At 40.9% G+C, this 72,056-nt stretch overlaps 1 protein-coding gene, 1 long non-coding RNA gene and 1 pseudogene across 2 annotated transcripts; 2 read left to right on the top strand and 1 right to left on the bottom strand.

Moving 5' to 3' along the window:
• Positions 1-11,955: 11,955 nt before the first annotated feature.
• On the top strand, positions 11,956-31,130 carry ISOC1 (isochorismatase domain containing 1). Its single transcript, XM_037028421.1, has 5 exons — positions 11,956-12,296; positions 22,061-22,180; positions 22,304-22,507; positions 24,356-24,472; positions 30,022-31,130. The coding sequence occupies exons 1-5, from the start codon at positions 11,985-11,987 to the stop codon at positions 30,166-30,168; spliced, it is 900 nt and encodes a 299-aa protein (XP_036884316.1). The 5' UTR covers positions 11,956-11,984; the 3' UTR covers positions 30,169-31,130.
• An 11,219-nt stretch (positions 31,131-42,349) lies between these two features.
• On the top strand, positions 42,350-54,362 carry LOC118975400 (uncharacterized). Its single transcript, XR_005064044.1, has 3 exons — positions 42,350-42,445; positions 46,346-46,348; positions 54,351-54,362. It is a non-coding gene; the product is annotated as an uncharacterized LOC118975400 (long non-coding RNA).
• A 13,419-nt stretch (positions 54,363-67,781) lies between these two features.
• On the bottom strand, positions 67,782-68,350 carry LOC118975274 (40S ribosomal protein S7-like; annotated as a pseudogene).
• Positions 68,351-72,056: the final 3,706 nt, after the last annotated feature.

The following is a 72,056-nucleotide window of genomic DNA, read 5'->3' as shown; positions in this document are numbered from 1 at the left end:
ACTAGATATAAAGATCAGGGGAACTAGATTCCATATTCTGCCATTTAGTAGGTTTGTGACCTTGGATACACTTAACTTCTCTGTGTCAAAATATCCTCATTATATAAGTACACTTACATAACAAAGGTTACACATTTTATTTCTATTACACTTTTAGATATTTGTGTACATAATTCATGTATGTATGTATGTATGCATGCACAGAAATGTGTAAATACATAAATGATAAGACATTCCTCAGTTGTTTTTTCAAATTTTACATTTATTGTTTGCCATCCACATAAACTTTATCTCAGCAATAATACTTTATGCAGCAAAAGAACAGTCTCTAGTGTAGAAGAGGTAGTTTGACTTTAATAATAAATGGTCACTGATAATGAATTGGTTGTCAGACACTGTTAGGTGCTGCTTTCTTAATGCAAGAACATATGAACAATTATATTTTTCTATTTTTTATAAATTTGAAAGAGAGAGATTTGTTGTTTCACTTATTTCTGAACTCACCAGTCAATTCTTGTATGTGCCCAGACCAGGGATGAAACCCTCAACCTTGGCATGTTGGGACAATGCTCTGACCAACGGAGCACCCGGGCAGGACTACATATTTCTATTTTTAAATGACTTTAATAATTATGATCAAGATGAGTGCCAACATTAGCATTCACATGAATCACCAGATGATGTGGTTAAAAAGCAGACTTGGATTCTGTAAGGTTGAGGACCCAAGATTCTGCATGTCTAACCAATTCCCAGGCGATACGCCTCCTGCTGCACAGATCATGCCTTGACTGGAACGGTGAGTCTGCTGGACTGAGCTCTGCTTAAAAGTTCCCCAGGCTTTTTCCGTTTCAACTGCTTATTCCCTTTGGTGTTTGGCATTCTGTACTTCTTCCCAGGTTTTATCTCACTATGTCCTGGTGTTTTTCTTCTTGGAATAGAATCCACATATTAAAAGATACCCCTATACTCTTTTCATTTATAATTTATTTTTCAGCCAATTGTGCTCAGTCACTGATAACAGTTGTGATAGGAAAGTCTTCCATTCTTATAAAAAAAATTTCCCTTTCTTTTTATAGATTTACCCTCTGTAAGGGGAAGACTCACTTGGGACCAAACAAACTAGATGCCAGAAGCACAGTTACTGGACTTCAGTCCAAATGAGCTCAGGGGCTGCAGACGGCACTGGCAGGAAGCAAATGAGGTGCAGAAGAGCAATGCACTTACTAAAGGACCTGCAGTTTAAATTTAGCCATTTCATAGGGGAATTTCATTTGGCAGGCCTAGAAACTGACAGAAATGCCTGAAATAAAAGTAAACTGTATCATATTCCAGTGCCCATCTATCTTTATATGTGCTACATACAGAGTTAACATCATCCTATTAATTTGGCATTTGGCAAAGTACTGAGTAGTGGAAGCTCCTTGGGTCCATCTTTTCCAGGCACCACCTAGGCCTAGTTTAGGGTGAATGAAACGGCAGGCAGCCTCCTATCTTGCACGTTGGTACGATTCACGGAAAAATCACTGCACTCACAGTTTTCATACGTTCTTCCCTTTCTGCATTAACCTTCTACTATTTCCAGCATTATCACGGTTACTGTTTCTATTACACTAATGTATGGTGCAAGCACGTGTGTGTGCTGGCTGTTATTAACTTGTCTTTTTAGTTTCTAGGTCTCCATTCTGAAAATAGCCGCATCCAACTTTGACATAGAGACTGATGAATGTAACACAGAGGTCTAAGATACTGAGCTTGGTGCCATGACAGAGTAGAAGTCTTGGGCTGTCTTCTTTAGAGTAGGGGTACGTGTATTCAGTTTGAGGAGTAGAGAGTGAAACAATTGACCCAACACTGGAAAACCAGAATGGGGGGCCTTTAGTAGTCACTGTGTTGTTTGCCACACACTTCCGGTTTACTCCTTTCCAGGCACACTACAGGAGGTTATGTTGGTTCCTGTGAAGTTACAGGTGCCCATGGGGTTTGCTGTGGACAACCAGGTGTGATCAGAAATGATGTGTGTCAGTTTGGGAAGAAGCTCTGATGATCACAGAAGCCTCTACCTCCTGAGAAACTATAGCAGGCAGAGCCCTCTCTGACCCATGCTTTAACATGTATATAAACGGGAAAATATTGTATTGGGTTAAGCCATTATTATTAGGGTTCATTTGTTATATAGTATAACCTAGCATGTATTCTGACTAATGTACACTTTAATTTGTGCAGTCTCTGTCCTCCTAGTCTTTTCTGACTCTTTCCTTCTTTTCCTCTCATCTCTTCCCTATCTTGCACAAGCTCTCTCTAGTGCTTGTGTCAGTCTGTACCTCCTAATTAGTGATGGGCAGGTAATCTGTTTCAGAGTCCCTCAATACTTAACGCATAAGTAGCCACCAATGTCTACTCTTAAGGTCAACCCTGGCAGATGCCATACTACTCAAACAGAATTCATACTAACAATATAAATTATCTCTATATCATCTGGAAATGACTCACATTGGCTAATGACTGGCCTTCCAACTACTGGCCATATGTTTTGTTGTAAATACTATTAACTGATGGACTGCAGCCATTGTCTAAATTAGCAGACGTTTAAGCCCAGATGAGCAGCACGAAAATCCTTGACAGTTGGCAGCACATTTGGATTCAGCTGTCTTCCGCTGCAGGGGAGGGGGACCGTAAGAGGTTCAGTGACTTGTCTTTCTTCAGTGTGGGTAGAATTTACCTTTGTGCCCAGAAATTCCTTTAGTAAACCACGGGTATTGATCACAATGAAAACAACTTGAAAATAATTATAATTTCCCACCAGAGTTACTAAATAGTAATTTGATTTTTAAGTTTCTTTGTTAGACAATATATCAGACCACAAAATATACAATGACATTTGGGATGCTGGTGTCTTAAGATGAATTTAGTTTTGAGTATATACATATAGAACCCTGCAAATCAATAAGTAAAAGATAAACACAAATGGCAAAGAATAATTCCATGTTAAGATGAAATCTAAATGTTCCACAAAAATCTGAAAAGTGTTTAACCCCCTAATTAATCCATGAAAGGAAAATTAAAATCACAAAGAGATATCAATAAACACTGTAAGATTTGCAAAAAGAGAAAGTCTGTGCAAAAAAATGGGCAAAGGGGGATAGAAAATTGAACTACATGTATTTCTAGTAGAATATAAACTAAATAAGAGACGAACCTGGCAAATTTAATAAACCTCAGTTTAATTTTCCTTCTGATAATATACTGTAGACACTGCCCACTTAGGAGTTTGATGCCGTAGAGGTTCAGTCTACAAAGCCCTTTCCTGGGGTACAGGGGTTACAGAAGAAACTTATACTAGGCCAGGGTATTGGCGATAGAGTCCAGCAAGCTGGTCTAGGACAGTTTGTTTTAAAAATTAAGAAATAAGGCATATCTAGCTTTTTTTACTGCCTATTGCCAACTCAACATGGTGTTCCTTTGATGGATCGGTTAAGAGTCCATTCATTCAGCAAATACCTAAACTGCATACCATTTATACAGCACACTTTTCTCAAATCACTCTGAAAGCCCTCACGTAAAGGGATTGTGTATGTATGAGATGATAAAGCACTTGATGGAACAAGGAGTCCTGCCAAAGAGGAGGAAGTGGGGAAATTCCGTAACCTAGAAGTACTGCCTTCAAAGTGAAACCTCTTTTCATTCAACTTCTTTCTGTCTTGTCACATTTAGTCTGGGAAATTCTTCTATGTGATTTTTTTTTTGGTATTTACTTACAATGGCAGCTAGTTTTTAAGGTCACAAACTTCCTGGTTTCAAATCCAGACACTGCCACTTAAAGATTATATGATTTTGGACAAGTTGTATGACCTCTCTGCCTCAGGTTTTTTCATTAATAAATGAGGGATAGTAACAATATTTATCTTCATAGTTGTGTGATTTAGTTTGTTACCCGTGTAAAGCACTGGAATAGGCCAAATCATGGCTCCCAAAGATACTGGTCTTGATCCTCAGAATGTGTGAATGTTACCCCATACAACGAAAAAGTGTCTCTGCAGATGTGATTAAGTTAAAGGTCTTGAGATGAGGAAATTATCCAGGTGGACCCTAAATGCAATCACATGCGTTCATACGAGAGTGAGCCAGAGGGAGGTTTGACCACAGACAGACACAGAAAAAGGTGGTACGTTGAAGGAGGCGGAGGCTGGAATGACGGGACCACAAGCCAAGGAATGCCAACGGCCACTAGAAGCTGCCAGAGGCATGGACTAGAGTCCCCTCTGAAGTCTCCAATGGGAGCACGTCCCTGCTGACATGCTAATTTCAGCCCAATGACACTGATTTCACATTTCTGGCCCCTGGAACTGTGAGAGAGTGAGCTTCTATTGTTTTAAGTCACCAAGTTTGTGGTCATTTGATACAAAGGCACGGGAAAGTAGTGCATACACTCAGATCCATGCCTGTAAAATACTAAGCATTACAAAGTGTTTTTAATTAGTATTCTGAGGAAATGACAAGACGTTCACACTCTGAAATACTGAGAACTGGAGAGCTGAAGAACTATTCACTGTGGACTTTCAGGGCAGTTGATTGTGTCTGCATCCAGAAGGAGGTTCCAGATAGAAGCTTATTCTGACGAGGGACACCAACCAAACATACCAAGTGGCAGTCTGCCTTCCCCCAGCGGACCTTTCAATCAAATGCAACAAGGGAGAAGGGACCCCTGTAGCAGCGGCCACACTCCAAAGCCTTCCCCTTTTGCTTAATTAAGAGTATGTCCTGTTCATATTCCAGCCAGCAAAGTCACCTGGAAGGGTACGTGAGGCATTTGTCCAAGCTCGGAAAATGGTGGCTCCAGTACATGAAGCTAAAATCTGCTTCCCAAAGAATGATAAGAAGCTCATGCAACAGAAGGTGGTCTACTGCAGTGATTAAAAGCCTGCCCAGTCAGATAAACCGACCCCCTACTGAGTCCCTACTCCACAGTTACCAGTTACATGACCCCAAGCAGCCATTTTTCACCTCTCCGGGCCTCAGCTTTCTTGGTCCCCTGTGGGGAGGAGGGCAGGAGTGGGAGGGGAGGGAGAAAACCTTGCAAGGTTTTAGTAGAATTAATTTGTACAACTGAATAAATTCTACAAATTTCTTTAATTTGTAGAATCAAATTAAATAAAGCATGTGAAGTGTTTAGTCTGGGACCTGATGAAAAGTAAATATTCAATAAACAGTATCTAAAAAAAGGTGAGACCAAAGCACTAATTTATTCAAAGACATGAAGATTAAGTAGACAATTGGTTTAAATAAAGCTAAGGGCAAGGGAAAAGGTTGTGCACAAAAGTCCCATTAGGTTTTTTTATTTCTTTTGGCCCCAAATATTGTTTTCTTTACTCTATAAAGCTTAAAAATCCAGTAGCACATGTTTGGGGGTATCATATTTGGAGGTTTTCCTGAAAACGAAAGTAAGATAGTACACTTTTTTAATCAACATAAATTGGACAGAAATGCTGCCTGTGAAAGTAAAGGCTGGCATCAAAGCAACATAAATTATAGACATCCTCTTTTTGCCAAGTTTCAGCTCCAGGAAGGAAGTTATGAGAAATCACTTAAACTCTTCATCGCTAGATTTTAAAATTTAATGGAGATGGAAGAACTGACAATATAAAGTGGCCGCAGAGGCCTTGCAGAAAAGCCAGGCGTCTCACCTGAGTGGAGTAAGCTCAAAGCCTCCCCATCTGCTCCAGTCTCGAAGCCTCTGTTGGCGGACGTCCCGAGCTGGAGAGCAGGGCAAGGGAGCAGAAACTGGGAACACTGCCCTCTGCTGCCTCCACTAAGCACCGCCCAGATGGAAGGCTGTTTGGCTACCCCTGTGATAGTTTATAGCCCTCGTCCTTTGTGGGCCACCACAAGCCATCCCCTCCTTCCTTAGGACCAAAATAGCACCTACTTTGAAGTGGATGGGTGGGCACGTGACCCAGTTCTGGACGATGAGGTGCCAGGTGGCTTCCTGGGGGGGGGGGGGGGGGGGGGTTTTNGGGGGGTGGAAGAGATATTGTTTTCTTCGACAACGGCAAGGAAGCTGAGAAAATGCCTCTCCCCTGTGCTGTCCTTGCTCCCAGCCACTGAGTACCGTCATGTGGTGCTTGGAACTACAGGGCCTATCTCAGGGTCGTGAGAGAGATAGAAAGACACCAACCTTAACCTGTGACACTGTTGAGTTCTTGTCCCCACCGTGGCCACTGCTCTCTTCTGGACTTCTGGTTATAAGCAAAAGTAAGCTATTTGTCAGGCATTCCGTTTCTTGCAAATAGAAGCATCTGTAATTGATCCAGTATATACAAATAAATTCAGATTGTCAATAATTTAGCTTCAGGGACCTTGGAACACACTAAAATGTAACTATAGTTGGCCCTCCATATCCATGGGTTTCATATTTATTGATTCGAAGAACTGTGAATCAAAACTATTTGAAAAACTGCTATTTGTGGCTTATTTGTACTAGATAGTTAGGCCTACACTGGTAGTTGCATGTGTACTGAACTGTTTTTCCTTGTCATTATTCCCTAAACAATACAGAATAACAACAATTTGTATAACATTTACATTGTATATAGTACTGTAAGTAATCTAGAGATGATTTGAAGTATGTAAGAAGATATGCATAGGTTATATGCAAATACTGTGCATTTTGCTTACGGGACTTGAGCTTCCATATAGTGTGGTGTCTGCCGAGGTCTTGACACCAATCCCCAGGGACACTGACAGATGACTCTGTGTCACAATGTCTGTAAGGAGCGAGAGGGAGGTGGCTTCAGATCACTCTAACAGAGAATTAAAGAGAAATGTTAAGGAGAAGGATTTAGTTACTTGTTGGTTTGTTCAAGTACTTGTCGGGTTTATGTTATCTGACAGGCACTGTGCTTTGGGAGTACGCTGAGGTAGACAAAGCCTCTGCTCTCACGAACTTCATAAACAAACATGAAAAAGATGAAGACTGGAGAACAAGATAAACTTTGGGGACAAAGGCAGTTCTGGGTTTGGGAAATAGTTTACAGCTTCGCTCTTTCCTTCCAACTCCAGCAGTCCCTTTGCTGAAAAATGAAGCAGATTCAGCATTGGACAGATGTTTCCTGATGAGATGCATGGAAACCCTGAAATGCAAAAATACAGTAAGTTATAAACACCTTTCATCTACAAAAGATGGTCACAGCAAGGTGAACGTACTAAAACAGAAATCAGTTCTGACAGTATGTTTTTTTGAAAAGAAAATAATTAAAGATAGGAATACCACACTAGACCAAAATTATGACTGATTTTTATATAGCAATATGTACAGTAATATGTAACATATACAGTACATAGCAAGAATTAAGGGTAATAGACATTTAAGAATGATATACAGTGATATAAATACAATGTAAAAAGAAAATAAAATCAGACAACTCCCTCATTTTCTTATTCTGAAGTTATTAATCTGTCTGTATGTTTATCCACACCTTTCATTCTCAACAGAACTAGTGTTCCCGATCCTACGAGAAGCCCAAACTCCCTTCTGTGCTCTGGATTCAAAGCCTGTACTCCTTCAGTTAGCCTCTCTCCACTGCCCCATAAATCTGTCCCTTTATTCTGGTTGTTCTCACCAGTGTGGAACAATAATCTAACATTTCTAGCATTTTCTATCTTTAAAGAAATTAAAACCTCATCTCTCTTAAAGAATTGACTGAGTCATTTCTCACTACCAATTTTCTCTTTAATCTCAATAAAAAACAGATTTTATCCCATCCATTCCCTCGGAACTGCCCTTGTCAAAGTCACCAAGAGCCTTTATGTCACCTTATTCTCTATGCTCATTCTCATCATACTTGACCTCAGCAGTATTTGACACACCTGAGCATTCTTTCTTTCTATGAGGTTGAACTATATGAAATTTCTGGGTTTGTAGGTTGAAAGTGACTGAGGCAATTACATTTGGCTCAATATAATAGTAATACTTTACTAACTTGCATGATACCAGTGTCCAAGGTTTTATTCCTTCCTCAGTATCTATTCCTGATCAATCTTATTCCTACCTTCATCACCTTTGTTTGACTCCGTCATACGCCCTATAGTCCTACCCTTGCTATAGTCTCCCTCCAGGTGATCTCATTTGTTCGTATGGTTTAACCAGCTTCTTTGTGCTGATGTCTCATATTTATATCATGTGTTTCCTTTTCTATGAGGTCCAGGTACATATATGCAACTACCTACTCACCATCCACTTTTTGTAAGGATTTTATTTATCTTTAGAGGGGAAGGGAAGGAGAGAGGGAGAGAAATATCAATGTATGGTTCCCTCTTGTGCATCCCCCACTGGGAACTGGCCTGCAACCCAGACATGTGCCCTAACTGGGAATCGAACTGCGATCCTATAGTTCGCAGGCCTGTGCTCAATCCACTGAGCTACACCAGCCAGGGCTCACCATCTACTTTTGATACCTAATAAGCACCTCAAACTTCACATGGCCAAAAGAGAATTCTTGGCTTTAACTTGACATGCTCTTCTCCTAGTCTTCTTCACTGCAGGAGTGGCACCATGGCATTGCCAATACTCAGGCACGAAGAGAGCAGTCATTCTGAATTCTTGCCTCTTCTATTTCCTCCCATATCTAATCTATAGAAAGTTATTTTGCCTTTACCTCCAAAACCATAGCATCTTCATCCACCCATTCCCATTTATAGTTCTGATAGCCTAGGACAGGGTCCCTCAATGTTGGCACTATTGACATTTTGGGTTGAATCAGCTTTCATTGTGCAAGAATGTGCTGTGCATTGTTGGGTGCTTGGAACCATCCCTGGTCTCTACCTACTAGGTGCCAGTAGCATCCCAGTTCCCAACTGTGACATCCAAAAATGTCCCCAGGCATTGCCAATATGCCTCAGGGCAGAATAGTGCCTGGCTGAGAACCACTGCTCTGGAGCAATCTTCCACCACCTCTCACCTGGATAACTGGGGTAGCCAACCAAACAGATCTTCTCACTTCTACCTTTGACGTCCTACATGCAATTCCGTTCGTACTAGTAAGACGAGTTGTTCTTAAGTCATAAATAAATTCATGTCATTTTCCTGATTAAAACATTTTAGTCAGGAAAAAAACTAATTCTGTATGTGGTTATAGCCATTGCTCACACATCTGATTTCATCTCATACAATTCACCAGGCTCCAAACCCACCATTCCTCAAGCATTCCAGACTTGTCATATTCTAAGATCCTTTGACCTTGTTCTCCCCTGGGTCTGGAATACCTCTGTTACCAACTCAGATCACAGCTTCAATGTTTCCTCCTAAGAAAGCAGATCGCAGACAATTTATTTAAAATATCCTGTGTCCTACCACTCCCAGTGGTGCTCTGTGACATTTTCTTCTCAGCCTTTTACTGATTAGGATTATCTCATTCATTTATTCATTTATGTGTTTATTGTCTACAGATCCCCGGTAGATTGTGAGCTCTGTGAGTTCAAGGAGCACTATAAAAGCATTATCTTTCTTGTTCACCACAGAACTGTATATTATTTGTTGATCAAATGACTAGATGAAAACTTCGAACAATCAATTTTATATTAATGTGAGTCTAAATCACATTATGGGTGATAGTCACAGCCGAATGCACCAGCAATCAACTATAAGACCTTTGGTGATGTTGTAATAAAGTAATAGTAAATCCTAGCTATATGTCCTTATTAGGTAATCTTCTGGTTCTAAAATTTATCTGGTAGCTCCTCAAATCACTTGATTTTACCACATTCCATCTGTGTATAAAATAATATCTTGACGCTCTTCCTTTCCTTTGCAGAAAGTTGTCAGAATTCTCCATGGTGAAGACTAAAATGTTATTTCGATAACTGACTTTTTTGGCTTTCCTTATCACAAAGTTTCAAAAAAGCATAAATGGAGTCAAAATGTCTGGTGTGGAGCCTGCTGAGAAATCTAGTAATCCTCTAATAATAGCTATCTCAGTATTAATATATAATGTAAATGAAGCATTCACCTAAAAAATTTCCTTCGACTGAGTGAGTATACCTCTATTTTTTCAGTATGGTAAGCTCGAAGATATAGTCAGTGTAACAACCCTTCACCAAATATTTGTAGAGAGCCTACTATGTGCTGGGAGGTGTTCTGGGGTTCGTGATAATTTCACTAATCATTTCTTCTGCAATTGTAATCTGATATTTAGATTATCCAGTGTGGTTTTTATTCCAGATATTGTATTTTTCCATTTGAAAATTTATATTTGTTTACTTTTTGTCATTTTCATCTCTGCTAATATTCTTCATCTGTTCGTTCTTATGACCATGCTTTATGTTCTTCCATATACTTACAATAACTGCTATAAAGTTATTTTTTTAATTCAAACATCTGTATTTTTTGAGGTGTATATGTACCAGAGAATTTTAAACAGAAAAATGATATACTCTTAATTATGTGTGTGTGTTTTTAAAGTACTACTCTGGTTGCCATGTGGTAAGTGAGTCTTAGGGGTATGAATATCAAAGAATGGGCACCATTTATGAAAATAACATTATAGTAAGATGAGGGGTGATGGCTGTTTGGTTTTAGGTGGTAGGCAGCACTCCTGCGGAAGACAGGGTTCTGACAGCTGGGTCTTATTAATAGATTGGAAGGAACACTTTTTATAATTACCCACCCAGAATAGATACCTTTTGTAATCACTCAGCCTATAGGAACTACTTTTCTCTTATTAGCGCAGATTTGCACATCTGTATACATAAGACCTTGCAATGGAGTTCATATCTGCAAAAAATACCATTTTAGGTCTGATGGGTTCAGACAACGAAGTTTAATGAGAAGCAAAACAAAAAACAAAAAAAAACAGCATTTTCAGTAGCTTAAGTACTAATGAGCAATAAAGGCCAAAGGATGGTCTTAGCATTACTTCAAAGCAGCGGTTCTCAACTGGGAACAAATTTACACCCCCCCCCCCCCCCGCCCCCGGGGGCGGGAGATATTTGGCATTATCTGGAAAGGGTTTGTGACTGACAAGATCAATGAGGAGTGGGGTGCTACTGGCATCTAGTGGATAGAGGCCAGGGATGCTGTGAAACATTCTACAAATACCCAAGACAGGCCCCCATGCAAAAGTAGTGTTTATTCCAAATATCTACAACGCCTGTTGAGAAACCAAGCCTTAAAAATTGTTAATTTATGAGATCAGGAAGCCCCTAATATCTAAAATCTAATTTTATGTTCAGACTCATGAGTCTATCTTCCCATGACCTGATGTTAAGGAAACTTGGTTCATAGTGTAGGCTTTTCTAATTCCAGTAAATTATTGTGCCTTACAGCGTTAATAAAGCAGAGAATTGTTTCATTTGAAGGTGATCGCTTTAACTTGCTTCAAAACAAGTCCTCAGTTTAAATATAAAGTCCTGATTTTTACTCTTAAACCTGTTTCTATTTTGCAGTTTCCATATCAAGTTCTCTCAGAAAGTGTAAATCCATTACCAGAGATATTTCGTTCCATGAAACTGGAAAAAACAAAAACGTGAAATTCTGAGCATTCGGTGCCCCCAAGTCAGCATTTTAAACTCTGCTGCTCTTACAGTATGAGCCTGCCCCCTTGCTTTGAGGATTACTGCTGCCATCTTCGAGAAGGGCTGCATACCTCTGCACCAAGCCAACAGGTAATGCAGCCGGTTCAGACTAGCCGCCAAGTGGCCCCAAGCACAACTCTAAACTCTTGGAACGTGGGAGCAGCGGAATGTAAAGGGCGCCCCAAAGCCCCGCGGCCGCGCGGCGCCGGGGGATTGGAGGGGGCGGTCCGGGCGGCTGGCGCAGGCGCTGGCTTCCCCGAGCGCCCCAAACCCAGTGCCCAACCTCCGCGGCCGGGAGGAGGGCGCGCCAGCTGCGGCCGCCAGGGCCCGCCCCTTCGCCTTCCCGAGCGGGCGGACGAGCGGGCGGTGCGGGGAGGCGGGGCGCGGCGGCCGCGGAGCCGGCAGAAGCTCGGGGGAACATGGCGGCGGAGGAGGCGGCGGTCCCGGCGCTCTCCAGCGGCTGCAGCGGCGTGGGCACGGGGGCCCCGTCGGGCACGGTCCCTGTGCTCTTCTGTTTCTCGGTCTTCGCGCGGCCCTCGTCCGTGCCCCACGGCGCCGGCTACGAGCTGCTCATCCAGAAGTTCCTCAGCCTGTACGGCGACCAGCTCGACATGCACCGTAAATTCGTGGTGCAGCTCTTCGCTGAGGAGTGGGGCCAGTACGTGGACCTGCCCAAGGGTTTCGCGGTGAGCGAACGCTGCAAGGTGCGCCTTGTGCCACTGCAGATCCAGGTGGGTCCAACGAGAGGGCCGCGCGCCCCGCCGCCCCTCCGAGTCCCCGTGCGTCCCTGTCTCAGCCGCGCTCCTCAGGTGCCCCGCGCCGCGCGGACCGGGCCCTGAGCTCCTCGCAGGCTTGGAAGGGTGGCTTGCAATGGCCAGCGCCGGGGACGGCCCAGAGAACGTGTCCGTCCAAAGGTGACGGTCACCAGCTGTCCTCGGACCAGGCGGGGGCGGGGGCCTCCCACCTGGTGGCGGCGCGCGCGCGAACGCCCCCACGTGTGTGGTCCACAGCCGCCCTCCTCCGCTTTGTGTGCCCTGAGCAAGTCCATCCTTCTGCGTAACCAAAGGGCTGTGCAACAGAGGCTGTATTTTTATTAGGGGTGATGCAGAAGTAGGGTGGGGGGAGAGGTTATGGACAGTGCTGGCCTTAGGGTTTGTTCCCCAGAGTTGTGTTCACCACTTGATGGAACCCAAAACTTAGGGAATCAGACCCTTTCCCCCTCCTCTTCCCGGCTTTTAGTTTCTTCACTTGAAGTCTCCCCTAACCTACAGTAAAATAACCATTTGCTTAAGCTCTTCCTAATAACTGTCCACTGAATCATTTAAAAAGCCATTTGACTCCAGGACTGCAATGCCCTCTTAATACTAACTTTAGCTCGACCAGAATTTCCTGGTCGTGCTGGCTGAGAAAGTTATTGTACCTGAGGATTTTTTATGGTTTTTTAATACTTTTTTTAAAAGCCATAGTCTAATAAAACAGCAGGTCAGTCTCCTGTCCTTTTTTTTTTTTTTTTTACCCTCAGAGGATTCACTGGAGGATTTACATTTTTGAAAAGAAAAAATATAAGGTATTGCTACTACACTAACATTTTTCCTTTAGTGGAGAAACTGATAAGTCATTTCTTCGGAAGACCAAACTGAAATGTGGGATTCAAGGTTCGAAGTGTTGTTTTCTCAGGATCATGCTCCAGTTGGTTTATTTTTCAGTTACAGCCAGCTATGGAATTGGTCGTGTTTCCTAGCATCCCAGCACCCATACCAGAAGCATCCAAAGCAGGTACTTTAACCTGGATAAAGTTCCCTGCTCAGAGACAAAGGCTTTAGGGGTCCATTGTCTACCCCTGCAGAGCCCAGAGGAAGGCAGGTGGTCTCTGATGCCCAGCTGTCTGGGTGGAGAATTTGGAGGGTTGTGGCTTGTAGGTGTTTACAAATCCCATTGATGTCTTCAGGAGTTTACATGGTGGTCAGAAAAACAGTCACTGGGGTGTCTAATCACTATGTTGAACCCCTGAAACTAGTATAACAGTCTATGTCACAACTATAATTGAAAAACAAATTTAAAATAAAAATTAAACCATAATTTTTTTTATAAAAAGACTTTTCGGGCCTGCCACCTCTCTGCGGCCTTCCCTGTCAATCTATTTAGATTACTGCTGCCAAAATACCTAAGAAGTTGGATGCACCTTTGAAAAATCCATTAATAAAGGCGAGAATCCAAATACTAACTGAGGAGATCTGGAGCTGTCCTGAGGCTGCAGACTGTTTTGTGATGATTTCAATGATTTCCTGTGGAGGTTGGGAGGGAGGGTGGGCCGTTACTAATAAAATGTAATACCAAACTAGTGTACCCCGCCCCGCTGCCATCCAAGGATCCTCCCAAGATAGAATTTTTTATTTTGAAAAATTCAAGGCCTGGGTCTGACAACTTTTTAATTAAACATCCTCATATGTGTATACTTGAAGTGCCTTGTGCATTATCAAAAGGCATTATATAATTCAGGTCACTTGTGGATTTTGAAATATTTTGCTTGGTATAGGAGATAACATAATTTTTTATGGTTATGTTTAAAATAATAATAACACTACTCTTTTTTATCCTTTAAAATTGTTTTCACTAAATAGCCCAAGAATTCTTAAGTATCTGCTACATAATACTTTATATTTTTAAATATTGAACATTTTTATATTACCTTCTTTTAGTAATCTTAATATTTTGACTTCTTCAGCCAGGTGCCTTGAAAATAGAGAATGTGAAGGGATACACATACATACATAAATGTACACCCACACTTCCCACATATAGGAAGGGAGACCAAAACCCCCCAGAATTTATTTATTAAAAAGTTGTGTATTTATTCTTACATGTTTAAACTTCAGTCCCCTTCAAAGTCCTCTCCATTTGATGCAGTACACCTATCGTATATTTTTTCCACTGCTTAAAACAGTTTTTGAACTCGTCGATTTTGATGCCTTTTTGTACTTGTGCCATTTTTTGTTTCACTTATTCCATGTTGGTCAAATGTTTTCTTTTGAGGACTTTTTTCATCGGAGGAAACAAAAAAAGTCACTCTGGTGAGATTGCGTGAATAGGGAGGGAGGAGCAAGGGAGTTATGCCATTTTGGGTCAAAAACTGCTGAACACTCAGCTCCTTGTGGGCAGGTGCACTTGTAAATCAACCATCGTGAAATGGGCATTGAAAGAGTCTCCAGAAAAAAATCACTGAAGCCAAATACAGCCTCTCGCAACAACACCAGCTGGTACACTGATACAGATGGGTTCCTAGAACTCTCACCTAGCAGGGGAATCCTGTACTACGAGGGGCCTGCCCTCCGGAAGATAATTCCAGGGTTTTGGGGATCCCACTTCATATTCATATACTTGATACTTATTTCTATCTATATGAGAAGATACAGATACACACACACACACTCTCTCAGAAGAAAAGTGAAGCCGTTTCTTTTCATGGCCATTTTACATGCTTTTTTAGAACACAGCTGTATAATCCTAGAGACATGGACCATTTATGGCTAGATGAGATCATATTATTCATTCCACAAACATCTGAGTGGCAGCTGTAACTGCCTGGCAGGTGAATGCAGCCATGAGTAAGACCCAAATCTTCTTACCTAATCTAACTATTTTGCAGAAGAGCAGAATGTACAGGGAACTGCTCGAGGCTCCGTGGTAATGGTGAAGGTGGCAAAGCATGCTAAGGTTCTTCTTACAGCTGACCATAGAATTCTGAAAATATCAAGCAGAATGGAAAATAAGCCACAAACTGAAGCTTGTAGTATCATTTGTTTTGATGATGTTTGTTGTTCTTTGGAATAGATGTCTGTCACTTAGAAAGACTCAGGGTGGCCGTGCTACTGGGACCCTAGGCCCCTTCTCCCAAACACAGGGACAAAGAGTCTAAGTTTAGCCACATGTAGGCCAGTGCTTAAGTAACATGACTTACTATTTCTCCAAACGTAGGCCTCAGAGCCTCTGCAGCCCTGGCTCACATAGTGTATGTTCTAGAATGTATTCTCCATTTACATAGGGGTCTGAGTTTGCTCTCATGTTTGTTCTGACTGCCATGGCTAGTGACCTTGTAAAACAGTGGTTGCTTGTTGCCCACTGTGCACCCCTGTTTGGGTAAGACCCCTATTGCCAATAGTCAGCTGTAGTAACTTTTTAATGTCGTCTTTTCTAAAATACTCTGTTACAGGCTGCTGAAGAGAGCTCTTGTTTCAAGCACTGTTTATATGTCTTTAGCTTCGTCAGAATGCTTGAAGTCCAAGGAATTTTGAGACCTGGGGGAAGAAATGTAAATGAGAGGATTATGCAGTAGGGATTTGGGTCATTTTTATGACTTACAAGTTTTGATTTTCCAAAAGGCAGTTCCCACGTTTTAACTAATAGAAACATTCATCTCTGGACACTCATGTAAATTTGGTGTCATACCACCACCAGTGTTTTCCAGCTTGTCACCAGGGAAGGCGGAGCCCCAGTAGAAGAGGGGAAGAACCGGCCCTGGTGAAGACACCAGTGAGAGGATTTTGCCTCTGCACGCAGGAAGGTTCTGACAGCTCCGTGTGGGCAGAGATAAGAGCTTCCCTGGGAAGGTTGTTTTGACCTTTTCCTGAGATGGTTAATTGGGAAGGGATTCAGCTCCAGCTTTCACCATTTTGGAAGTTTATTACCACTGTTATTATTTTAGACACAGGCATAGACATTTTATAGCTAGAAGAGATCCCAGGGTTCATGGTTGGAAGGGAGCGAAGGCAGGGTTTGTAAAGAAGAGGAAAAGGAATCTGCTCCCCCCGGGCTTGCTAGTTTGATGGTGCGATTTTGATTAAGGAACATTTATCATGGGAGTATGTTGGAGGAGCACATAGAAATATTCTTTTGCAGCCTAAATTAAAAAGCCCAAAACCTGTTTTGCCAGGAACAGATCATGTAATGGTGAATCTTTTGGTGACATTTGGAAATCTACTCTATGAATCATTTTCTTAATTCTGCAGGCTATGTTAACAAGTTAGGCAATAGTTGTGGCTCTATGTGTGTGTACTTCTTACTGGATCTTGGTAATAAATGGTACTTTTAACCTCATTTCAGAAAAAAATTTTTTTAACATGTTGAACTTCAGAGTATAGTGTATGTTTCCTATATGAGGTATATCACAATAGCCCGATACATTTATTGATGGATTACAGTCAGCTCATTTAATCCTTGAAATAGCTGTATGAGGTGGAGATTTTTTTTCTTGCGTTGTTACAGATTAATAAACTGCGGTTTGGAGATCACAATGGGTTTGCCTAATTTCATGTCATTGAAATGAGTGAAATGGAGATTTGGACTCAGATTCCAGTGTCCACAGGGTGTGTGTGCTGTGCCGGGAGCCCTGTCACCCAGGGCAGTCACATCACACAGACCTCTGTTTTCAGTGAGCTCATACGGGAGCAAGGTCTTACTGTAGCTGATGAGCAGATTTCCTTGGAAACACTTCTGAGGGAAATAATGATGCCGTGTGTCCTCTTCTGGACCCTAAGTACATTATGCCTACTTTGTGACTATTTTGTGACTAAAGACTGCCAAAATTTTGAAAACATCACATTTACAATTCCAAACTGCGATCATTCCTAAAGATACAAATTTTACTCACTGTGGTAGTTCACAGCGGGGCTGCTGTAACAAAGTACCACAAATACAGTGGCTTATGCAAGGGAAGTGTACTTTCTCGCAGTTCTGCAGGCTACAGATTGGGGTTGATTCTTCTGAGGGCTGTGGAGATGGTCCCCTGCCTGTCTCCCGGCTTTTGGTGGTTTGTTGGCACTCTTTGGCATTGCTTGGCTTACAGACCCCTCACTCTGACCTCTGCCTTCCCGTTCACAAGGCCTCTCAGTCCAAATTTGCCCTTTTTTATAAGGATGCCAGTCGTGTTAGACTAGGCACCTACCCTACTCCATGTTAACTACTGGCAATTATATTTTCAATGACTCTGTTTCGAAATAAAGCCACTTTCTGAAGTACCGGGGGTTAGGAATTCAACATATGAATTTGGGGGGACTCGGTTCAACATTATGGCATTGGCCGTGTATTACTTCTATGGAGAGAACAGAACTGGTGCACAGTTCATCACTAAGCAAGGCCAGTCACCCTGTATGTGCCTGTCCTGGGTAACGGGGGACAGAGCAAGGAGGGGACAGACTCCTTGGGGGACGTGTAGAAGCCACTGTTAGAAAATGGAGCTCAGACTACAGTGTGGTGATTGGGGGCGGGAGTAGGGTGTGGAAGTGGAAGAGGGCGTAAGGGGGATAAATGGTAATGGAAAAAAATAGAGTAAAAAATGTCAAAAGTACAAACAATGATCTAAGCAGTTAGGAATGTTAACACTAAAGATCTGGCGGCATTAAGAAAGAAAATGAAACAAAAGAAAATAGAACGCATGTGGTTGTGAGGGAGGATGAATACTGCCCTGATAATGGTAATGATGGGGTGTGGGGATGGAGAGGCTATTGAATATGAATATGAAAGGTCAAACCCCAGCTGTGGCAGTTCTTAAGAAAGTGGACAAAACATTTATACTAAGAATTGATCTCTTAAACTCTTGCTTAAGGAGGCCAGTGGCTATGATCAGCTCTTTGTATTTAACTATGCGTATTGAAATATATATTATTTATATATGTAGATATACAGTAGATATGTGAAGCTGTGTGTATATACGCGCCTATTTTTTTAGATGTGATTCTTCATGCTTCTTGAGTGTGCATTTATCTGTAATGCTACACTTCTGCTTGTGAATGCATTTGGTCAAGTCCACTTTTGTTTTGCTGTCTTGTGGTTGCAAGATACAAATGTTTGGCTATAAGCAGTGTTTGAAGTTATCTCTAAGGTTTTAAGAGAAATTCATGAGTCAGAGAAGTCCCTATAAAAGCTTTAACAAAAGCTTTTGGAATTCATGTGGATTTGGGGTGGGTGGATAGTTGGTAGGTCATGGTTAAAGTTTTTCAGGGTTGGTTGTGTCTGTTGGTTTGTTTGTTTGTAACCTCAAAGCCTCTTTTCTTGGCTTGTAAGGTATGGAGGTTATTCATGAAGTACCATCTCTCCCCCTAACTACTCTATAGCCTGGGGAGACTTTTGTTTTTTTAAAACAAACATTTAACTTTAGAATAGTGTTAGATTTACAGCAAAGGTAGCACAGAGAGTTCTTATATACCTGTGTCTACTGTGGCTTCCCCCCGTTACTGTGGCTTCCCCCCATTACTGTGGCCTATTTGTCACAACTGAGGAACTGATAGTGCATTAACTGAACTCCACGCTTTATTCACATTTCACTAGCTTCTCCCTGTCACCCTTTTTCTGTTCCAGGATCCCATCCAGGATCCTAATTACATTTAGTTGTCATGTCTCCTTAGTCTGCTCTGAGCTCTGACAGTTTCCCAGACTTTCATTGTCTTTGATGACCTTGACACCTTGGAGGAGTTCTGGTCGGATATTTTGGTAGACTGTACCTCAGTTTTGGTCTATCATATTTTTTTCCTCGTGCTTAGACTGGCTGGAGTTGTGGATTTTGAGAGGAAGACCATGAAGGTCGTTCTCACATTATAGCAAGGCCACACACTAGCAACATGACATCACTGATTACCTTCCTTAGGGCAGTGTGTGCCAGGTTTCTCCACCGTACGGTCACCCTCTTCCCTCTGTGCTGTACTCTGAGGAAAAAAACTAAGTGCAGGTCACATTCAAGGCAATGTCAAGAGTTAAACTCCCACTGCTTGAGAGGAGACTATAGGCATTTTTGGTCACTGAATTACAACCGGTCATCTATGCACAAAGTGTGCCTTGCCACCTTATCCCTCTGGTTTCTTTCTTTGTGTACGAAGGTTTATAGATGATGAGTTCCTCATCTAGAAGGGGTTTTCAGAGACCTGATGATTTTAGGGCTGCATCTTCTGACCTCAGTCTCTTTCTAATATGACATGTTTCCAACAAGGTCCCCTGCCCAGAACAGGACACCTCTCCCCTGGAAGCCCAGGTAACAGGAACCCCAGTAAATCCCAACTCTGAATATTTAGGATTTTGGGGCAGGTGAGGTTTTAGTTCTTCAGGTATCCAAAATAGGTTTGACCACTTCGACCATTTTATCTTGAAGTCCTGAAATGTTAATATAATTTAACATTTTCTTAATGGGTGTGCTAAAATGAGAACGTCCCAATTTATAAGTTTAATACAGCTTGTTCCTCCTTTACTAGAGGTCTAGATTGTAGAACAAGTTAAGTTTTGATCTGCTTTTAATGTGTAGTGGATCTTTTCTCTGTCAGCTCTCATGCCTCACAGCTGTCGGTTTGCCTATCTGCAGCAGTTTGCATTTTCATTTGCTGTTCATAACCATCTGTGAATTGAGAATCTAGACAACCAAACCTATTAGGAATGTGTAGAGTTAATCGGTGCAGTCTGAGATGAGATCTGTGAGAGAGTCTGGAGATGTGAGCAGGTAGAAACTGTGTTAGTGCACCACTGTCCAACACGATTATGCAACTGCCCGGAGTTGGATTCTGCATGCTTGCTGGTTTTCCCTGTCGTGGAGTGGCGAGATTGGCTGGGGTGCCTTACTGTAATTTGAAATGGCCCATTTCAGGTAAACTGCAGGTAAACTGCTTTTCATAGTGGGCCCTAAACACATTGCAAATGACTAAGGAGAATCTGTATGGTTCAAATTTACAAGAAGAAAATGTATAGATTTAGAGCCTTTGTAACCAAGATTTAATGTTTACTGAGAATTTAAAATACATTGACATAAAAAGGGATTCTTTTTAAAATGGTCCCCTGTGTGTGTGTGTGTGTGTAATTCATTGCTTTTAAAAATGACTAAAATGATGGCATAATACTTCCACTAAAATTTTAAGGAAGCAGCCAAAGATAGAATATCTAATTTCAAATGCGTGAATATTTATTTTAATTACACTTTATTGGTGAAGTAGAAACACCCTGTACATAGTGTTCGAATTACAGAAGGCGCTCATTCTCCCGTGAGCTTGGTGTTGCACTGCACGTGGTTAATCAGTGCACTTGTGTGGACTTGGTACCAGAGGGAGATTGAAGTGCCAGAGTCCCTCAGACCAGGACATAGATGAGTAAAGTGAAAGCTGATGAGAGCAGTCATACTATTAAGGATAAAAGATTTCTTTTAATGATTCACTTCATTCCTGTGGTAATTGCTTGCTGAGGGAATGCCGTGCACAGAGGCACTAAGGCAGGCTAAGGCCAGGCTGGTGGTGAAGCCACCACCACGTAACTGGGGCACAGGTTCCCGTAGAAAACTGTTTGTGATTATCAGCTGCAGGTGGTTTGAGAGAGAGAGAGAGGAGGGGAGGCCTGGGGCGACTAGGACGAGTAGTGGTGTGGGTTCATTTGGGACCAGGCTGCAACCTTGACAGCTTTCTGTGACTTGAGAAGGTGGAAAGAAAAGCACCATGGACTTTTAAGAATCTGGGGAGGTTAAATTCTTGTTTTCAGTAGTGATTTTCACTTTCTGGTAGATTCACGTTGGGCCCAAGTTGTTAGAGTAACAAACAACAGCAGCACAGAGCCTGGCAATCTAGCACCCAGTTTACATCTCAAGTCATTGGCTTTCCTGATTTTGATAAATAGGTTTTAAAACACAGACATCAAATGTATGTCTGCCCATTTAACAGTGGTGGTGTGCTTGTTATCAGTGCATTGCAGTCTCTGTGAACTCATTAGTTACTCTTAGTCAGAGCACCATGATGTCTTGGTGACAGGCAGGCACTCTGGATTTGCTTTATGTTCCGTGGTCTCCGTACAGATCATTTTAAATTTTGCTTTGTACTTGTCAGCTATGCCATCATCAAGTTTGTTACTGTGGTAACACTTGTTTTTATTATAAAAGTAATACGTATTTTTAAATAGCATTCATGAAATGTTTTTGAAGTAGCACTTGGAAAATATAAGAAAGGTATAGAGAGAAAATATTAATGATACCCCTGACTATTAACTACCTATTATTTTCATATATTTGCTTCTACTTTTTATTCACATTTTTTACATCATTGAAATCTGTTGAACAGTGCTCTGTTTTTTAATACTAACATTAGATTATAAGCATTTCTTTTTAGGTGGTTCATATTTTTTGACAGCATATATACGTATACTATTTTTGAGAGCATATATACATATACTATACACTTCCTACTATTTTAATTAGCTAAAAAGTGTTTTGTCATGTGAATGTGTTAAAATTTGTGAAGTCATTTCTGTATTGCTGGCCCTGGGTTTATTTCTACTTTTCACTATTAAAAGCAATTCAGTGATCATCTTTGTGGATAATTTTTTTCCTGTAATTTAAATCATTTCTTTTGGGTAATAGGGGTAGAAATTTACTTACTGGGTTAGACCATAGGAACAGTTCTCTTTCTTTATTGACCTCCATTGAAAACAAATGTCATTGTATAATGAATGCTACATCACTTCTTTTTTCTTTTTTCCTCAGCTCACTACCTTGGGAAATCTCACACCATCGAGCACTGTGTTTTTCTGCTGTGATATGCAAGAAAGGTTCAGACCAGCCATCAAGTATTTTGGGGATATCATTAGTGTGGGACAGAGATTGGTATGTTTGTTTATTTTTGCCTATTTACTGAAGTGTTAGCTACATCATATATACACACATATGTGTATTGCTAATTACCTGTGGGTTTTTTTGTTTATGTGTGTGTGTTTTTTTGTTTTTCAGTTACAAGGGGCTCGAATTTTAGGAATTCCGGTTATTGTAACAGAACAGTACCCTAAAGGTCTTGGAAGCACTGTTCAAGAAATTGATTTAACAGGTGTAAAACTGGTCCTTCCAAAGACCAAGTTTTCAATGGTACTTCCAGAAGTAGAAGCAGCATTAGCAGAGATTCCTGGAGTCAGGAGTGTTGTGTTATTTGGAGTAGAAGTAAGTACCTTTTGTTACATTTTGGATATGCCATTTGTAGAAAACTTGACCCCAGAATGCATTTTTGCATATAGAGTACGATGGCACAGGTGACATCTGCCAGGGGTGTCCCACCTTCTGGCGTCTGTGCGGCACACTGGGACAAGAAGAGTTGTCTTGGGCCACACAGTGAATACACAAACACTAACAAAAACTGATGAGCAAAAACAAGGTTTCAAGTAAATTTACAATTTTGTGTTGGGACGCATTTATAAGCCATCCTGAGCCAAGGGTTGGACACTCCTGGTAGATGGTAATCAAGACGAAAAATAGCCACCATTTATTAAGTGTTGACTATTTGCATGGCACTGATCTAAACTCTGTATGTATTAATTCATTAAACTCGTGTAGCAGCCCTCTGAGCTAAGTATCTTGGTCTCTCATACTGATAGATGAGGAAACTAAAACGGAGATGCTACAGTTAAGGGATGGAGCTGGGTTTCGGTCTAGGTTGACGAACTCTTGAGACTTTACTTTTAACCATTACTTTGGAACACATTTTCACTGAAAGCATTATTTTTATTTATGTTGTAAGATTTCACCTTGGATCATATTTTTGCTCTAGAAAAACCTTAGAAGTCATGTAGTTCATTGTCTTTGACACTTGAAATATATATAACTTTTTCATATATATTGAAAAATATATATACCCCATTCCTTGAGAGGTATATATACTTTTTCATACATATATATAACTTTTTCAAGGAAAAAATCCCCATGGATTCCTAATGCTGATTAAAATGATTTTTTATTTGGTTTTTTTGGACACGTACAAATAGAATGTGTGTTTATTCCTATCTTTTCAATAACAAACTAAGATTTTTTAAGTATTTTAAAAACCATAGAAATAGTGAGATCTAAATAATGTTAATTTAATACACTTTTGATGTGTCGGTAGTAAGGTTTAACAGGAGAAAGCTGTTTCAGGTTTAGGTATACGTGTAAATATCTTGGTAATGACCATGGAGAGGAAGCCCATTTGTATAAATGTCACACCAAACGCTGTTGCTGACTTTTGCACTCTGCTCGTTCATCATCATCAGACCTCGTGCCTAATGAAAATCATCTTTTGGGCCGTCCTCCAGAGCTAATTTTAATGAGATGTCAGTTGATAATTCTCCAGAGCTCTCTTGTCATATAAGGATAAGGTTGGCATCATGGCCTTAACTGCAATCTGCTTTCATGTGTTGTATAATCCAGTTATTAGTGGAGCAAGCTTTTACTCTGTGTTTTCCGCTAATGATATACAAGTTAGACCTAAGAAAGATGGAACCTGTGTAACACATTTGCTGGTGATGTATACTGGATATTTTTTGCCTGTGTCACAAGTTATTTTTCACTTGGTCTGTCTTTACTCCCGGCTGCCTTGTAAGCACTCGGTTTTCCCACTGTTTTCTCAGTCTGCAGTACTGCAGACTCATTCTTTGTGTTAGGCGCGCGGTGTGAATTCAGAAATAAACCCAACTGTGAGTGGCATCAACACTGAGTGGTAGTCATCAGCTGTATGAAGGTCATCCAGATGACACAGAGGAGAATCTTTTAGAAATTTCTCACAGAGCTCTAAGAGGATGGTCAAGGATCCTCGTATGAGGAACGTTGATATGATCCAGTTCTGACTTTACAAAGTGGAAACCAAAGCCAGAGATGCTGTTTATGCTCAAGATCACCTAACAAATTACAGGCAACGCTAGGTGGAGGACGGCGTTGTTAGACCTGTAGTGCTCTTCCTGCTTTGTCGTGGGGTTGCACATTTGTAAGATACTTTGAGTTTACTGCACTATCATGTACAATTTCTTGATTTCCTCCTAGACTCACGTGTGCATCCAACAAACAGCTCTGGAGCTCGTTGGCCGAGGTATTGAGGTTCATATTGTTGCCGACGCCACCTCATCGAGAAGCATGATGGACAGGATGTTTGCTCTCGAGGTAACTGTCCTGCTGCAAAATAAATCATTCACCAAGTTTTCCCAATCAGTTTGAGGAGCATTGAATATTTAACAGCAGTGAGAGACTTACCTCTCAAATTTGAGCTTGGCTGGGCAGTGTCAGATTCACTGATTTCCAGGGCCTGGCCTGTGAGTTGACCCACCTTTGAGGTCTCACTGCCATGTCTTATTTTATATTGGTCTCTCCTTAGATTTAGATCACTTGTGACACCAAGAGCTTCTTTACAGCTTTGCTGTAGTTTTGTGCATGAACTAAGAGGAATTCCAGTAAACTTAATCCAGGCCATGCAGAGACTTACAAATTAAAAACAGCTCACCAAGGTTTAGCTTAACCAAGGTCTTGCCAAGCCTGTGGCATAGTGGGCCGGGTTCAGCCTCATATTAGGTTTCCCCAGACTTGAATTCCTTGGGACAGGAAGAACGTCTGACTGGATACCACTCACGTAGTGTTTTTCATGCCTCTCTGCACTGGAGTGCCACAATGTATATCCTAGAATTGGGGAGTCGATGGCTTTATGTCAGTCTTGCATAACAGTAGTCATACTTAAGCATTTCCAATTCCAAGACTATTGAAAACCAAACAAGCACACAGTCCTTTGAAACATTCACTCTATATTTTAGAGATGGACCCTATTTCTCACTCTTTCCTTCCTTCCCTCCCTCCCTCCCTCCCTCTTTCTCTTTCATGTTTAATTCTAATTCTGTAATAATTTTTACAGTAACGTACATGTGGACTGAGTTGCCAAGTTCTTTAAGTGATCATACCTTTCCTTGTAGGATTGCTAAATCATCCTGGTGGCCTACAGTCTTCCCCGGGGCAGTGGGGCAGGGCAGACGAGAAAGCGTCAGAGGAGGGAGGAAGGGTCAGTGGGGAGGGCTGGCGGCTGCATTTGTTTTAAGGTCTGGTTGGCCATCTCATCACTAACTTTTTCCTGAGGGAGTGAGTTCCCTTTTGGGATTACTGGTGGAAATAGTTTTATTGTAAAATTTTGTTTAACTATTTTAAAGCCCACTGGGTTCTCTGGTAGTTAGGTACTAAGTGTTGCCGTTTCAGATTTCCTTAGTAGTCTGAGCTGAACACTTCCACTGTCAGATGCTCACAGCCTTTTTCCCTCCGTGGACATTTATCTTTCTGGCAATGCTGAGGTCTGGAACTGGAAGTGTTTCCAAGAATATGAAAACCAAAAACATACAAGGAACAAAAACCTTCCTTGCTTGTAAAGACATTTCAAGGACTTTTGTTCTAGAGTCAGGTAAGTTTTTTAGACATATTATTATGGCATTTGTTACAGAAGATTTTTATTATTGGCCATTCCATCTTCTCAGGAGACTCAAAATAAAACCACAGCTGTTTACCATCTGAACCCCATTCCTTGAGAGGCAGTCTCTAATCTCAGTGATTAGGAGTCCAAACAGTGGAGAATTAATACGGGCTGCTGTGCACGTTCTGGTATTTTGTAAATTTGTGTCCTTGGACAGGTTATCTAATGCTGGTGCCCCAGATTGCTCACTGGTGAAGTAGAAATAATCTCCACTACGTGGGAGGCTTTTTGTGAGGATTAAATGAGATAACATGTTGGTAGCGCCTGGTACAGTGCCTGACACAGTCATCACAAACGTCTGGTGCTGCTTTTATTTTTATGGTTGTTCTTTGTTGTTGTCTTCATGAAGTTAGTCCTGTCAGAAAGGTATAAGCATGTGTTAGCTTGCAAGACCCAGAGGGCACTAGTCCTGAGAAGTCTGAAGGAGGGAAGGGAAGAGTGTGGTCTAGAGGGGAGCAGGAAGCGAACAGCATGGCCTTGGATTCAAGTGAGGAGGTTGGAAGGGAAGAAGAAATCGGGTTCAGTGGTGATGGGGGAGACGTGCTACACTTGGGATTTTTTTTCTCAGGCTGAATTTGATACACAGGTGTTTCAGTTTGTCCCTAAATCATTGGGAGAAATGTTCATTTTTATTTAATGACTAGGAAAGTTAAACAGCAATCTGCCAGCCCCCCTTTCTCTCTGTTCCTTTAGAATGCAGCTACGGAGGAGAATTCCTGGGAGCACCTAAGTGCCTGTTAAGATTATTATACTAATAAGGTTTGTAGTGGCCATTACTGACACTTCTTTGCCAGGGTCTGCGTCATGTACTTTATTCAACAGAAATTTTCAAGCACCTACTATCTGTCAGGCATCGTTTCTTTCAACAAATAATTGTAGAGTTAATGTGAAATAACATAGAGTAAAGCCCTCTCTTGAAGTTGATGTCTTTGTACTTCTGGGGAGTCATTAATGTTGCTTGGAAATTTGATGGGTTTTTCCTTTTCTTCTCCTGCTCTCTCTGAGACTGTCCAGGCTTTGTGCTCTTGCATTTTTCAGTTTGTGGGTCAGACGAATCATTCCTTTCCTTTGGCCTAGTTGGACTGATGTTGCAAGTGTAAGGGAAGAATTTGGGGACAGTATTAGCCATGTACCCATGTGCAGTTAAAACAGCTTGAGTTTTAATTGGCCCTATTTAAGCCAGGAGAGAAAGTGAGTTTGGGAGCAGTGTTGTAGGGCACCCTTGTAGCTCAGGGAAGGAAGCAGGAACCTGCCCGGGGCTGGGAAAGCTGCTGCTGTTCTCTCCCGGCTCAGACAACCTTTCCAGCTGGGGCTGGGCAGGCACTGTGGGAAGGTCCACGAGCCTGATCTAATAACTTTGCATTAACTGTGCCATGCCTTCCCCTACTCAGATTGTTGGCTTATTTTTTAATCCAATCAATATTGGCCATATGTCAGCCTTGAAGCTAAGTACTATTAGGTAGGTTTTAGTTTTTACTAAAGTGTGTTTCTGTGCCTGGAGCATCCCAGCCTAGCCCGCCACTGTGCCTAGAGCGCACTGCGCCCAGGTCAGCAGAGCCCTGGGGGACACGGGTCCTTCTCATGTCTTCAGATTTCTTCCACAGACCTGGGGACAGCTTTCTGTCCTTCCTGCCTCACTAGGAAACTTGAAAGATTAGACAACTGACTTTTGTTGGCACTCTGGAGTTTCTGAAGCACTTCCACTGCCATCGAATTTGGATTCAGTGTGATTTGGATTCAGGCTGGACATTGGGAGTCTGCTGATTTGGCAATGAGCAGTAAGAAAGGCAGGGCAGGCCAGCCAGCTGGCTGGGAGGGCAAGAGCCAGGTGTGAGCGACTGGACACACACAGCCAAGCTGCAGCTAGTCTATACTTATTTCCTGCCTTTCTGTCAGAAGCAGGTTCACAGTCCTTTGAGATTTTTTTTTTTTAATTCTCTCCTGAGGATCTTGTAAAGACAGAGGAAGGGAGAGAGGGAGAGAGAAACATCAATGTGAGAGAGAAACATCCATGGCCTGACTAGGGATCAAACCCATAACCCCAGTATGTGCCCTGACCCCAAATCGAACCTGCAACATTTGGGTATACAGGACAATGCTCCAACCAAGTGAGCTACCTGGCCAGGGCATAGTCCAGGGCGCAGTCCTTTGAGATTTCTAAGGGTTTTTAAAAATATTTTATTTATTTATTTTTAGAGAGAGGGGAAAGGAAGGAGAAAGAGTGGGAGATAAACATCAATATGTGGTTGCCTCTCATGTGTCCCCTACTGGGGACCTGGCCTGCAACCCAGGCATGGGCCCTGACTGGGAATCGAACCGGCGACCCTTTGCTTCACAGGGTCAATCCACTGAGCTACACCAGCCAGGGTGAGATTTCTAAGGGTTTTGATATGGTATCATAAGTTGACTGAAAAGCAAGGAAGAGGAAATTCATTTCCAAAAGTCTTTTAAAAACTTAAGAGGTAACACCCAACATAAAGAACACTGGCCACCTTGCTTTTTTCTTCCCCTTTCCTATTTTTTTCCTGGCTGTTTTTTTTATTTCTTGAGAGTTTTGGTCATCTGTTCTGTACTCCCTACTGTCTGGTTGTGGAGGTCCAGGCTTGCTTTCTCATAGGTAGGCTATTGCTCATACTTCCTTCTGTGTCTTGGGGACCAAAAGAAAGGGTCTGCCAGTGGGAAGGCTGGGCCTGTGGCTCTACCACCATCTGAAGGAGGATTTGCCTTTGCTCACAGGGATGTCCTGGCTATTCAAGCGACTCCTTTCTGATGAGAGACTGACCTGGGTCTTTTCCTCTGACTTGCCTAGAAATTTCTCTAACCACCTCATCTTCCATGGTTCTTACAATGGATGTTTCTTGGGATAATGGTTGGCCCGTTTTGTTCTTGTTTGTTTGATTTTTTTGCCTAGGGTTTGTGATAACAAATACATCCAAAAAATGAATCTCTACTCCAGAATTCTATTCTAACCTCCCTCCTCCTTTCCTCCTTCCCCCATCCCATTTTCTCCACTTTCTCCTCTTCGCCTTCCTCCCTCCCTCTCTTCTCTCCCTCCTTCCTCCACTCTCTCCCTCTTCCCCCTCCTTAAATTTCTGTCCTTAGTTCTTTTATTGTGATTCCCCTGGAGCAATTTGGCAAGGACATTCTTTGACCTGTCATTGAAATGACACAACCTTAACTCATACTCTGCTTGAGGGATTCTAGAAGGTCGGTGGTGGCCGCAGCAGTGGTGGTTCTGTTACCATCCTGGGGCACGTTCCTAAACCTCAGGTGTGGCTCTTCTATCACCAGTCATTTCTGGCTTGGTGGAAGGACACACGTGCTACATACCACATGTCTGTAGACACAGAAAAGAAATGAAAATCATTGTTTGTGATGCGGACGCCCTACACCACTGGCGGGTGGGGTCCACAACGTTGTGGATGAGATACGAGAAATTCACATGGACTGCTGAGGCCTGTGCAGGAAAACGGAGGGGGTGGCTTCTCTCTCAAGAGGAGAAAAATCCTCGGAGCACCTCAGCCACTCTCTCAAGGAGTGAATGTGCAGACCCTGGCCTTGACAGGCTTTTATTGCTTTTCTGGGCACAGTTCAGAAAGGTCCTCATTAACTATGCACAGGTTCGCTTTAGGTGGTTACCTTTTACAGAAAACAAAGGAGAGGATGCCCCTAAACACATCACAGAAGAGGGATATTTGCAATGCAAAGGGAAAAGTGGTTGAACCAGTTACACTCCATACTGGGGAGGTTTAGCACAGACTTTAGGAAGTTACAGTAAGCACTTTCTGTCTCAATTCAGGGTGAGGGAGCTTTAGGAAAAAGCAAGTCTCAAAGCGGCCTCGGTACAATGCAGGCTGATTCCCCACTGGAGAACCTATCCGTGGGCGTGGGTCCTATGCATCTCCGAGTGGGAGCTGGGCCCATGCCACGAAGAACTGTCTCCAAAAGTTTTACAGTCATTAACCTTGATTTCCTGTCTCTCCCTGGCTAACTGTTTTCTTTTCCTTGTTTCCATCCCATAGTATGATGTTGGGAACAATCCCAGCAGGTGCGTGGTGTGGGTAGTTTGAAGTCTGTCCCCATCACTAAGTTTGATAGTATGGCTAGGGACTGTGGTATTAATAGAGAATACTAATTGTTGTGTCACAGCATGCCTTTTGCTGCTTTAACATGCTTATGTCTTGATTTGTCTTTGTCTTTCTTAAAGCGTCTTGCTCGAACTGGGATCATCGTGACCACCAGCGAGGCTGTTCTGCTACAGCTGGTGGCCGATAAAGACCATCCAAAGTTCAAGGAAATCCAGAACCTAATTAAGGCGAGTGCTCCAGAGTCGGGTCTGCTTTCCAAAGTATAGGACATTTGAAGGACGTATTCTACTCACCATCAGGCGACAGGACTGTAAGCCCAGACAAGCTCTTGTCTCTACTAGAATTAAAATGTTAAGTCAAAAACTGGCTCTTTTTTTGCGCCTCTTAGTGAAACTTAACCAGTTAGACCATTTGGGTACCAGCATTTAGTTACAGATGTCAAAGGCTTCAGGTGCTGCTTATCGTCTTTCTTTCTCATGCGCTTTTATTTATTGAAAACATAATAACGGACGTGCCTGTTTTGTCTGTACTGTATACATTGACCATAACTTCCCACAGTGCACAGTCGTGAAGTTTTCTTCAATTGTGCACGGTAAAGAAAAAGATGTATTGTTAATAGTGTGACCTTTGTATTATTGTAACTTGTGTGTTGAAACATTAATGGATCCAGTGCTTGTACTTTACAGGTTGGTTGATTGAAATGCAATTATCATATGAGATTTAAAAGCAGGTCTTTGATTCGCACTACCCCTTCCCATCATTATACAGTCGACTTACTTATTGAGTGAGTTGCATCATCTAACAAGATGAAATTATGTAATGAATAATTGTATCTTTCTTGATTCTACTGATATCCCGGTCACCATCACTCACTCTCCGTTAATGTTCTCTTCTTTAGTTGAATCTTCTAGGGGGACTTGTGGGTCCCTGAGTTAAATTGGTGAACAGGTGGGAAGATCCGCGTGTCGTGTAATTGCTGGAGGGCTGTTTCAGAGTCTGTGGAGTGCTACTGTAGTCGAATATCTTTAGAAAAATCTTGACTGTATCTTCTAATGTATATAAGAATTAGCAAAAAGATAAAGGCTGGGTAAAATGTAGTTTTAAATGTTCGTGTTTTTGTTTGATATTTTCTCCACCTACCCTCCAATTATAAAGGCACCAGTAATGATTTGGTAGTATTAATTTTGTAGTCATTGCTATCCTTCAATAAATTTATTTTCATTAAATACTTAGAGGGTTTTAAAACTTTTTAGTATTATGTGAAATATAATTGTTGTTTTTATATTAAAGTCATTAAAGAAAAGGTATTATGTGAACGAAATTGTTTTGTCCCCCACAACCCAGCTCTGTGAGTACTATTCCAGGGATTCTAAATGTGTAAAAATGTTTGACATTTTATCATCTTTCAACGCATGGGAATTTTCAAAGAAGGAAAATCCTTTGCAGGCAGGGGTAAATGGATGTTACCAAAGGCTTTCTGTATGATTTAAGAGCAGTAGAAATGTCTAGAATCCTTCTTGTGGGTGTGTTTAAATATTTTTTTCCAGCAACCTTGTGTGTCAGGAAGAAGTACCAAACATTTCTCCACATTTTAAAGTAATTTTTAATAAATTGAATTTAGTGCCTTTCCAGCTTTAATGTGAATGTAGATCACCTGGGGATCTCGCTAACCTGCCGACTGTGGCTCAGTAGGTCCGGGGCCCAGCCTGGCTCTTTGCATTTCCAGTAGCAGGCTGGGTAGCAGGCTGGTCTGCACCCAGGCTGTTCAGAAGGGACCACACTTTGATTAGCCGCGATTAGTAACAGCACCTGGTTCCCCCGCTGCACCAGGCCCTTCATTTCTTGTGAAATGCCACCACAATGAAGCCTTTTTGGAGCTAAGCCCAAGTCTGCAACCCTGAGTTAGTTTTCTGTGGCCACAATCACAAATCACCACAAACGTAGTGGCTTAAAGCAACACGTATTTAGCACCTGACCGCTCTGTGGGTTAGCAGACCGAATGGGTCTCCCTGGGCTGAAGCCTTTCGCACTGGAGGATAAGCTCCTGGAAAGCGGCGCCTGCACAGTTCCTGTCGTCATTCTAGGCGCATCTGAGAACCTGGTGAGCTCTAAATGTTGTGCTGTGTATTTCAGGTAAAAACAAATGCCCCTCGGAAACATGGTCTGGTGTCAAAATCTCACATGTCAACAGTATGACCTCTCAGTAAATGTGAATTGAATTAAGTTATGTCAAAGGTTCAGGAATGTCAAGTCAATGTTCAAGTTCAGGGTAACATAATTGTGAATTCTGCCTTCTCTTTTTGCAAATTATGCAAAAGCAGGGTGACAAGGCCTTATTATAGGATAGCAGAATTGATTTTAATACATTAGTCTTTGAATTCAAGAGTGTCTATAATTTTGTAGGACAATAAAACTCTTAACTGATGTAAATAAAGAACTTTAGAACATAAGCAGAAAAAATAGTCTAGTGTATAGAAATCTAAGGGGGTTAGGAGAAGCATGAAGACACTTCATTTATTGAAATGCTAAGACATTTGCAGAAACTTTAACTAAAATTAAAATAAAAGTGATAGCTTATTCTAACCAGGAAACCAAGTACCCTGTTATATCCATTCAAATATCACACTTCTCTAAGGAGATGGAATATTTTCCCTTTTTAAAAATTGATATTTGGGTAAATACAGCTTTAGAGCTGGATGGAACCTGAAAGATCATGATCTCAAAGGTCCGTTTCAGCTGTGAATTCTGCACAGCAGACCTCTTGTCAAGAAAGTTTAATTTTAGAAGAGATACGAAAACAAAATGGTGGTCAACTCGAATTCCTGTTGGAGAGATGATAACCCTGATTTGCCTGCTGGTGGAAACAGAATTCTGCAGTGGCCCCCAAGGTTTCCATCCTTGCGTGCACACGTCTTCCCCCAGTGAACACAAACCTCCGTGCAGCTGTAGGGAATTTTTCTTCAGGTAATTAAGGTCCCAAATCAGTTCACCCTAAGACGGAGGTTGTGGTCTTGAGCCAATCAGGCGAGCTCTTCCTGGTAAATGGGATTCAGGGAGGCAAACTCTCCACGGCTGACTTTGAGAAGGAGGAGAGTCCAAGGCAAGAATGGGGGCAGCCAGCAAGGAAACAGGGGCCCAAATTGTACCATCATAAGGAACTAAATTCGACAGCCAGCCCCAGTGAGTTGGGAAGCAGATTCTCCCCAGCTCCCCCTGGCAAGAACATGATGCTGCTGACGCCTTGATTTCTCTGCCTTGTGAGACCCTGAGCAGAGAGGGTCGTGCTATGCCAGGTCTTTTCACCTCCAGGATGTGAGGTAATAAATTTCTCTTGTTTTAAGCCACTAAGTTTATCCTTGCTACACACCAGCAGAAAGCTTATGTACCTGCTTTGGGGGTTTGTTTTTCTTTTTTAACTTGCAATCGTGTGTCTATGAAGAAAGGAGGAAAGAGGTAAGTGGGCTGCCATCAAAAGAACAATATAAATCTATTTTAAATTCCAGTTAGCTCCTATTAATTTGTTTCTGGAAAAGGGGGGTGGAGGCAGGGAAAATATCTCCTATAGTCCATTGTGTTAATAGGGCATTTTTATTGTAAGGTTAGCTTTTTGTATCTTTAATTGTAGACGATAGTCAATGTAGACCACACCTGTCATTTCTTAATACAATTGTTAGTTGCACCGTGTAGTTTACCACTCAACTCTAAAAGTCACTTGGCTTTGGACTTGTTCATTGTTCTTGCAGCTGCTTCCCATTTAAATCGTTCCTCCCACTCAGACAGTAAATGCAAGAAATGAGAGGTGGCGTGTCTCAGGACTGATAGTTAATAGCAAGCACTCACTGTTAACATATATTGAATACACGCAGCTTTGAGTTGGGCTTCTGGAAAATGCATATTGTGCTTTCGAAATTGCCTGTTTGGCAGCCCCAACTAAAAATGTGAGATGCTTTATAAATTGCTGGAAATGTGGCTATTTTTCCAAGAAATTGAGACCCTAAAGAATACATGAAATAAGTGAGTGAAGAACATAGGTGTAAATTGGCAGCCACTAACCAAATGTTAGTATCAGTTTGGTTGTATTGTTTGTATACCAATAAGTAAGTGCTTTATTCTTTTGGAGAATTTAAATGCTCTGCACCCCATGATGTCAGTATTGGGTTTCAGCAGCATATTCCTGCAGGCAGGCAGCATGGATTAGATGTGACACCGAGTATCGTGTGTCATCACAGACATATATACACAGACCTTTCTTTTCAAATTAAAAGAGAACGGTTGGACACTGTGGTGCATGGATTCTTTTGGATTGGTGCTTCAGGGTTCTTAGGGTATAATCCCCACAGTGGAATTGCCAGGTCAAAAGGCAGTTCCATTTATAGTTTTCTGAGGAAATTCCATAACATTTTCCACAGTGTCTGCACCAGTCTGCATTCCCACCAACAGTGTACTAGGGTTCCCTTTTCTCCACATCCTCACCAGCACTTGTTTGTTGATTTATTAATGACGGCCATTCTGACCGGTGTGAGGTGGTATCTCATTGTGGTTTTAATTTGTATCTCTGATGGCTAGCAATGCTGAGCATCTTTTCATATGTCATTGGGCCCTCTGTATACCCTCCTTGGAGAAGTGTCTGTTCAAATCCTTTGCCTATTTTTTAATTGGGTTGTTTGTCACAATCTGCAATAGCCATGTGCTAGAAGCAACCTAAGTGCCCATCAGTAAATGAATGGATCAAAAAACTATGGTACATTTACATGATGGAATGCTACACAGCAGAAAGAAAGAAGGAGCTCCTACCCTTTGCAACATCATGGATGGATCTGGAGGGCATTATGCTAAGTGAAATGAGCCAGGCCATGAAAGACAAATACCATACGATCTCATCTATAAGTGGAAAGCAAACAAGCCAGCAAAATATAACCAGAGACAGTGAAATTAAGAACAATCTGACAGTAACTGGAGGGGAGGGAGGAAAAGGGGAGAGGGACTTTCAGGAACAACTATAACAACTTTGAGGAACAACTATATTTTTGACACATGGACAAAACTAAGGGTGGGTGGAATTGGGAAGGAGGTGGGAGTGGCTGGGTGGGGGGCAGGGTGGAGGGAAGTGCAGACAACTGTACTTGAACAACAAAAAAAATGGGCTTGTTGGTGAAAGGACTTGACGGGAAAGAATAGAACAATGGAAGATTTTCCTTTTCTTACTGGAGAAGGTGAGTGGCTCTGTGATTCATTGTGTGATTGAAAGCATTGGAATGACAGACATGGCTTTGTTCTTAAAGCTTTGGTACTTGAAGAAAATGCCATCTCGAGGTTCCCAGCTGACATAAACTACACAAAAATGGCCTGGGTGGAGGTGTTCAGGACCTCTAGACATGGCGCACCCAGCAAGACATGTAACAGCCTAGAAACTCAGGGGATGGGATGGAGGGACTGTATCTCCAGACGGATGGATGCAGTGTCCTGTAAGGGCAGAGTGTGGCAGAGCTCTGGTTCTTGCTGGCCCAGCTGGCTCTCTGTGCAGCCCTGAAGCCTGTCTGAGAGAGATCTCCAGGTTCTCCCATACAGGAAAGTTGGGTGAGATGGAGTTGGGAGAGATGACAAAATTATCTACCTTTTCATCTGGACACTAGGTGTTGCACTTTTCTGAAAACTGTCATTTAAAATAAGATTTACAGATTGCCTACGGCTAAAAATTGATCCTCAGCATTCTGGCAAAATCAAGCAGTACAAACACAGTACAGCTGATTGCCCTCAAGTGCTAAATGAATTCTCTAGAAGAGAAAATGAACCATTATAACTGTTTGATCCAGGGTCTAATTTAAAGAGAAATATATCTTAGAAAATGCAAAACTAGGAAGTACTACCTCACTTTCTTTGATAACCATAAAAAGCAATCCAATGATTGAACATGGCATAAGGGTGTTATGAACATTTAAAAATTATCCTTTTAGAATGTCTTGATTAGCTCAGATTTCAGATTGAATGCATTGTTTAAGGTTTTTCCCCCCCAAGGACAGATGCATGAGAGCTCATTGCTTAGTCTTTTGAAATGCATTTTATAGATTTTTATTTTAGATATTGGAATGAATTCTATGAGTACAAATTTGCTAAATAGTACTATGTTTGGATCGGCTTGGTTGGTCAAAACCGCTCGCAACAGGTTTAGCATCTCTTCTTTACCCTTTGAAAAACTTCTCTATTGAAAGACTAATAAAGATATAAGTGAAAGATACTTAGGAAGGCAAGGCATTAAATTATTTTGGTCTACATTAACTTGCAAAATAGCAAAGTCATTTCTAGAAAAAATCCATCATGCTGTCATTACTAATTGTTAAATTTGGATTGTACGCAAATTCTGTTCTGGCTAATTGAAATGTGGAAAATTCTAAGTCCAGGTGCACAGAGATTACTTACACTAACATCCAACAAACACTCCGATAGACTAGCAGCACAGGTTCTGAAGTGTTTCAACACATAAGAAATGTGGTACAGGCAAACCTCAGCTACCAAGAGTCCTCCAGGATGAGTGCGCATGGGTTTATTCGTTCACTCTTGCAGTGCTGCTTTACTGATGATTTACCTTGTGGAAGCCTCCCAGCCAGGAACAATCCAGAGAAGCACGAGCTGCTATTTCTGAAGGGAGTCAGTGGAGTGAGAGAGAGAGGGCACATGAGTGATCAGCACGAATAGGAGGCACCAGACACAAGCAGGGAATGCCGATGACATGTTCTCCCCAGATGGTTAGGGCTTTTGGAATCCAGGGCCTTTTAATTTTAATTCTTTGTGGTAGGATGTGTTTGGTGGATGTTAGATTTAGGCTAATATACAAAATATTTTCTGACTTTTCACAGAATAGGAGATTCTGTTTCAAGGTTAGAGTCTCTGAAAGGGGATTCCAGTCTAATTGTCTATAAACTGCTGCCCAGTGTGCTCTGGACATCCCCAGCTCCTGCAACCAGGGGAAGGGTGTAGGTGCATCATCATGGGTGATGATGGCAGCTTGACATGGACTGAGCACTTACTAAGAGCCAGGCACTTTGATCAGTGCTCTGTGTCTGTTACCCAATTGTCATGACCTCGTCGGGTTGTTCCTCTTACCCTCACATGCACAGGTTAAGTACCTGGAGCTGGGAGTTGCCATGGCTGTGCTCTGTTGTATGCTACCCTGATAAACTGTGTGGCCTTGAATATTCCTAACAATCAGCCGTTGGGAAGGACAGCTCTTTACTACATGTACCAAGGGCAGTGTCTACAGATTCTCTTGGGTAGGCTAATTATTCACTCCATGCACTGTCACTCTTGGTTAAAGACAGTTGTGACAGGGTGTTACCAGTTGTGCCAGGTGACCGCCCTGGAGTCAGTGTGCTGCAGGCATTGCATAGCCCAGAGCTTTCGAACTTGATCGCTTGCAGGGTGAAGCAAGTAATACCAAAAAAGGGGGGAGGGGGAGAGAGAGAAAGAAATGGGACAGGTGGGCCTGGCACATAGGAAAGTGCCCGTACCTTCTTCGGGGCAGGCCCTACTTAGTGCCACCTGGTTGCTACCCTGTGGTAGCAGAACTTCCAAGTTTTCTAGAGAAATAAAAAGGCAGACTTTTTTTGGCACTGGTCCGTAGGCCATGAAACCTATTTGTCAATCTAGCTCATCCCCTGCACATGGTACTCCTCTAATTCCTCCTCATGCAGGATGACTACTTCCCTCTCCCTCTCTCACTTGCAGTCATTGCAATTTTGATACCAATTAGAATCACTTGGGGCCCCACATCAGTGAAACCAGAATCTCCCTGGGTGGGACCCAGATACTTTGGGGATCTTTACTCCCCAGGTGATTCCAGTGTGCAACCATGTCTAGGAACCAGTGCTCTGAAGCCTTGCTACCCAATGCGCCCCTCCCAGCATCGCCACCACACCCATGGCAAATTCAGAATCTCAAAGCCCACCCCAGTACTACTGGGACAGAACCTGCAGCTTACCAAGATTCCCAGGTGATTCCTACAAAGGTTAAAGTTTGGGAAGCATTGCCTAATAACTCTTAAGTGACAGGTTGAAAACCCCTCCTAAGGCTTACGGCAGGTCTTAACCACAGCTGCACATTAAAGTCACCAGGGAGTTTCAAAATTGTACCCATATCCCAGCCTGTCTTGGAAGAGTCTGATTTAGTTCATCTGTGTTGAATTCTGGGTATCTGTTGTTTTTTTTTTAAACTTTCCCAAATTGAGTCTAATATGCCACCAGGGTTGAAAATATTGTCTTAGCTCAGTTTTCTTCATTTTGTAGTTCTGTGAACTTGTCTCCACACAATAAATATTTCTGCTATAAAGTCATCAGATAATTCATACTGAAAAAGGCTTTGGGAGAATTTTGCATGCTACCAAAACTATGTGAGCAGTTATACCTAGGTCTGAATGTTTTCTGATTATTTATGCTAATTAACACTGCAACTGGCACTTTTGAAGATGGATTTAAGAGTGAATCTGCCCTAATTTGTAAACAGGCAGTCCTTTACTCTCTGGTTTTCAGTCTGTCTACACAGAAAAATCACAAGGGGACCTTTTCAAAAAACTAGGATACCTGGATGCAACTGCGTGCACTGTGCTTTCCAAGAACTCAGAGACTGTTCTGATGGGGCAAAATTTTTGAAGCAAAAATGTGGTAAAATATTTAATAACAAATAACATAATATTTCACCAACATCAGAGCTCCAGGCACCCCAAACACAGGCCACCAAAACACTGCAGGGTTGGCTCAATCAACCAACGGCAGGTGTCTTCCTTGAGGGGACTTAGAGATCACCAGGAATAAATCAGGTTCCTCCTGTGAGCTCCAGTTTCTTCAGCTGTAAGAAAGGAGATAACATCTCTTACGTTACTTAGGAGAGAACTTTATGTGGTGTTTACAACACTGAGCGGAGTGTCACTTCACAATATGTACTCTGGATTCTCTCCAGATCGTATAAATCTTTTGCCTCTTTACTCACAGTACTTCCCAAAGCCTAATCCGACAGGCAGGCTTCTTCTGACAGAAGACGTTCATCTCAAACGGTGCATGTCAGCACTTTGGCTCCCCTTCCTTTAACTTGTACCCAAATTAAAACAGCTTTTTAAAACCAGTTGCATGCCTTTTAATCATAAAGATGTAAAATAAAGATATAAAGATATAAAATAACTACCTTTCCCTGCACAGATGGCATAGCTTACCATAAAGAACCAGAAGGATCTCCAGTAAGACAAAAATGTTCCCCATTAATGTGAAAATTAAGGTTTCCCCTCGGACAAACTGAGCAGCTCAGCTGAGCTATGAGGTTTATTCAGCTTTGTGGGGCACCCCTAGAAAGTTAATTCACGTGGCCGAGCGTGCCATTTAACGTACTTTAAGACTCATACTAGGGTTCCTTCATCATAGTGGCCAACAGATTACACATGTTATTAATGTTTAATGGGTTAATTTATCTATGTCATATGCTACAGTGGCTTCCAATCTTCCTGTCATGTCAGAAGTTAAAAAGAAAGGCTAACATCGATGGGGCACTCGGGGGTAGAAATAAAGATAAAGCTTGTCTAGGAGAAAGAACATGTTCAAACGCTCTTGGCTGCTCAGCGGGCTAGGAAGAGCCACACACGCATCCTTGAGCGCTGTTCGCAGAGCACCTGCGCTAGAGGCTCTACAGCGCCCCCTTGGAGCACACTGGGAATAAGGCTCTCAACGTGGCTTCGTCCACAGCAGCTCAGCTCTTGGGTTTTCTCATTTACCTTCCACGTAAGTCCTCATTTACAGAAAAGTAAAGAAAATCCCTGCCTTGCGGGTGGTATCTCAGATTTCACTGTATAAACACGGATCCGATAACCTAGCAACCACTTGAAAAGGAAAATACTGGATCTCCTCTCACTGACATACTCCCAACTCTCCTTTTGGAGTCTGTTTTATTGACAGGTTCTTAGGTGTTTCTCCCCTGGTTTTCTGTTCTTGTTTGTGAAAAGGCATATATCTTTTGTGTTAATTGTAATAAATCTAGATAGTGAGATACACTGAGAGATTGTGAGTACTTAGTTAGAAATCTAAGAATTCTTCAGTAAATTCAACCTTAGAAGTGACCACAACCAACTTCCTTTTCGGAGGAGATAGTGAGATGCACACTGACCTTCCCAGGCAGCCACCTGTTCAGTGGACTTCAGTGTCTTCCTCACCAGGCCCCAGCAAGGCCGTCAGGTTCCCCCACAGCTTTGAAGGGATGTTGTGTATTTGGTAGCCTCAAATATAGAAAAGCTGAATCAAGCTATGAAAAAAATGAAGACTCATTACTATCACTTATAAACACATAAACTGATATGTCAGAATATTATTTTTGAATCAGCGTGCCTACTATTTTTAGCTAACAAGAAACATACACTATTTGATATAGATTTCCCGAGATCATCTCCTTTTTGCTCTTTAGGAATGCATAAATTTGACCACTTGTATTTAGTGCCTCCTCTGACTGTGAAAGCAGGGATGCCTGGCTGAGGATGTCCAATGCAGGGGAGAGGAGGTGAGCATCTGCAATAAAACCCCATGGCTCTGCTGAGAGCCTTGCTTATCAGGCCTCACTGCTAGTATTTGGTGGTGCTTTCCAATCTGATTGCCTGCTTCCTTTTATCATAGTCAGAAATCTAACTAAAACCAGTGTAGGCCTAATTTTCCTTTCTCCTGGCTGAGTTCTGTCTCTAGCCTTCTTCTCTCTGCAGAGTCATTCTTTCAACATAGATTTCTTTAGTGTGTATATTTTCTACAAGTCTGAAGAGACCAAAACAGTCTGGAATGGTCATGTCTTCAGGCACTTGTGTACTTTTGAGGCACTTGTGTACTGATTGACCTAGGAAGCCACGAGCGAAACAACCATTATTCCTGCTAGTAATAAATAATGCCATATGTAATTTTTTTTAAAAACTTAGTTTTTCACTCAAAAATATTTAGTAAAAGGAAATACTTAGTTTTTAATACTCAGAAATATGTTGAAAATTTTTTAAGTGGAGTTAGAGACTGTATCAGTCTAAGAAATGCTAGGAAATGTCATAAATTTAATCAGATAAAGACTTTGGCAAAACCATAATACAGCAATGCATTTTTCCTCCAGTGAATTCTAGTGTAGTTCTATGATTTCAGACTGTTAAAAACAAAGAAACACCCTCTTTATACAAAGTTTAGGAGTAATATTCTGAGAGAATTCCTTAAATTTTATAACAAATTAGTTTGCATTATTTCACCTAAGTACTGAAACCAAACCAAAGTGAATTTCCGCCATACTGAATTGGACCAACTTTCTAGGTCATTTTATTTTATTTTTTTTCACCTTTGTTTATTTTTATTTAATGTTATGTGAGGAAATACTTAATAGTTCAACACAGGACATAATCATGTATGATGTAACCTTTAAAAATGGAAGAAACATCTAGATGTGCTCAAAGTATGGAAGCAGTTTTTTAAATTTATTTATTTATTTATTTATTTAACTTTTGTTCAAGTACAGTTTTTTTTCTTGTATTCCCAGCCCTGCACCCCCCAGTGCTCCCCACCCCCCTCCCATCCCCACCCCCCTCCCATCCCCACTCCCCTCCCATCTCCACCCCCCGTCTAAGTTATTGTCCATATGTCCTTCATACTTATTCATGTGAGTCCATCCCCTTTTACTCTGTGCTTCTCTCCCCTCTACCCTCTGAACCCTGTCAGCACATTCTGTATTTCCTAGGTCATTTTAAAAGCAAGATAAGACTAATTCCTTTTGTCCTTTAAAAATAAATTTTAACTGAATTCACTTGGGGTGAGCTGGAAAGTTCAGGGAAATATTGGTTTATATCTATAGCTTCTAAATATACAGGGTCCAGCACAAATAACACCCCTTTTATGACAAAATCTTTTATTACAAAATCATAAGCGTGTAATTCTGTAACATAATATCACTCAAGCACACCATATAACATTTTAGGTGAAATGTTCAAATTAAAACTATAAATTACTATGCCCATATTATTAACTGACTACAGTCAGGCAGGCATTACTTCTGCTGGACCCTGTAGGGTTTGTGTTCTCTCAGGGAACCACACTCAGAAGTTAATTGACAAAGTAAACTGGGCTGACATGTAAAATTTACCCGCAGTGGCAAAAGAACAGAAGTAGAAGACTGGGCATATCATCAATCAACAAGAAGATCTTAAGAGATGACTAAGACCAGAAAATGAAGAGTCATTTCTCTTTTCATGGAAAAAACTAAATGGTCCTTTTGGCCAACCCAATGCCTCCCTGGGCCCTCTCCAGGCTTGGCCAGCCTCTGGGTCTTAGCTCAGAGGCATTCCCTGAATCATCTCCCTGTCTCTGATTTTCAACCGTCTCATGACACACATAAACAAATTAATAAAATTTTGCAGAACACTAAAAAATTTTTTTGTAGACTTGACGGAAAAATAAGTATAATTTTGATTCATCCACAGTGGCCAGCTATTGTTGTGTTGGCTGCTGTCATTTTTTTAGTTGACAGTCTCAGGGGAAAGAGGTCAGCACCCCTGAAATAGTCAGGTTTTGCATGTTTTTAAAAAATCTTGCAGCACACTGGTTGAAAATCACTGCCCTATCTAAAGGAGATTCCACAGGGTCTCTGTTGCACAACTCAGCTTATTTGTACCATAGTGTTAATTACAATCAGTAACTATCTTGAGTATAGGTGGTTGTGCTTCTTTACTCTTTCTTTCTTTCTTTTTTTTAAATTTTATTTATTTATTTTTAGAAGGGAAGGGAAGGAGAGAGGGAGAAAAATATCAATGTATGGTTGCTTCTCATGCATCCCCTACTGGGAACTGGTCCCTGCTGGGAACTGGCCTGCAACCCAGGCATGCACCCTGACTGGGGATTGAGCCATGATCTTTTGGTTCGCAGGCCTGTGCTCAATCCACTGAACTACACCAGCTAGGGCCCTCTTTCCTTCTTTACAGTATTATGAGATCTCCACAGGCGAGGACCTTGTCCTGCTCGCTCACCACCTTTGTCTTCAGCACCTAGAACTGTGCCTGGCAGAGTAGGTACTTAATGAGTGTTTGTTGAATGAAGAAAAAGTTCTCCTTGGTTATGGTGGACACGGAGGACCTATTCTCAGCCTCCTGTGCTGGATGTCCCCCTTCTGCCCATGGTTCCTGTGCCAGGAGAGACCCTGGGGACAAATAGCCCAACCTCACTCTCCTGTTCAGCTTCATACCAGTGACTCGATTGTCCAGTCCCCAATAAAAGTCAGAGGGCAGGGAAGCTCAGTTGACATAGTTCCAAATGTCACTTTCCCAGGACACAGAGTCAGATGGAACGGTCGTTTTTCAAGCTTACCTTATTCATTCTTTTTTTTTAATTTTTTTTATTTAACTCTTGTTCAAGTACAGTTTTCTTTCTTGTATTCCCAGCCCTGCCTTCCCCCAGTGCTCCCCACCTCCCTCCCATCTCTGCCCCCCACCTTAGTTATTGTCCATGTGTCCTTTATACTTGTTCATGTGAGTACTTCCCCTTTTCCCCTGTGATTCTCTCCCCTCTCCCCTCTAGACCCTGTCAGCACGTTCTGTGTTTCAGTGTCTTTGCTTACATTTTGCTTGCTTGTTTGTTTTGTTGTTTAGATTCCTGTTAAAGGTGATATCATATGGTATTTGTCTTTCACTGCCTGGCTTATTTCACTCAGCATAATGCTTTCCAGTTCCATCCACGATGTTGCAAAGGGTAGGAGCTCCTTCTTCCTTTCTGCAGCATAGAATTCCATTGTGTAAATGTACCATAGTTTTTTGATCCAGTCATTGACCGATGGGCATTTAGGTTGCTTCCAACTCTTGGCTCCTGTGAATTGTGCCGCTATGAACATCGGGGTACATGGGTTCTTTTGGATTGGTGTTTCAGGGTTCTTAGGATATACTCCTAGCAGTGGAATTGCTGGGTCAAAAGGCACGTCCATTTTTAGTTTTCTTAGCAAATTCCATACTGCTTTCCATAGTGGTTGTACCAGTCTGCAATCCCACCAACAGTGAACTAGAGTCCCCTTTTCCCCACAACCTCTCCAACACTTGTTGTTTGTTTCTTTGTTCATGGTAGCCATTCTGACTGATGTTAAGTGGTATCTCATTGTGGTTTTGATTTGCATCTCTCTGATAGCTAGTGATATCAAGCATCTTTTCAGGTGTCTCTGGATCCTCTGTATGTCCTCCTTGGTGAAGTGTCTGTTCAAGTCCTTTGCCCATTTTTTTATTGGGTTGCTCGTCTTCTTTGAGTAGAGTCGTGTGAGTTCTTTGTATATTTTGGAGATTAAACCTTTGTCTGAGGTGTCATTGGCAAATATGTTTTCCCAAACTGTTGCTTCTCTTTTTATCTTGTTTCTGTTTTCCTTGGCCATGCAGAAGCTTTTAAGTTTGATGAGATCCCATTCGTTTATTCTTTCCGTTATGTCCCTTGTTCTAGGGGACATATCAGTAAAAATATTGCTGCGTGGAATATCTGAGATTTTCCTGCCAATGTTCTCCTCTAGGACTTTAATGGTTTCCCGGCTTATATTTAAGTCTTTTATCCACCTTGAATTTATTTTGGTGTATGGTGTAAGTTGGTGCTCGAGTTTCATTTTTTTGCATGTGGCTGTCCAGTTCTCCCAACACCATTTGTTGAAGAGGCTATCTTTACTCCATTTTATGTTACTGCCCCCTTTGTCGAATATTAATTGACTGTAGAGATTTGGGTTTATTTCTGGGCTCTCTGTTCTATTCCATTGGTCTATGTGCCTGTTTTTATGCCAGTACCAGGCTGTTTTGATTACAGTGGCCTTGTAATACAGTTTGATATCAGGTATTGTGATCCCTCCTACTTTGTTCTTCTTTCTCAAAATTGCAGCTGCTATTCGGGGTCTTTTATGGTTCCATATAAATTTTTGAAGTGTTTGTTCTATGTCTGTGAAATATGCCATTGGTACTTTAATAGGTATTGCATTGAATCTGTAAATTGCTTTGGGTAGTATGGACATTTTGATGATGTTAATTCTTCCAATCCATGAACACGGTATATGTTTCCATTTGTTTGTGTCTTCCTTGATTTCTGTCTTCAGTGTTGTGTAATTTTCTGCATACAAGTCTTTAACCTCCTTGGTTAGGTTTATTCCCAGATATTTTATTTTTCTTTTTGCTATATCGAATGGGATTTTTTTCTTGATTTCTGCTTCTGCTGTTTCATTGTTAGTATACAAAAATGCCTTTGATTTCTGGATATTGACTTTGTAACCTGCTGTTTTGCCAAATTCATTTATTAGTTCGAGCAGTTTTTTGGTAGAGTCTATAGGATTTTCCATGTACACTATCATGTCATCTGCAAACAATGACAGTTTTGTTTCCTCCTTTCCGATTTGGATGCCTTTTATTTCCTTTTCTTGTCTGATTGCAATGGCTAGAACTTCCAATACTATATTGAATAGAAGTGGTGAAAGTGGACAACCTTGTCTTGTTCCCGATCTTAGTGGAAAAGCGTTTAGTTTTTGTCCATTGAGTATGATGTTGGCTGTAGGTCTTTCATATATGGCCTTTATTATATTGAGGAATGGTCCCTGTATTCCCACTTTGCTGAGTACCTTTATCATAAATGGGGGTTGTACCTTATCAAAAGCTTTTTCTGCATCTATTGATATGATCATGTGGTTTTTGTCTTTGCTTTTGTTTATGTGATGTATTACATTTACTGATTTACGAATATTGAACCATCTCAAGCTTACCTTATTCATTCTTAAGGAAGAGTGAAGGTAATAAAATATTATTCAAGGGCCACATTGTAAAAAAAAATCTAAACATTCGTGCTTCTAACTTGTATTTCTTTCACCAAATGTATTAACTTACTAGGTGATCAATTATACTTTTTCACAAATTTCTCATAATTTTGAAGGCATGAAAGAAGTTTATTTATAAGTTATTTAATACTGTAAGTGGAGTCACATTTCCCAAAATAAAGACACCTTCACCAAACTGAACTCTAAACTAATAATTCCTAAACACAATGAGCAGATGTGCCCCTTTGATTACTTTAGGCTTATCTCAGGGTTGAAAAAAAATCATAAGAAAATCCTAAGAAATATAAGCATGAAATAACTAAAATCTTGTATAAAACCCTGTAATATTAAAAGGCAAACATCAGCAGAAAAAAATTCTGCAACATTTAATGTAAAGGCTTATCAATTAAAATTTTTTAAATGGCAGCTTTTTCCCATTGGAAATGCGGCAAATAGGAAATTACCAGGCATTTACCAAAAACAAAATGCAAATGGCCATAGCATAAAAAATAAGTTCAAAGTGATGAATCATTAAAAATGCAAGTGAAAATTGGAAATTACCACTGTCCACAACACTTGCAAAAGCAAACAAAACGGCAATCTGACACAGCTTCGTGCACAAGTGGGTGAAAACTTTGCAGAGGGCAGATGGTAAATTAAAAATATTCATGTTCTTTAAATTCTAGTATAACAATTACTCTTAAGGAATGAAAAATCAAAGAAAACATATATAAATAGATGTTTATGAGGGAAAAGACATGGGCGGATATGTAATTGAAAGAAAATTTGTCAAAATATCAATTACAGTTATCATTGACTTTTTCTTTTTTTTTTAGGATTTTATTTATTTATATTTAGAGGGGAAGAGAAGGAGAGAGGGCAGAGAGAAACATCTCTGTGAAAGAGAAACACAGTTTCTCACACACACCTCAACCAGGGATCAAATCTGCAACCGAGGCCTCTGCCCTGACGGGAAATGGAACCAGCAAGCTTTGCGGGACCATGCCCAACCAACTGAGCCACACTGGTCAAGACTATCATTGACTTTTCAATCAGAGTGAACAAATATGTATTGAATGGCCAATTTGACTAGTGCCAGGAACCAGATTGCTGTGTGTGCAGCCTTGCCTGCAGCAAAAATAGAGCTCACGTTGTAATTAAGGCTGATAATCAATGTCTATCAGTCAATGTCTCTTGCTTTTTTCCAGGTGCTTTTCAGTGTATTCCAAATTTCCCCCATGAATGTGCTTTCTTTATATTATCAGAAATACAGGTCACATAATTCATTCTAGTTAAAAGAGAAACATCTATTATTTTTAAGTATCATACAAGGTTGAAATGTTTTTTAAGTGATCTCTGTGGGGTTTCTTTAGTGTTTTCACTTATTACATATTAAACTGGGTCCCTACTTGTATACAAAAAACATATGACTGTGTATTAACTTCTTTATTTACAACCATCTTCATGTCAAGCTAGTATTAGACTTTCTAAACCTTTTTCCAAATTTCATCTGAAAATAAAGTATTAGAGAATTTTAAGAATGAGAAAACCTATGAAGAAGCTGTGGAGACAGTTCTCTCATCACTGATGCCCCTGGATCATAACAAAACCCTGAGCTGCACCTGATGTCTTCACCACTTTTCAATATGAACCATATCTTACGGGTGGCAGGGAGGAAGAAATGAGGTTATTCCAGGGTCGGCGCTGTGTTGTCTGTCGCATTGTGTGTTAAACCTGAGTGATAGCTCTTAATCTCTGTGTGCATCAGAAGGGCCTGGGGACCTTAATATGGTCAGCAGATGGTCAGGCCCCTGCCCAAGAAATTGTGCTTCAGTGGGTCTGGGACAGGAACAAGCCTCTGTATTTTTACCAAGTTATCTCATGTGGTTCCGATGGCGATGGCTGCCTATTAGAAAACACCAGGAATGAGTGCCCTGGGGCTTGAAGTATAGCCCAATAGGCTTTAGGATGTTAAATTGTCTTCAAGGGAACATTTCCCTTTTGCTTAGCTCCCCGACAGATACTTCATTTCTGTAATGGCTGTCTAAGTCCTCTGCACAATGATGTGCTGAGCATTTATTTCTCCATGGTCTATTTGCACTGATGGATTTGGGCTGACTGGAAATAGTGAAGTCACCTCCAGGGTGAACAGTGGTTGTCTCTGTAGGTTTTCCTACTTCACCATTGTGTTTGAACTTGAACCATCCGTGCTCAATGAGGAAAAAATACTTCAGACTTAGCAGACTTCTAAAAACTGTATTTTTCAGACCATAAAATGCACCTAGATTTTAGAGGAGGAAAATAGGAGAAAAAATTTTTGAAGCAAAAAATGTGGTAAAATATTTCATAACAAATAACATAATATTTCACCAACATAACTGTAAACAGAACTCAGCAGCAGCATTAACAACTATTATTCCTCCAAAATTAGAGCAGGGGTGGGGGTGGGGGGTGCATCTTATAGTCCAAAAGTGATGGTACCTTGTTAAACAAATGCTAACTGGAGGAGCTACATACAACCTTATTCCCTGAAAATGCCTTCCACGTGGAAGTATCTCTACAGAGGACACTTTTCTTATTTTCAATGAGCAAAACATGTTTTCCTTGCTACCAGCATCAAAATGAATACATAAAAATTAAAAAATTTCAGTTTATAGATCCCTAAACATGTATGCAAATCCTATGGATCCTTAGTTGCCAGCTTAAGAAACATTCCAATATCTATTTAAATGGTGATACTTCAAGCATGGCCATGATATAACACTGGATAAAATTATGAAGTAGACCAAGGTGGTCCCTCATCTCTGCTTCCTGATCTTGCTCTACCTAGGCAAGTGTCCATTTCCATCTTCTTCTGGCGCCAGGGCCTGGGGGAGCTCTCTCTGCTATGTGCTTGCAAGCCTGCCTTTCTTAGCACCTAAGAGTAATCTACAAATAGAGCAGATGTTTTACTACATCCTGTGGCTTTTTGCATTTTGTGAATGGAGGTTTTTCTGCTATTCAGGAGGGGTGTTGAATATTAGCAAGAGTTCAGAAGGTATTTGTGGGGAGCTAAGGGGTTGCCGTTAAAATCAAAATACCTGAAACTATTTTTTTCCTCCAAGAAATCACCCTGATCTTTGTTATACCTTCCTTAGTATTTTGATAATGTGTTAGTCATAAAAACTCTAATCATAGATAGACACTAATATGTGTATCTGAATATATTTGTTATTTTTATTTTCCCTTTACAGTTTTTTAAAGCAAGTTAAACACATAAACATGGACTTACGTAAATTCATATGAATAGATAATGTATGTATATATAAACATATTCCCATGTTTTCTGTAAATTGCTACAAAAATGTAGATTATGTTCCAGTAACGGTTTTTGCATGGGCTGTTTAATTTCTTGTGCAAGAAGTGCTCGTGTCTTGTTTCACGGAGACGCAGGACAATGGAGCTATGTGTATTGCATTGAAAACGTGTTCAGATAAAAAAAAAAGCCAAAAAACAGCTCTACTAGCTAATGAAATACTGGAGATATCTTTAGTAAACTCACCAGGTATTGGTGTGCTTAAATGTAATTTGTGATTTTTGCTCCTCAAAAAGTTTTGTTTTTATATCATTTTGAAAGTTTCTATTGAGGAGAGAGCAATGGAAGAGAGAAGCCACTTTTAACGTGTTCTAAATATTTTTACATCAGAGTTTAGCATGTTTGGCATGGTGTGGGCCCTCAGTAGGCATTTGATGATTACTTTGGGAGTATTGGGGATCTGCAAACTCTATGAAATGGCGAAGTGGGAAATGCAGTCATTCCACCCTGGCTCACACACCTATTAAATTGTGAGTGAAATCAGCTTGCAACTATCCATCAGGAAATTTCACAGTGGATAAGGAAATCACAGATTGTCCAACATGGCCCCCTCTTTTCCAGATGAGGAATCTGAGACCCAGATGGTTGAAGAGTTGCCTTAAGTGATTAGGAGCAAAACTATGTCACTAATTCTCCTCCCAGCTCTTAGTTGTATGTGTTCACTACAGCCCCTCACTTCTGCAGAGTGTAACACCGTTCTAATAGTTCCGAGTTCATATTTTATCCCCTCGACTCTGTGTGCATGGAATTTAATAATATTCCTACTTGACATATGTGAAAAAGGAAGGTCCAAGGAGTTAAGCGACTCACTCAAGGACAGATGTTTTGTACAAGTAGAAGCACTTTCCCTTTTGTTCTTTATGGTGTCGCCTCTTGCTGAGGGTGCAATATTCCCAGGTCTCTAAACTGAGCCATTGTGAAGGTTGCTTTTATTGGAAATTTTGGATTTCCTGTTTAATATTTGAAAATAAAGTGAACTTCAATCCAGTTCTAAAACTCAAGAAGAGTCATTTAAAACAAACCAAATCAACTGGCAAAAAAATAGGTAAGAATAAGTAGTTAAGCCCTGACTGGTGTGGCTCATTGGGTTGGGCGTCATCCCACAAACCAAAAGATCACGGGTTTGATTCCTGTTTGGGGAATATACCTGGGCTGTGGGCCACGTCCCCAGTTGGGAGTGTGTGAGAGGCAACCACACATTGATGTCTCTCTCCCTTTCTTTCTCCCTTCCTTCCTCTGTCTCTAAAATAAATAAATCTTAAAAAAAAAGAATAAGTTCTTAAAATTAATAGGCTTTACCATTTTGGAATTTGTTAACCCAACGTTTAAAATTTTGAGAGTATAATCTCAAACTATACTTTCTGTGTGTGATGGGGGAGGTAAAAGGCTGATCAGTTGACATGATTTTTAAAACTTAAAATGGAAGAATGAAAAGGGAAAAAAGGTTTTCAAATTATCGGCTACAGTGCTTGAAATAAGTTTTGAAGTGACTCTAATTCTCATCTTCAGGTAATACGTTCTTTTTCCTTCCAAAAGACTCAGTGTTGGGTCGCAAGTCTTAGTGGAACAAAAGGTCCGGGAATAGCGAGAGGACTTGAGACGCCAGAAATACTTTGCAGCTTCCCTTCTAAAGTGTGGAGACTTCTCGCCACAATGAGGCAGAACAGACATTCTTTCAGAACAATGCCTAAGAATATGTTTTACATGAATGGTTAAGACTTAAGTAAATTGTATTGTTATACCCAGATATACACCAAAAAAGATCACGTTTCACCCTTCATTGTTGTAGATGGCTCCGACTGGTTCTAGGAATTGTATCTGTACCCCTTGTGCCTAAGGGCGAGGGACGACCTTTGGAATGCGAGCCGCAGGGGACAAAGCTTGTCTCTGGTAGCAAAGGCTGCCTCAGTTCCTCTTCCTGCCCCCAAAGCTTGGTCAGAAGTCAATGATGGGTAAGACCCCTCACAGTGGGGTGGGGGGGGGGGTAACCTAAGCCAGACTCGATCACTTGGGAGGCCTTCATGGAAGGACTGGGGGGGGGTGGGGGTGGGGGGCTGCAACAAAGAGCAATGGACTCACACCTCTACCCCCCCACCCCCCCACCCCATCCCCACCAGGCTTTGACATAACCCGATTCCCCATGTTCTCTGGGAGAAGCGTTTCCTGGCTCTAATCCCCTTAAGCTCGAATACCTGATGGGGAAGGGTGCAGCTCATTGCCTTGCTAGAACATGTCCTAGGGAAAAATCTGGCATCACAAAGACTTGCTGATAAACCTGTGAAATCTGCTCTGCTAAGAGTGCTTTCATTCATACAATAAGGGTCGGAGAGGAAATGAGTATGTCTCCCAAAGTTTCTGCAACTCTCGTCCTGACAGACACTGACTCAGACTCTGAAGCCCTCAGATATCTTTGAAATGTTATCTACTGTTTGATCCTTGCCGGCCTGTATTCCTGTGTATTACAACCCAATAAAAGGCTATGGAGAAAGGAGCTTGGGGCCTTTTTCTCCTCAGAGAGACTGGCTGCTGCTGGCCTTTGTCTCCCCTGAGAAACTAGCCACTGCTCACTTCTCATCCCTAAGCAGATCCGGCATGTCTCACCCACATTCACTCTCCGTCTGTGGCACCCTGGTGGGGGTTGGGGGGAATCGAGAGAGAAGCCGTCCCCACACTTCATGTTGAAAATATTTCCATGGCATTTAAGACTAAAATAGGGAGAGTATTGAGTCAATATTCTCATTTGACTGTTGAAGAAGCAAAAGTTTAAGGAGTTAGGTGCCTTGTCCAAGTTATCACACACAGGTGCCAAGCTAGAATCCAAGCCCTGCTCTCCTGGCCCCCTTCATGGGCCACCATGTTGCTAAAATAAACTGTGCTCATCTATGAGGTGATCAGCAGTCAGTAAACAAGTGTGTGAAATAATTTCACATAGGGCACATGCACAGCAGACCCCACTGTGTGTCTGTGAGAGACCACGAATATACAATCAATGGTCATGGATGCCATTTACAGTTGTCAGAATGAGATGTGTGCTGATAGAGACCTGGGAAATAAAGAGAGAATTTTCCATGTGGATTGCTAACAAGACAGCCTTAGGAACAGCAGGTATGTTTTGGAGGAGGCCATTGAGAGGACTGACGGCCAGGTGACCCAAGAGCTGGACTCCAGCCATCCAAGGTTCCTTAACTCCTTGCCTGTCCTTGCCACTCACGTTCTGCCAGCAGTTTCCGTAGCCCAAGCTGTTTCAGAGAGTGAACCTTGAGAGAGTAAGGGGTTGAGACCATTTGGACTGAACCCAGGTAAAGCCCCAATATACATTTCTAAAGTTTGTGTCTTGCAGTCACCTAAGACAAGCCTCATGATAAGTTCTCCTGCTTTTTAGAACTGCCACCTACCAATCTGGAGTAGTCTACCCCTTTATTCAGACACTTCATGTCTTTGTTTGCAAAGCAATGGTGGGGTGTGATGCTTTAGGGTGAATTGAGCAAAATGCCTGCAAAAAATTTTTTCTAGATTTTTTAACGAAATAGCAGAAATTTGAGAGACAGGTTTACACACACACACAAGATTGAGTCTCTGTGGTCCATTTACCCAAGAAAGTGGAGCCACTGTTAAGCCACTGAGGGCAAAAAGGAATTTCTATTCTTTTCAAGATCCCCAGAGAAGGGTTATCTTTGAGAACTTGTTCTAGCCCTGGCTGGTGTGGTTCAGGGGATTGCGTGTCAGCCTGCAAACTGGTAACTTGTTCCAATATTGCACCACACTTTGGGTTTAAAAGGATAAAGTTCCTTTTAAACCCAAAATGTCACATGACAAGGTTCAAGCCTATTTGATCCATAAAATCAGGGTACATTACACTCATGCCTTCTGTTAATCTCATACTTTGGTAACACTCCTTAGTCTCTTTTCATAACTTTTTTTCTATTTTCTAAAAGTATTATTTTGAAGACTTTATTTTTTAGAGGAATTTTGGTTTACCAAAAAATTGAGAGGGTAATACAGAGATTTTTCCATATACCCCCTTCCTAGCCTCCCCAGCATCACTCACCAGAATGACAGCCCTCTTTGTTTTTAAACCAAGGGTGAACCTACACTGGTTTACCATAACTGCCCAAAGTTTATAGTGTACCTTAAGGTTCCCTCTTGGTGCTATACACTTCGTGGGCTTAAATAAATGTTAAATTACACTGACCCATCATTATGATATCATACAGGATATTTTCACAACCCCCAAGTTCTCTGTGCTCTGTCTCTTCATTTCCCACGTGTCCCACCCTCACCCCAGTGCACGCTTTCCGACTCTTGGGAACCACTGATCTTTTCATTGTCTCCACAGTTTTGCCTTTTCTGGGATGTCATATAGCTGGAGTCCTACAGTATATTGCATTTTCAGATTGGCTTCTTTTACTTAGTAATATGCATTTCAGATTCATCCATGTAATTTTCAAGGTTTGAGAGCTCACCTTTTTTTTTTTTGTAGCACTGAGTAATGTTCCATTGTCTGAATGCACCACAGTTTGTTCATTCACCTACTGAAGGATGTCTTGGTTGCTTCTAAGTTTAGGCCATTATGAATAAAGCTCCTATGAACATCCTCATGCAGGGTTTTGTGTAGGTATAAGTTTTCATCTCCTTTGGGTAAATACATAGGAGCATGATTGCTGGATGTTATGCTAAGAGTGTGTTTAGTTTTCTAAGAAACCACCAAACTGTCTTCCAAAGTGGCTGTACCATTTTGCATTCCCACCAGCACTGTATGTGAGTTCCTGTTGCTCCTCATTCTTGCCAGCATTTGGGGTTGTCAGCATTCTGGATTTTGGCCAGAAACAAACAGTAAGTGTGTAATGTGTCCTTTCATATCTTTAAGTCAAATATGAAAGACTGTTTTCCAAGTTAATTGTATATATGTAAAATTTGGGGCACTCTGTTGAAACAGTTTCATGTTCTCATGGCTCTTTATCTGTGGAGCTGGTCTATGACCATACCACCCTGAATGCGCCCGATCTCATAGGTTAAGGAGGGTCAGGCCTGGTTGGTGCTGCTGGAACTACGTTGCCTGGGTTTGAATCCCAGCTTCACCACCTACTTGTGGAGTCTCCAGTAACTCTCAAGTTGCCACTCAACTCCTTCATGCATTCATTCATTTTATATACAGCGTTTGGCAAAAGTAGGTATGCAGTTGTTCGCAAGGAAAAGAATACAATAATTACTAAATAATAACATATGAATAAACCCTGTTTCACATACTCACAACTGTAAACCTACTTTTGCCCCACCCTGTATTTATTACATATGTAGCATGTTTTAAAAATAAAACAGTATAAAATGTCTAATAAAAAGCAACAACATGCCTACCTATTCTTTCCCCCTGCATTCCTAAACATTTACTTCTTAGAAAACAAACAAAAAAAAACTTTTTTTATAACATACAGCCAGAAAAGCATGTAAATTGTACCTCGCCATCTCAATGAATTCACACACTGACCAAATTCAGGTAAGAAGCAAATCAAGCAATAGCATATTACCATTTCTTCAGAAGCCCTCATTGTGCTTTATTCTCAGTTCTCCCTCCCCTCCAAAGGAAACTCCGTACTGACTTTTTATGCCATCCATTAGTTTATCCTGTTTTTGAACTTAATACGAAATTTTATCCACTCCAATATTAGCAAATATGTGTGTGGCTTCCGTTTAGGCTGTGATGACCAGTGCTGCTACGGACAACCTTGTAGATGTCTCTTCGGTGGACACACACACACATTTGTTAGATATGTTAGCAGGAATGGAGTTACTAGATCATCGGTTGTGCATTTGTAGAGCTGCTCTAACAGAAAGCTGCCAGAAAGATTTTCAAAGCAGTCACACAACTTTATGTTTCTATCAGCAATATATAAGAGCAACCGGGCACTCTGCACTTTATTTTGTGCTTCTGGTGGTTAATTCCTCTAAATTATTTACACACGTGTTTTAAAAATTGAACATCCTTTCTATGTGCACTTATACTGTATCTGCCTTGTCTCTCCTCACCTTCCTCCCCAAACTGTGATTCAATTTCCTCTTCTGTTGGTTGTATTTGTAACTCAACGTGATATTCTTCGCCTTCTTGCTATCAGCTTTGAGCAGTTTCCCTTGCCTCTCTCCTATGTCAGACATAAATACTAATGACTCTCTACTTCCTTCTTAACTTCTATCATCAATAATATCAATTTTTAAATAAAAGTTTTATTTTGGATTAATTTTAGATCTGCAGAAACATTGCAAAGATAGTACAGTTTTCCCTATGAACTTCTTACATAACCACAATACTTGTCAAAATTAAGAAACCAACATGGGCACATTATTTTTAACTAAACGCAAGACTTTGTATTTCACTAGTTTTTCTGCAACTGTCCCATTTCAGATCCAGGGTCCTGTCCAGTTCATCTACTTACCATGTTTCCTTATTCTCCTCTGGTCTGACAGTTTCTCTGTCTTTCCTTGTTTTCAGTGACCTTGAGAGTTTTGAGTACCGGACAGGTACTTTAGAGAACCTACCATGATCTTTCCCGTGATTATACGGGACTATGAGAGTTGGGAACGAATACCATAGAAATAAAGTACCTACATCACATCACAACCGGGGATACATGACATCCCCAGTGGAGTTTATCTTCATCGTTGGTAAAGGGAGTGTGTGCCAGGTTTCTCTACTAAGTTACTATTTTTCTCCTTTTAAGACGCTATATTCAGAGAGGCCATTCACTAAATCTAGCCCACATGCACTTTGAAATAATGTGATAGGCAGAGTTCTAAAGTGACCCCCAACATCCCCCGCCCCAGCTACCATGTATAAATTGTGCATGTTCCTTCCCCCTGAACAGGGGCAGAGGTCATGAATATGGCGGGATAGTGACAGAGGTGAGGGGGTCCCCACTGCCATGGCTGTCACACTATGAAAGACTGAAAGGAGATTCTCCTGTTGGAATAGAAATAGTGAGCCCTGTGTTGGAAGAAGCTACGTGGCTAAGACCTGACAGTGGCCTCTTGGACCTGAGTTATCTTAGTTAATTTGTTATATAGCAACAGAAAATGCCAAAAATTACAGAAAATCAACGTAGCTATTTAAGACAGGCAAATGTACATTCTCTTTGCTATCGACATTGTCTCCTATGCCTTATCTACAGATTAACTCCCTGGGTAGGAGAACAATAAATAACTTATATTACTATGGTCATATATAAACTCTGCTGCAAAATTGACTGGTCAATATGAATTGGGATCCCATACAAGTCAAATGAGTTTTCCTTTTCCTTGTTCTAGAGCTCAACATCACGGCATACTTTAATTTGCTTTAGATTTACTTTTCAGAAGCAATGTTTTAAAACTGTATTTTTTCTTATAAAAAGAAATATCCAAATGCCTTGAAACGTTGAGTTATTTCTATCTATTGGATAGAGTCATTGCATTCTTTAACTGAAGGCAGACTCCTTAGCATCCGTTGATTCCGATTCTGATTTACACTCTTTGAATTCTAGGCCTGATGGGCAGATGTGACGTTTGAGGTGTAATATATTCCAAGATCTACCTGGGATGCTTATCAACATTTTTTAAAGTCCCTTGTTGTTCCTAAATTATATATATCAAGATCAGTTTTATCTGTTGACCTTGCCTTTTTTCATTGCTGTTGGTTGTTTTCATATGGCCAATAATCAGTGTTTGTTTGCTCAAATTTGAGAATAAAAAACTGTTGATTATACCAAGTACTTGTTATGGTTTTCTGATGTTGTCTATGAACATGCACTTTTCTCATAGGAGTCTCCCCTGAATGAGAAGGCTGATTGGAGGAATCTCTCTCTCTCTTTCTCCCTCTCTCTCTTTCTCTCTCTCTTTTTCTTTCTCTTTCTCTCTCTCTCTGTCAGCTTTGCTGACTGACAAGGTTTGTGGTCAGAAGCAGAGCACTGCTTTGTGAATTAGGAGTTCCCCCAATGCTGGGATGAGGACTGCTTCCAGGATATCCACACCAACACAAGTACTGTGGCTTTCTCTAAACAGTTCTTTACAGGTTTTTTTTAGAATAGGTTAGATGTGTTTTATGATGGGAAGAGAGGTAAGCACTGTATGTTGGGGGTGGGCAGAGAGAAGTGTTTGCTGGTGTGTTTACTCTATAGAGAGACTCCTATTTTTTTTAAAGATTTTATTTATTTATCTTTAGAGGGGAAGGAAAGGAGAGAGGGAAAGAAATATCAATGTATGGTTGCCTCTCATGCATCCCCTGCTGGGATCTGGCCTGCAACCCAGGCATATTCCCTGACTGGGAATTGAAAAGGCTATTGTCTGATTCGCAGGCCTGCACTCAATCCACTGAGCTACACCAGCCAGGGCTGAGACTCCTATTTTTTTTAATTTTTAAATTGCAGTTGATACTTGGTATTATTTTATATTTATTTCAAGCTCACAGCATAGTGGTTAGCCATTTATATAACTTACAAAGTGATCCCCTGATAAGTCTAGTGCCCACCTGGCACCATACATAGTTATTACAATATTCCCTGTGCTGTATTTTATATCTGTGTGATTATTCTGTAACTAGCAATTTGTTCTTCTTAATCACTTCACCTTTTTCACCAGCCCCCAACTCCCCTCCAATCTGATGACCATCAGTTTGTTCTCTGTAGCTATGAGTCTGTTTTGGGGTTTTTTGGTTCATTTATTTTGTTCTTTAGATTCCACATATAAGTAACACCATGTGGTGTTTGTGTCTCTCTATAGAGAAACTCATATTTTATTTTGCACCTTCACACCTATCCTCTTTCCCCGCACACACTGAGCTTAGCTGGTTGCGGGATTCTCCCGGGGAGTTTGGCTCTCACCAGCGTCTGACTCTGGTGAAAGTCAGAGTTCCCTCCTGGGCATTTGGTTCCCTCCTGGACTTTCTTTTTCATGAACAGATTTCCATGTACAGTAAGTTCTCGCCTAATGTCATCAATGGGTTCCATGAGTTTAAGTGAAATGACACCTCATGAAACTAGTTATATTGTAGGCTAACTGAAGTAAATAAATTTCTATAGCATCTTTTAAACATTATAACAAAACAGTGTTGAACAAAATGACATTTTCAAAAACTTGCTGTACTTTCAGACCTCTGGAAAATTGTCAGTCTCTAGTTCCTGAATGGCCACCTACAAATCTCTTCACTCTCATAACTTTATTCATTTCCATGTTCCGTTAGTGTTTCAGAAATGAGTAGGTAAGTCAGGCAAGGCATATGGGTACAGTTTTGAACTAAAACCAAGGAGCTCCCTTAAATCACAAGTTTCCACTACCAGTCTCAGTCTAGCTTTTTTTTTTAAATTATTGTTCAAGTACAGTTTTCTGTCTTTTACTCCCATCCCAGCCCACCCCCCACAGTGCTCCCCACCTCCCTCCCATTTCCACCCCCCTTAGTTTTTGTCCATGTGTCCTTTATACTTGTTCCTGTAAATTCTTCCCCTTTTCTCCTGAAATTCCCTCCCCTCTCCCCTCTGGTCCCTGTCAGCTTGTTCTCTATTTCAGTGTCTTTGGTTATATTTTGCCTGCTTGTTTGTTTTGTTGTTTAGGTTCCTGTTAAAGGTGAGATCATATGGTATTTGTCCCTCACTGCCTAGCTTATTTCACTCAGCATAATGCTTTCCAGTTCCATCTATGCTGTCACAAAGGTTAGGAGCTCCTCCTTTCTTTCTGCTGCATAGAATTCCATTGTGTAAATGCACCATAGTTTTTTGATCCATTCATTTACTGATGGGCACCTAGGTTGCTTCCAACTCTTGGCTATTGTAAATTGTGCTGCTATGAACATTGGGGTGCATAGGTTCTTTTGGATTTGTGTTTCAGGGCTCTTAGGATATAATCCTAGCAGTAAGGCTAGCTTCTTAGCCTTGTGCTTCTACAGTTCTTTATCCCCCTGTAATCCCCACCTGACACCCACATTCACAGAGGCAGGGGTTTCTGCGTGGTAGCAGTGCAAAGTCAGATTCTTGGGTTTCCTACTTGGCTCTGGAACTGTCGGATGCATCACTTTAGGAGATTTACTCAAGTTTGTGCCTCAGCCAGGACCCAATCAAGATGATTACTGTTGCCTGTTTCATAGAGGAATCTGAGAATGACTTCATGCATTTTCATGGCCATGGCATTTCTAAAACTGTCTCCTGACTTTAAAATAACCTTCTCTGTCATTAAAAAAACAGCAACAAACAAGCAGATACAGGAGAATGCCAGCAGGCAGAGGTAAACTGAGTGCATCCCAACGCTTCATCACCACGTCTTGAAAATTCATCATTCTCACTGGTGAATGATTCCTGACCAGCATCCAGAAGGCTAGGCTTGGGGCCCAGCAGGAAAAACAACAATGTAACTTTCTAAGTCCTGTCCTTGGTATAACTTATTCTCAGTGTTGATTTCATTTCTGTAATTCTCTGACTAAATGAGAACTTGATGAATCACTCAATAATTAAATAACCATGAAACAGCAGGGATGCACACCGGGCTCTCAAACAGGCGAGCCGCCTCTCCACTGTATGGGATAGAGAAAAGGTGACTCTAAGGGGAAATTGTTTTATTACATTTTTAAATATACAAATTGTATATCGGGAGAAACCAAGGTCTTCCATCTCAAACATCAGCATTTATATTTTTAAGCTTTTACAGACAATTAGCCAAAGAAGAGGCACAGCCTTTAAACATTCCTTTATGTGCTTCCAGGAGTTTGGATTAACAAAAGAAATCATTTCCATCTAGGTCTGGGCTTCGACTCCGGCAGAGACACTGAGGGACTATGGTGGGAGGGCTTGGTCTCAGGAAATAAGTAGAAGAGCCAAAATACATGGATTCCCTTAACATGTTACGAGGCTACCGACATATATATGCATATCTAAAACTTTTGTAGTTCAAAGTTTTTTCAACAGTTACACTTTAGGAAAAAAACCTATAATTCTGATTGACTGCTTATGCAATAGCTCTCTCTGAAAGCATTGTACAAGGCAGGTGCCGTGTGACATTTCTTGTTCTTTTCCTCCTGTGTGTGTCTTGTCTGTGACTTTTATGGCCCCTGTTCTGTGTTGGGTTCGCGTGTCCAAAACCATAGAAATAAGCCCCCTGTCTTGGGTTGTGATTGATAATGGGCTTTCTAGTTGGAGTCCCTTTTCTCTAAATGTATTACTATACACTTTAACTTGACTTTTCCTGGAATATTTCTGTCAGTCCCTACAGTGTTTCAAGCACTCTCCTCATCAGTTTGATACTTCAGTGTCCATAGATGTTCGCTGTGGCCAACTGCAACCTTAAATATTAAATAAGACTCTATCTGACAGTGATCCTGAAGAGGCCCTCTTCTTTATGCTGCTTCTCCTAAACACCTGCCTGTCTGGTGGTTTTGATTTTTGTGACTTTTGAAAAACTCCTATCTTTGTGCCAGCTATATATTAAAATGTCTTCCCATTCCCCACTTTATTTTTTTATTTTATTTTTTTTAATTTTGTTTATTTTTTAGAGGGGAAGGAGAGAGGGAGAGAAACATCAATGTATGGTTGCCTTTTGTGCCTCCCATGCTGGGAGTTGGCCTGCAGGGAACTGGCCTGCAACCCAGGCATGTGCCCTGACTGGGAATCGAACCGCGATTGTCTGGTTCGCAGGCCCGCGCTCAATCGCCTGAGCTACGCCAGCCAGGGCTCCATTCCCCACTTTATAAGAGCCATAACAAGCAGCAACCTGTTACTGGTTTCTGAAAGCAATGATTACCACACTGCTTCCCCATATTTTCTGTCTCCCCCACTAAAAAAAGAAAAATTCTATTGAACTAACTCATAAATTCACTGTTCCTGGTCGATTACATTTACCAAAACCATTTCAATTCCTCATTGATTAATGAAAAGACAGGGCTAGAAATTGGCAAGAGGATAATGGAAATAGAAAATCTCCTAGCAAAAATTTTTTAAAAGAAATTATTATTTTTTCTTTTTTTTTTAGAGAGAGGAGAAGGGAAGGAGAAAGAGTGGAAGAGAAACATCAATGTGTGGTTGCCTCTCACATGGCCCCTGCTGGGGACCTGGCCCACAACCCAGGCATGTGCCCTGACTGGGAATCGAACCGCGACCCTTTGGTTCACAGCCTGCACTCAATCCACTGAACTACACCAGCCAGGGCTAAATGGTGGTAAAATTTTAACTCAACTGCTTTACCTGAAAAAATGTTCACAGAAAAATAAAAGTAAAAAAGTGGCCTCTTATTTTTGAAGTGAACTGTTCTCATGACTATTTAGGTTATGAAGAAATCAATGAAAATCAATTCAAAGGGATTCCAGAGAAATTGGCAATTCAAAGGAATGCTTATTCTGTAATAAACCTTGGGCCAGAGAGTGCTATAAATCTTGCATTCATAACATAGGATATCTTTTGCACTATAAATTGTTTCACTAACGTGTTAGTGTGATGAGAAAATACATACAGTTGAGTGTTTGGGTATAAGGGTCTCACACTCATAAGTCTGGCAGTCTGGATCTCAGTCTGGTTTACATTTTCTTCCCCTGCCCCTACGGTATTTATTAACTTCTAACATATTAGATATCTAGCTTACCAACTTATGTTTATTCTCCATCTCTTTCTCTCCTTGCTTAAATATAAACCCCATGCAGGTAGAATTCTTACCTCTCTTTCTCACTGATAAATCCCAAGCATCAACAATAGTGCCTAGGATGTTGCAGGTGTTTGACAAATAGTTGGTAAGTGAATAAATAAAAATAATAGAATATTTTCTTTTTTAATATTTATAGAATTTATTTTTTATTGTTTATTCTATTACAGTTGTCCCAATTTTTAACCTTTTGCACCTCTCTACACAGTCCACTCCTCCTCTTGTCCACAGACGATGCCATCTCCATTTTCCGAGTCCATGAGTCATTCATGTTCTTTGACTAATCCCTTCCCCTTCCTTGTCTAATTTATCTTTTCAAAAAACCAACTCCTGGGTTTATTGATTGTTTAGATTGGTTTTTAGTCTCTATGTCATTTAATTCTGGTCTGACCTTGACTATTTCCTTCCTTCTACTCACTCTGGGCTTTGTTGTTTTTCCTCTAGTTCTTTTAGATGTAGCGTTAGGTTATTTGAAATGTTTCTATCTTCTTTAAGTAGGCCTATATTGCTATGAACTTCTCTCTCAGGACTGCCTTTGCTGTGTCCCATAGGTTTTGGGTTGTTGTGTATTCATTTTCAATTGTTTCCAGATACTTTCCAACTTCTTTCTTGATCTCATTGTTAACCAATTAATTGTTTAATAACATGTTATTCTGCCTCCATGTATTTGAATGTTTTTGAGGTTTTTTTCCTTGAGATTGATTTATAATTTCAAGCCATTGTGATCTGAGAAGATACTTGATGTTATTTCAGTTTTCTTGATTTAGTTAAGGCTTTGTGTCCTACCATGTGGTCTGTCTTTGGAAATGATACATGTGCATTTTAAAACAATGTAAACTTTGCTTCTTTGGGGTAAACTGTTGTATAAATATCTATTAAGTCCATTTGATTTAGAGTATTGTTCTATGCTCCACTATCCTTGTTGAGTTTTTGTTTGGAAGATCTATTCGTTGTTAATAGTAGGATGTTAAAACCCCCTACCATGACTGTATTGCTGTCTATCTCCTTAAAGTGCTGCAAGATTTTCCTATGTATTTAGGTGTTCCTGAGGTGGGTGCATATATATTTACAAGGGTTATATCCTCTCCATGTACCACTCCCTTAAGTATTATGTAGAGACATTCTTTGTCTTTTGTTATGGCCTCTCTTCTGAAGTTTATTTTGTCTGATATAAGTATTGCTACCCCAGCTTCTATTTCGTATCCATTTGCTTGGAATATTTTTCCCATACCTTCACTCTCAGCTTGTGTAGATATTTGTCCTGAGGTGGGTCTCTTGTAGACAGCTTATATGTGGATCATATTTTCTTATTCACTCAGCTACCCTATGCCTTTTGATTGAAGCATTTCATCCATTCACATTTAAGATTATTATTGATAGGTACTTATTCATTGACATTTATCACCTTTGTACCTGTGTTTCTCTCTCTCTCTTTTTCTTAAAGCAGTCCCTTTGGCACCTCTTGCAGTGTTGGCTTGGTGGAGATATACTCTTTTAGCCTCCTTTTGTTTGGGTAGCTCTTTATTCTGCCTTCTGCTTTACATGAGAGACTTGCTGGGTAGAGTCATCTTGGTTGCAGGTCCTTGCTTTTCTTTAGTTGGAATATTTTATGCCAGTCCCTTCTGCCTTGTAGTGTTTCTGTTGAGAAATCAGCTGATGGCCTTATTGGAGCTCCCTTGTATGTTACTAGCTGTTTCTCTTTTGATGCCTTTAAGATCCTCTCTTTGTCTTTGAATTTTTCCATTTTAATTATGATGTGTCTTGGCATGGGCCTCTTTGGGTTCATCCTGACTGGGACCCTCTGTGCTTCCTGAACTTGCATGACTTCTTTATTCACCAAGTTAGGGAAATTTTCTGTCATTATTTTTTTAAACAGGTTTTCTATCCCTTGCTCCTTTTCTTCTCCTCCCTGTATTCCTATAATGCAGATATTATTATTGCATTTCATGTTGTCCTGAACCTCCCTTAAACTATCCTCATTCTTTTTTGAGTGTTTTTGGATTGTTGCTCTGACTGGGTGTTTTTTTACTCCCTTATCTTCCATCTCACTGATTCGGTCCTCTGCTTTATCTAGCCTGTTTTTAATTCCTTCTCATGTGTTCTTCATTGCAGATATTAAATTTTTAATTTCCTCCTGGCTTTTATTCTTAGTTTCTCTATCCTTTTTCTATGATATAGTTCCCACCAAGTTCCTTATAGCTCCCATAAAGTTCCCTGTAGTTCTCACTGCATTTTCTTCACTGCATTAGTTCTCTTGAGCATCCTTATAACCATTATGTGGAACTCTATGTCTGATAGATTGCTTGCCTCGATCTAATTTAATTTAGCCCTTTTTCTGGGGATTCCACCTTTTTTTTCGATTGGAGATTATTTCCCTGTCTCCCATTTTAGGTGCCTCTTTTTGTTTTATTCTGCATTTTGGATTGCTCTGCTTTGATTCCATAGAAGTTCTGTGGGACTCAGTTGTGCAGTCTCTTTGATCTCCTCAGTTGAGTGCTCTAGGCATGCCCTTTATTCAGTTTATGTGGGCTCTCTTGTTGTACTTGGGGTTTGATTATTGATGGCTCTTTTGTTGGTGAGGTCTCCCCTCCAGCTGGCTGACTGAGAGTCATAACCCCCACCATGTCTTGTATGTTGTTGTACAGGTGCTGGCAGAACAAAGCAAAACCACTTGGAAAACCAAACCCACACCAGCAAAAATACTCCCTACCACATCAGCAATATCAACAGAAAGTGGGCAAAGATTAATAAAGGTGGAAAGAGAATAAGAATATTATAAGAAAGAGAAAAGAGAACATGTGTTGTCTGCCATAAAGGAAAATGATTTTGAGAGAATAGAGGGAAGAGAAATAATAAAAGTAAGAAATAGAATCCAGGCTAAGAAAGAGAAAAAATAAAATTCAAAACTCAAATAAGCAAAGGCAAGAGGAAGGCAAAATAGAGTAAGACAGGGGGAGAGTAACCTATGAGATTTGAAATTTAAAAAATAGTGAATAGGAATAAAACTGAAGAAAAACAACTATAACTACAATATCCATGCCAAACAAGCAATGATTAATAAAGTTGGAAAGAAAATAAGAACATTATAAGAGAGCAAAAAAGAATGTAAACTGACTAAAGGAAAGAAAAATGACTTTGAGAGGATAGAGGAAGTAGAAATAGTAAAAGTATGGAACAGGTACAAGGTATAGAAATAAAATTTTAAATGAAAATAAAAAAGGGAAGGAAGAAGGCAAAATACAGTAAGACAAGTGAAAGGAACAATGTGAAATCTGAAATAAAAATAGAAGAAAATAATAAAAATATAAATACAAAGAGTAAAAAATAAAAGACAAAGTGAATTAGTTGAAATACAATTGAATAAAAAGAAAAAATAATGTAAACACCGAGGAAGAACAAGATGGAGTTCATCTCAGCAGTTTGTTTGCCTTCTGTCTTCTTCTGGATCCTCCTCTGGCTTCTTATCAGCTCAAGGTCCAGAGCTGGGTCATCCAACTTCTGGCAGCACAGCATGTACCACCTTCACCTGCCCCAAGGGGGGGTTTCTATTTTGATCGGGAGGGTGGGATCTCTGGGTCTCCCCACTTGGAATATTTTGTAGGGAGATACTGTTCAGTCTTCTGGAAAAATTGTGAGTGTGTTCTCCTGCCCCTGTGCCACCTGTCTTGGTCTGTTCCAGCTTATTTCCAGTAATATATAGTTTCTGATAAACTACCTGTTTGTTTCAGAGGAGGGGTCAATCTGTATAAGAAGGTCAGCTCTTTACTGCTTGGTGCTGATGGCAGCTCTGTGTGAGAGCCGAGACTGGGCAGTGCCTGATTCCCCTTTGCTGCGCCGATTTCTGATCTCCTGCCCTTGCTGGCCTCAGTGAAATAGGGCCCTATGAACCAGTGTATTTTTGTCTCCCTGAGAGAAGTTCACCTTTTGAAGTTTCTCTTCCTCTCTTCCTTCTGTGGTTATACACCCTGCATGGGTTTCTTGAGCCTGTCTTAGTCAGGAGTTCTGTGGAGTTTCCCTGTTGGATGTGGTGGTTGCAATCCTGCAAAAGGTGGGGGCTCAGGCGTGTCCTTCTTTCCCCAGAGGTTTGAACTGTGCAGGGCAAGGGAGTTCTGCCTGGCTGTCAATAATCTGTCAAAGACTTAGACAGCCAGGCATTCAGCTCTCACCCATTTAATTCCCAGCCCATTGACCTGGCAGTAGACACAGTCCCAAACTCTCCATTTTGTACAGGCCCCAGCTTACTAGCTGTGCTGGGTTGGGGCCCAGAAATCTCTTTGCTGTGCAACTTTCTGATCTCCCTGCCTGGTTGTACTCAGTGGGAGCAAACTGTGTTTTCAGTTTTGTCCCTTTGCTAGTAGGGCAGCTGAGCACCTGGTCCCCACACAGCACAATTCGGCTCCCCCTTTAAAAAGTCTCTCTGTGCACCCCTGATGGTACCAAGTCACTCTCTGGTTCTCCAGGCACACCACCTCTCCAAAACTTCAGAAGTCTCTCATGGTCACGCTGGCCAAAGCCTGCCATTGTCCGACCCAGGTGTGGTCCCTGATCATTTTGGGACATAGAGTGTGTGTATATGTGTGTGTGTCTCTCTCTCTCATTCTCCTGGTTTCATATGAATTTTAGACTTTCAACGCTTGTTTTTTAGATTATTTAGCAGAGGCCTAGATCAGCATAGTCCCACCAATAAGTTGATACCCATCGGTGGGCTCTATCCAATGTATCACAGAGCCTTTACACTCTGGCTGGTGGTGTCACACACTGTCTCTGGCCCCTTGTGAGTTGTAGGAATTGTTAGACCTACTGCTTTCCATGATTTTTCTCTCCTGGGCTTACATAGTTTCTCTCACACATGTATAGATTAGCATTCAGCCAAATATTCGAAGGGACCATTCTGCAGGTCTCTGAAGTGGTCTCACTCTGCTGCTTCCTTTCCCCCTCTACGCTACCCTACAAATTCTAGTTGTTTTCATCTCCCTGAATCCTCATTTCTGTATATAATAAAAAATAGCAGGCCTTGATAGGGTTACCCTTCTCTGTGGTATGACAGATTCCTCTGTGCAGTGGTCTCTGGCAATTGCATAACTTGCTTTGTTTCCCTTTTCTCAGGGATGACAGTTATTTTCTGTCTCTTGTGTCATGTCTGAAATCAGTTGTTTAATAGATTTTGTTGAGTTTTCTACTTCTGGAGGAAGTGAAATTCCTGTCACATTTAATTATTCATGGTCAGAGTAGAATTTGCCTTGCTAGTTTTTATAACTTTCATTTTTCAGCGCAGATTCCATATATGTTCAATCCATTGTAATGGTTTTCCTTTAGTTCTTTGAACATATTTATAATATCTCTGTTAAATTTTTGTCTGCTGAAGTCACCATCTTGGGCATTTTAGGGGCAGTTTCTACTGATTGCTTTTCACTTTACTATGTATCACAATGTTTTAGTGTTTGTATGTCTAGTATTTCTTCATGTTGCTCATTATTGAAAAAAAAATTGTAGGATCTCTGGATTACTTTTTTCTTTTACCAGGCAGTTAAATTGCTAATTAATCCCATTGGACTTGTGTAGGTGTGAACTTACGCTTTGTTAGATGCTCTGGAAAGTCCAGGGTGTTTCTCAGACACCTCGTACTTGTAAAGTCGATCTTCCAATTGTTTCCTCCTCGCTGATATTGTAGGACTTGGCTTTAATTTGCTTTAGGATAGGTTTAAAGTCACCTTACTTTAGGGCTTTGTCCTCATTTCCAAAGTTGACTTCTGATCTGTGCTGAATGTACATGGTATTAGAAGGTGTTAATAAGATCTCTCTACTGACATTTTCCTGATAGTATAAAAACAATAAAGTAAAATGATGTAAATGCTAATCAAAATATTTGCAAGTTTCTGCCTCAGGTAATAAGTAGTTTCAGGTAACCAGACCTCTGTGGTATGTTCTGGAAAAGAGCCTTCGTAGGTCGGCTGGGCTTTAGCTTGTTGGGTCTGTGTCCATTATCCTGGAAAAAGCTTTTTCTAGAATGTCTTTGAAATTAGACTATGAAATTTACTTTATTTAAAAATTCTTTTTTGGTGAATGATATTTTGTTTAGTCATTTTTAGTTTACAACTGAACCTCTAGGAATTTAAAATTAACAACCTTAACAACAAGCTTCTTACACCAGAAAACAGTTTCAAGCTCATGTTCTGCATGTTCTGTGCCGCTTTATTCAAATAAGCCTTCGTGAGCCGGGTGGCATGCAGATTCACTGAGATTCTCTTGCCCACAGTTTCTCTTGGGGAGACCAAGTCCTCCCCAGTCACATGTGCACAGCTGCCAGAGTGTGGTTTCTGGGACACTTTTGCTTATATTTTTTGTGTAGCTTTTTCAGTTGGCTTAGGCAGAATTCTCCTCTGAGAATTAAAGACAATGTGCTTCCCACTGAACTTTTTCTCCAGCCCAAGTACTTACTTACCAGACTTGGTTTTTCTGGAAACATTCCAGTTGAGGAATAAGAACAAAGTCATAATAACTTTCTGACCTCCATCAACTTCAATTTCCTTGGCCGCTGTTCTATTCAGCTCCCTCTGCTCAGCTTTCAGGCATGAATTTATCTCCAGCTCCAGGAGAGCCTAAGAGATGCTGGACTAGAGTTCACCTGGCTTTTTGCCACTGGGCTTCATCATCCTCATGCTATAATTCACTGTGTTCTCCTCATGGAGTACTGGCCTATGAAGAGAATATGTTCTTTTTACAATTTCTTTAGCAATGCATTGGGTATAATGAGATATTAAGGTACTAAAAAGACAGCCAATGAGGTTACAGTTCAGTTCATAATCCATTTCATCAGCCTTGTCTCTTTAATATCGCTCAACTGTATCCCATCCTTTCCACCTTCACTGCCACAGTCTCTATCCAGGCTTTAATAATTACTGGGTTTACTGTCACTGATCTCCTGGTATCCATACTGCAGCTACATAGAGTATAACAGCGTTTTTAAAATGCGAATGCCATCACACGGAGTGTAAAATCCTCCTATGCATTAAGTAGTCGAAATTATTTATAGATGAAAGGAACGAGAGAGGGAAGAAAAAAAATATTTGAAAAATAACAAAAAATCATAACATTCTAAACAGCTGGGTCTTTATTTCATGAATTATCTATTCCTAAGGTTGCAGACTTCTCTTTACAATCTGTTCTTTGACTTGGTGAATTTTCCCATATTTTGTATGTCCCACTTCAAACCATCTTGCTCTCTCATCCACTTTACTAAGTGTCTCCCTCACTGACGCATACCTAAATCTCCCATGTTGACAACTCACTTTCAGGTTAATAACTTCTTAGACAGTTTACTGGGCTTTGGAGTTATCTTTCCGAAACACTGCCTTCTGATTGTCTCCCCTCCCCTAACAGCACTCAAGTGACTGAGTACCTCCTCCTGCTACATTCAATCTAGGTTTCCAGAATTAGGTTTCCTGGAAATTAAAATATACTAGGTCTGTCCAGAAGTATCCAGCCTTGTAAGATGAAAAAGACATTTATTGAAGAAGATACACAACACAAGAAATGTTGTACACGGGACAACGACACCTCACTGCCCTTCGAGGTAAGCAACTTGGGACCTCACACAGTTCCTGCAATTGCCATGAGTGGCCCCATCATATTTTCCTGAATCTCATTGACAGTCTGAAATCTCCGCTCTTTCAAAGGTTATTTTATTTGGGGGAGAAGCCAGAAATCACAGGGCACCAAATTTGGGCTGTACAGGGGCTGAGTCACCAGGGTGATTTAATGTTTTGCCAAAAAAACTCTGCATGAGACATGATGCACGTGTGGGTGCATTATTGTGATGAAGCTGCCAATCACCAGGTGCCCATAGCTGCGGCCTTCTGAATCATCCGAATGGTATCCATGCAGGAATGTTCAAGTTTAATGTAAAATTCATTGCAGATTTGTTGTTCTACTTGCTCATTTTGATTTTGACAGCCACACAGTACACATACTCACTCCATGGCATCTACTTCCCCCACTGACTAGTAAGTACAGTGAAGTTGTCATTGTTCATGCATGTGCATTCCAGTCCACTCTCCTTGGCTGCCAGCTTACATTGATATAACACAAACTGTTCTCACTATGTTAATAATGGCTGGGCTTTTTCCATACAGACTATGTGTATTTCTGCATAGTTTGGCCAGGGGAGCAAAACCCAACTAAGATACCAGCTATCTTTTTTTCCCAACATTTACTGAACAAGTATCTACTATATGTTTAACATGGGCTTTGGGGTTTTCTTTTTCTTTTTCTTTCTTTCTTTTTTTTGGTGTTAGGCATACAACAACAAACAGATTTAAACTAGGTTTCTATTTCCAGAGTGCTTATAGTATTCTGGAGAATGTGGCCATTACAATAGTGAGAGAAGTTCTGTGGTGAGGAAGTAGAGAGTGTCACTGTAGTGCCTCATTGAAACACCTATCTCAGTCTACCAGGGAAGGTTTCTTGGGAGAAATAATTACAGAATGAGTGGTGATCAACAAGAAAGGAGTTGGGTATTTTATGATACAGACATTTGCAAATCTAGTTGGAAGAGACTGCAGAGCACCTTTATAGGTTGGATGGATGGCAATTGTCCAGAGAAGTCACAGGAAAAGTAAGAGAGACTACTTCATGAAGGGCCTTGTGAAGGGCCATGTAAAGGAATTCAGATTTTGCCCTAATGCAGTGGTTCTTAAACACTGATGTACATTCAGACCATTACGACTCTGGTTACAATGCACAGACTTGGTCATTAGGTTTAGAACAGAGCTTGCTTTTGTGCATTTCTAACATCCTGTGTGCTGATGCTGCAGGGCCGTGGAACATTCTCGAACTAGGAAGCTCCTAAGGGAACTGGTAAAGATTTGAGGAGTTTCAAGCAGAGTATAAAATATGATCAATATGTTGTGATCTAGAAAGATAGCTATGATATCAGAATACAAGATTAACTGGACAGGGGCAAGATTAAATTCAGGAAGGTTTCTTAGGCTATTTTAATAATCCTGGAAAAATATGATGAATTTAGGCTACTAGATGGCACTAAGGATAGAGAGAAGTAATAAGATCCAAAATTATTTAGTAAGTAAAAAGAGAATTTGAAAAATATAATGTCTTTGGAAGTGAGAGAGAAAACAGAAGAATTAAGAAGATTTAAGTTTCCTAGGTTTTTGGTTTGGTCAAGTTTATTGCTACTCAGTGTGACAGAAGAGATCTATAGAAGGATTTGTAAATAGGCAAACAATATAAAAAATGCTATTTTTCACTATGAAATTAGAAATGTCTGCCTATTATTTCTATTTTAATCTATTTTATTGACTATACTATTAACAGGGGTCCTAATTTTCTTCCCTTGCCCCCCTCCACCGGGCATCCCCCACTCCCTCTGGCAATTCCCCCTCTTACTTCATGTCCATGGGTCATGTATGTAATCTCTTTAGCTTCTTCATCTCCTATTCTGTTCTTAACATCCATCTGTCTATTCTGTACCTACCAATTTGTGCTTCTTAATCCCTGCACCTTTCCCCCGATTCTCCCCTTTTTCTCTCCCAACTGACAACCCTCCAAATGATCTCCATGTATGTGGTTCAGCTTCTGATCTGCTAGTTTGTTTAGTTCGTTTTTTACATTCAGTTGTTGACAGTTGTACGTTTATTGCCACTTTAAAGTTTATAATTTTGATCTTCTTGTTTTTCAGGAAGTGCCTTGCCCTGGCTGACATAGCTCAGTGGATTGAATGTGGGCCAAGAACCAAAGGGTCGCCAGTTTGATTCCCAGTTAGGGCACATACCTGGGTTGCAGGCCATGTCCCCAGTGGGGACCACATGAGAGGCAACCACACATTGATATTTCTCTACCTCTCTTTCTCCCTCCCATCCCCTCTCTAAAAATAAATAAATAAAATCTTTTTAAAATAAATGCCTTTAACATTTCATATAATAATGGTTTAGTGATGATGAACTCCTTTAACTTTACCTTATCTGGGAAGCACTTTATCTGCCCTTCCATTCTAAGTGATAGTTTTGCTGGACAGAGCAATCTAGTTTGCAGGTCCTTGCTTTTCACTTTGAATATTTCTTACCAGTCCCTTCTCCCCTGCAAAGTTTCTTTTGAGAAATCAGCTGACAGTCTTATGGGAACTGCTTTATTTATAAGTAACTATCTATTTTTCTTTTGCTGCTCTTAAGATTCTCTCTTTATCTTTAACCTTTGGCATTTTGATTATGATGTGTCTTGATGTGGTCCTCATTGGGTCCATAATGTTTGGGACTCTTTATGCTTCCTGGATTTGTGTGTCTATTTCCTTCACCAAATAATGGATGTTTTCTTTCATTATTTTTTTCAAATAAGCTTGGAATGTCTTGCTCT

This window comes from Sturnira hondurensis, unplaced genomic scaffold (assembly GCF_014824575.4).
Source record: "Sturnira hondurensis isolate 20B ecotype Veracruz unplaced genomic scaffold, ASM1482457v3 Scaffold0001509, whole genome shotgun sequence".
Lineage (NCBI taxonomy): Eukaryota > Metazoa > Chordata > Mammalia > Chiroptera > Phyllostomidae > Sturnira > Sturnira hondurensis.
This window is presented reverse-complemented; position numbering and strand designations above follow the sequence as displayed.

Coding starts and splice junctions, on each gene's coding strand:
- ISOC1 (XM_037028421.1), top strand. CDS start 11,985: ATGGCGGCGGAGGAGGCGGCGGTCCCGGCGCTCTCCAGCGGCTGCAGC. Junction 12,297..22,060: donor TTGTGCCACTGCAGATCCAG/GTGGGTCCAACG, acceptor TTTTTTCCTCAG/CTCACTACCTTGGGAAATCT. Junction 22,181..22,303: donor TTAGTGTGGGACAGAGATTG/GTATGTTTGTTT, acceptor TTTGTTTTTCAG/TTACAAGGGGCTCGAATTTT.